At 33.1% G+C, this 72,089-nt stretch overlaps 4 protein-coding genes and 2 long non-coding RNA genes across 9 annotated transcripts in view; 5 read left to right on the top strand and 1 right to left on the bottom strand.

Moving 5' to 3' along the window:
- LOC133187170 (uncharacterized) overlaps nucleotides 1–8,218 on the top strand; it is a 19,145-nt gene extending 10,927 nt beyond the window's left edge. For both annotated transcript variants that reach the window (XR_009721135.1, XR_009721134.1), the window contains exons 2-5: nucleotides 3,029–3,132; nucleotides 3,402–3,454; nucleotides 4,020–4,164; nucleotides 5,889–8,218. This is a non-coding gene — a long non-coding RNA (uncharacterized LOC133187170). The remainder of the gene's footprint in view (nucleotides 1–3,028; nucleotides 3,133–3,401; nucleotides 3,455–4,019; nucleotides 4,165–5,888) is intronic.
- A 1,901-nt stretch (nucleotides 8,219–10,119) lies between these two features.
- Nucleotides 10,120–13,543, top strand: LOC133187169 (uncharacterized). Its single transcript, XR_009721133.1, has 4 exons — nucleotides 10,120–10,190; nucleotides 10,677–10,725; nucleotides 11,211–11,274; nucleotides 13,296–13,543. It is a non-coding gene; the product is annotated as an uncharacterized LOC133187169 (long non-coding RNA).
- A 6,144-nt stretch (nucleotides 13,544–19,687) lies between these two features.
- LOC133187043 (metallophosphoesterase MPPED2-like) lies at nucleotides 19,688–35,225 on the top strand. The gene is made up of 5 exons (XM_061322414.1): nucleotides 19,688–20,018; nucleotides 29,735–29,963; nucleotides 30,789–30,904; nucleotides 31,894–32,004; nucleotides 34,883–35,225. The coding sequence occupies exons 1-5, from the start codon at nucleotides 19,688–19,690 to the stop codon at nucleotides 35,041–35,043; spliced, it is 948 nt and encodes a 315-aa protein (XP_061178398.1). The 3' UTR covers nucleotides 35,044–35,225.
- A 13,869-nt stretch (nucleotides 35,226–49,094) lies between these two features.
- On the top strand, nucleotides 49,095–55,842 carry LOC133187042 (gamma-1-syntrophin-like). The gene is made up of 12 exons (XM_061322413.1): nucleotides 49,095–49,194; nucleotides 49,336–49,352; nucleotides 49,732–49,844; nucleotides 50,241–50,370; nucleotides 50,533–50,571; nucleotides 50,683–50,798; nucleotides 51,145–51,243; nucleotides 52,095–52,191; nucleotides 52,854–53,006; nucleotides 54,849–54,941; nucleotides 55,058–55,171; nucleotides 55,741–55,842. The coding sequence occupies exons 1-12, from the start codon at nucleotides 49,095–49,097 to the stop codon at nucleotides 55,840–55,842; spliced, it is 1,173 nt and encodes a 390-aa protein (XP_061178397.1).
- Nucleotides 55,843–58,817: 2,975 nt separating this feature from the next.
- Nucleotides 58,818–65,750, top strand: LOC133186692 (metallophosphoesterase MPPED2-like). Of its 3 annotated transcripts, none has more exons than XM_061321946.1 (6): nucleotides 58,818–58,900; nucleotides 61,213–61,503; nucleotides 62,174–62,402; nucleotides 63,688–63,806; nucleotides 64,138–64,248; nucleotides 64,585–65,750. In XM_061321946.1, the coding sequence occupies exons 2-6, from the start codon at nucleotides 61,221–61,223 to the stop codon at nucleotides 64,737–64,739; spliced, it is 897 nt and encodes a 298-aa protein (XP_061177930.1). In that variant the 5' UTR covers nucleotides 58,818–58,900; nucleotides 61,213–61,220; the 3' UTR covers nucleotides 64,740–65,750. The 3 variants fall into 3 exon arrangements, with proteins under 3 accessions (XP_061177930.1, XP_061177932.1, XP_061177931.1); XM_061321948.1 differs by lacking the exon at nucleotides 63,688–63,806 and adding an exon at nucleotides 63,065–63,180; XM_061321947.1 differs by lacking the exon at nucleotides 58,818–58,900 and adding an exon at nucleotides 58,912–59,019.
- A 3,135-nt stretch (nucleotides 65,751–68,885) lies between these two features.
- Nucleotides 68,886–72,089, bottom strand: part of LOC133187041 (schlafen-like protein 1) — a 5,769-nt gene continuing 2,565 nt past the window's right edge. Inside the window, exon 4 of the mRNA XM_061322412.1 lies at nucleotides 68,886–69,002. Within this exon, the coding sequence (XP_061178396.1) occupies nucleotides 68,886–69,002 (117 nt within the window). The remainder of the gene's footprint in view (nucleotides 69,003–72,089) is intronic.

Here is a 72,089-nt window from a genome sequence, read left to right as displayed (position 1 = left end):
AAAAATGTAATTTTCATTTTATCAAAATCTTTCACTGATCATAGGAATTTATTTATTGCAGATATAGATGATCCAAGCAGTGAAACCCCTGAATATGCTGAAAGTTCTTCATCTAAATGTGAAGTGGTGAAGCCTATCACTGTGGCTTCTTCTATTTCAACGAATTTTTATGAAGGCCACCCCAACATGAAGTAAGCTTTAGAAACTTTTAAATGTGAGGATGGAAAATTGCACCATCGTCTTATTTGTATGAATAGAAACTGTAGTAGTCTCAGCGCAGATGAAAAAAATGGTTTGAGGGCAAAAAGGACAAATTCAATCACAAATGGATTGATGACAGTACCATAAGTTTTTGTAAAGATACGGAATTCTGGTGGTTGGTGTATGCAGAAGGTGAAGGAATGTTCTGTTTGTTGTGTAGACAAAATGATGAACACAACTTACAGAACAAATCCAAGGTTTTCAACAAAGATCCTGCTGTCAGATTTAAGAAATCTCTAGAGGAACACAGAAATTCTGCTCAACATGGAGGAGCCATACAAAGGGAGATGATGAAGCGCGTGTCTGTCTTCCATAAAGAAAAAGAAGAAAAGAAGAGAGTAGGAGAAGAGGTCCTGACACAAACATTTCTGGCAGCATAATGGCTGTCAAAGCAGGAAATCAGTTTGAGGAAAATTTTGCTATTAATGAAGCTGGCAGAGGAAATGGGTCTAACAAGTCTGAAATATTTCCAGCACAGAAGTGAAAGGTCTCTTCAGGAAATTTTCCTTACAATTGGTAACACTGTCAAGGGACAGATTATATCCAAAGTTAAGAAATCTCAGTCATTTGGAATTCTCTTAGATGAAGTAACAGATGTTTCAGTGAAAAACCAGATGGTTTTATTCATTCAGTATGTTGATATTGTCACAAAAAGAGCAGAAGTTTCATTTTTTGTTGTGGCTGATGTTCTGGAGGACTCCATCTCTGCAAACAGTGAGACGTTGCATAAAGCTGTGTTGAGAGAACTAAGTGTCTTAGGTGATGATGTCTCCAAATTGTCCAGTGTTGTTACAGATGGGGCCAGCGTTATGACAGGTCAATTGAATGGCCTGTGTGCACGACTTAGACAGGAATTTCCATCACTCATTTCTGTTCACTGCATTTGTCATTGATTGGCTTTGGCATGTGTTAAGTCTTGTGATCAAACAGCATATATCAAGAACGTATCTGAATACCTGAGACAATTGTGGAAGTTTTTTGAGGACTCTCCTAAGAGAACTGCAATTTTAGTGAGAGTGCAGTTGGAGATGGCTAGCTGTTCAGTTAAACTGCCTCAAAAGGCCAGGAAAGCTGTTGTGCACAAGGTGAAGAAGGCCTGTTCCACAAGATGGTTGTCCTTTGAGGCAGCTGTAGATGGGCTTTTTGTGGACATGACATCCATCCTACAAACCTTAAGAGAGATGAAGGATGAAGTAATTGCCAAAGGTCTTCTTGCCAAAATGCATAAAGTCAAATTCATCTCAACCATATACATCCTGAAAGATTTACTACCAATCCTGTCTACTCTCAGCCGAACTTTTCAAGCAGGAACCATTAACTATGCTAGGATTGAGCCAAGCATTAAGTACACCATGGATGCTCTGAATGACGTACTTCAATCAAATTCCCCTATTGTCAAGATGGAAAAAGACCTTCAAGAGGGCGGAAGATTATTTACTCTTGGGCTACATCCAACAGAGCATCAGATAACAGAGATGCAAAGTTTACTACAAAAGTACATTGATGCACTCATGTCCAATATTCATGACAGATTTGATGCAGCAATTCCGATATTGTCTTCATTTTCCATTTTTGATCCAACCTTTGTGCCAATGCGGAAAGAAGAAGCTTTCAGAGATTATGGAGCGAAGGAAATCAAAGTCATTGGTCTTCACTTTGGATATGAGAAAGATGAAGTATTGGCACTTGAAGCAGAATGGGCTCAGTTTAAGTATCACCTTGAAAAACTGAAATCTACATTGCCAAATTTCCAGAGCATTACACCCACAGAATACTGTCTCCATCATTTACTTGAGCTCAGAACTCCATTTGGATCATCCTTCCCCCTGCTGATGAAACTGGCTGAAATCATTCTTTCAATGCCAGTTAGCAATGCCTGGCCAGAGAGAGGTGCCAGTGCAGTGAAGCGTATTAAAAATAGGCTTAGAAATCAATTATCTAACAAAATGTTAGAGACAATTATGCATGTAAGCATCATTGGTCCAGAGACAGAATCTGAGGACACAAGAACATTGATGAAAGAAGCAGTGGAAAAATGGTATGCTAAAGACAGGAGGAAGCTTCCATGATTAGGTCAGATGGAAATGGGCAATGAAAACAAAACAGTTGAACCTGAGCATGATGTTGAAACACACAATGTCTCAACTCAAGCCAATTTTGAGTCAGATGAGATTAGGATTCTTGAGCAAAAGTTTCAGGAAGTGTTGTCCATACTGCACATTCAGAAACTTCAAAGCACAGAAGATGAGGAAGAAGATGAGCTTGAAGAAGATGATCAAGCAGACTATGAACTTGAAATAGAGAAAGAATTTTTGTGAATTTGCTGCTGTTATTAAAAGGCTTTAAATTTCTTGAGATGTCATTAAAGTTGGTTCCTTTTCATGACAAAACACTTGTCGCGGAAGTATTAGATAATTATCAGAACGAGCAGGAATGGTCAGGTTGTGGCTAATAGTAGGCCAAGTCACCGATGTCTAGACGTTCGCATGGTTAAGACTTGTTTCCAATGTAAATTTAATGTAACAAATAAAGATTTTTCAAGTTAAATTCATGAAATTAAGGTTTAAAATAGATGTAAATACCCGACCCGAAAAACCCGAAACCGAGCCGAAAATTTACAGAACCGACCCGACCCGAAAAATTTTTGAACCGTGACAGCCCTAGAGAACCCTGTACTTACATTTACAGAGTACAATGTAAATAATTATATCTATTTTTTAATGCATGTTCATGATCATTCACAGCACTTACTTTTATTATTTTATAGCTGAAGTACTCAATTCGCACAGCGCCGGCATATAATCATCAAGTTTGATGAAATGTCCTAATATGTAGATGCTAAGTCATTCAGTCACCTAGCTTGTGAGAATGGTGAGAGCCTGCTCAAATTATCATTCAGCACAAATAAACTAACATTGTTTTTATTTATTAATGTTTTATAGCATAAGATTTTTTTTTATTGAGCAAGTAACAAGAGGTTTATATTCTTAATTCCTTGACAATGCACAACAATTATAACTTTTGACAGGTAATTTAAACATGCTAAATGCCTACATGCATAATCATTTTACATTTTAAGTATAAATATTAAAAATGACTATACTCTATATGACATAAAATCATGCATGCATTATTTACAGGAATGATCACAAAAAGGACAAGAGCTCAGAGCTGTATGGAAATTTACACAAAGGTAAGATTTTTTAATCATTTTCCTAATCAATAAAATCAAAAGAATTGAAATTATGTGTTTATCAATGTTAGCCAGGCATTGAGAAAAATTATTATGAACGTTAGACTCCACTCTTTCAAATATATTTTAGTTATTTTAAGAAGTTGTTGCTTTTAACTTGTTTCCTATGTCAGTTCTCTGTCCTGTTCACAAGTTTTTACCTACACCTTGTCAATGTCATTCATCATATTCTTACACAAACCTATATAACCTTAGTCGCAGATATAAATTTCCAGAAATAAAGAAGTACATGTATACATGTACTAATATATTATCTTACTCAATACTGAATTGTTGATGCATGGAAGTTACATGTATTTATAACAGTTTATTTAATATTTTCTTAATTTTTCAAAAATAAAATATATGTACATGTATTTGCATGTTTGAAGCCTAGAACAAATGTATTCTATATATTCACTTTATGTTATTTGCTTTGTCTATATTTTTGTTACATTGTAAATTAACCAATGTGCATTTAAAGCAATTACATATGCCTATAAATTCGTCTTTTCCTCTTTTCAAGGGTCAGTTAACGGAGTAAGCAGATATGGAGGATAATATATCAAAGGCAGCATAGGCGTCCAAACTCCTGTTCAAGGTGCTTTTAATCAGAAGCTTAAGAGACAAAAGACGAGCCATTCACAAGGCAAAACTGAATGTTTTATATGGTATATAAATTTTATTTACTAATGTACTTTTTTTTCATACCTTAAGGTATGTCACTCGTCAGCCTTTTAGAAAATTTCAGTCAGAACCTCTTACTTAAAAACTATTTATTACAATTCAATCTTTATAACATATTTAAATTAAACAATGTAAAATGTTCAACATTCAATTAAAAAACTGCTCAAAAATTCACAAAGAAGCAAGATTTGTAAGGGACTATTTCTTGTGGCGGAAGGATATTTAACAGAAAATTCTGCAAATCTACACATTTATTAAATTTAATATCTTGGAACTTTAGCCTCACATACTTTTACTCAGAGAATATTTTCCGTTATGATATGCCTGGAATATTAAATTATAGGTCTCAATTTATATTTTTATAACAAAATTTACACCTTCGCTCAACAAACATTGCCAAGAAATGAAGATATATTAAGGAAGTCGAGATAAAATTTACACAGTTTTTTGCCTGAAAATCGCATATTTTGACCAGTATTTTAAAATTTACATCACTGACCCCAACTATTTCTTTCATTATTTTAAACTACTGGATACTTTTGACCGATCAGCACTTAAGTCGTAAAAAGTTTGATACAAGAAAATATTCTATTGCCTATTTAGATTTTTAATACCCCAAATATGAGACTTTTTTAGTGCAAAAAGGTCACACAATAATTTACGCGCATTAATTTGCATGATTTGTTCAATGATAAATATTATTCAAACTATTTTACGTAAAATAAGAATATGTTTATTGCCATGGTTGCATCTTATAAAATATGATAACGGTTAAAGTGATTAACCAAAGAGTTACAATTTAAGTGCAAAAAGGTCAACTTAATTGTACCGTAGCTCAGTTAGATGCACACTGACCCCCCATTTTCTCTGTGATTTTGAGTCATACTTAGGAGTGAAACGGTTCACCGCGGTATCGATGCACCGCGGTATTTTTTCTCGGTTTGATACACGGTGCAAAATCTCTAATTTTCGGTTCGGTTCATTTTTCGGTCGGGATCGTTATTCAGTCGGGTTTGGCATAAGGTATAACACGTTACTCAGTATAAATAAGTATAGAAAACGTAAATTTTTGATGACTGATAGCTTGTAAAATAATTTTTGACAGTCAAATAATTTTAATCAATTTCTTCTAGTCAATTTGCAAATAAAATTCGTAAAATATGTGACTAGATTTAGAAAAAGAAAGCATAAAACAACGTAGAATTTGTTTCCTTCTATCAAAATGTATCGTATCGAAAATAACCGAACCGAGACAAAATTATACAATACGTATCGAACCGAGAAGGAGGTGTATCGTTTCACCCCTAGTCATACTATATGAGTACTTATCTAAAATATACTTCTCAAAAAATCCTTGATATAACAAATTTCACGAGTGACATACCTTAACTTTATTTGCTGAATGTTTTTAAGGGTACATAGTTTATGTAATTTACAATGTTCTCTCTCATATTCAAGGTTAATTAACTTAGACACAATCATGTCTCTTTATTATTTTTTTTTAATTTCACAACTTCCATTAGTTTAAAAAGAAATCAATCCTAATCTGAACAAAAAATTACAAGATAATAAATTCCTATTCTATAGTATTAAACTGATCTGCCAGGTTGAAAGAACCAATTGTCTTGTATAGCTTTAGTTTATTATTTGTCATATATTTATTTATGAGATAGATATCATACATCTTCATGGTAATCTTTTCTTTCAGATATTGAGCAAGAAAAGTTTGAAGTGTCTTTGGGAATGATCAACATCAAACTTGCTGAGGTTTTGAAGCCATCGTACCAAAAGTGAATCCATTCGTGACACCAATTATCTGACCACCCTCTAGCAGAACCAGTGAGGAAGTGATTCTAGCCAATACTTCAGAAGTTTAGGACCTTCAATAATAAGGATCTTGGGGCATGTTGGGGAAAAAAAATAGCATGTGTTGATTTTATGGGATCTTCCAAATATAGTTGTATAGTAGATATTTGTGTACTTAATACCTATGTTTGTCATTCTAGTCATTAAAGGTCATATGAAACAATGTCCAGAGCATTTTTGGTTGTATACGGAAATGAGTTCATCTGAGCTACTTTAATAAGCCTGAAATTACATTTTGGATTTTTTAGCTCTTCTGAGCCAAAGGCTCAAAGAGCTAATGCTATGGCCATTTGTGCGGTGTGCGGCGTGCGGTGTGCGTAAACTTTTTAGAATATGGGCCATAACTCAAGAACCCCTTGGCCAATTATTGTCAAATTTGTCACAAGGTATCCTTGGCCCAAGGGCTCCCTTTTATACTAAAACTGGGGTTGTGACCCTTTAACAAGGGGAGATAATTAGGAAAATAGAAACAAAAGTACTGGTTGCTAAAAAAATCTTCTTCTCAAGAGCCACTGGGCAGATTATAACCAAACTTACACAAAAGGATGAGGATATGTTGTAGATTAAAATATGCACGGGAATTTACCCTGGGGCAAAGGGCGTGGTCTCAAGGTCACTTCAAAGTTGACCAAAAATTACATTTTATTAAAATGTTGATATTTTGCTTACTATAAGGACTAGGATCATCAAATCTTGTCAGTTGATGTATCTAAGGACCTCATATCATGTTGACTCAAAAGTAGGTCATGGTGACCTACTTTTTAAATTTTGCGGCCATTCTTTTTCAAAATGATTTAGAGGCATATTTTGAACAATTTAAGGCCTATGATTATCAAACTTTGTCAGTTGATGTACCTTGGGTCCTCGAAGTACGTCAACTAAAAAGTAGGTCGACTTGACCTACTTTTTGAATTTTATGGCTTATCTTTTTCAAAACAATTAAGGTCATTAATTTGAATACCGAGAGGTTTAAAATCATTAAATCTTGTAAGATGATGCATCTTGGGGCCATAAAACATATTTATTATACTCCCCGCAAACGAAGTTTAGGGGGGGTATATTGGAATCACCATGTCCGTCTGTCTGTCCGTCTGTCTGTCCGTCTGTCTGTAGACAAGATTTTGTCCTGAGCATTTCTCGGAAACTATTGCATAGATTTGTCTGAAAATTTGTACACTTATTATTCACCATATGAAGGTGTGCACCTGGTATTTTCATCATGATTGAATAATTTTTCTGCATTTTACAGGTGTTTTTTTCATTTTTATTATGTGTTTTGTACTTCCTTTACTCAAAGACTATTTCATAGAATTGTATGAAAATTTGTACACTCATTATTTACCATATGAAGATGTGCACCTGGTATTTTCAACATTATTTGATAATTTTTCTGCATTTTACAGGTTTTTTTTTTTCATTTTTATTGACTTAGTCATTTTGGGTTTATTTCTAAGGTTTGAGACACAGAATCTAGAACATCTGTACAAAAATGTGAACTACAGCTTAAAACTATTCATTAAAACAAAAACAAAAAAAAATCACCAAGTATTAAAAACAATTTTTACATTACACAGCAGATAGTGTAAATCCATTTGTCCCTTGGGAGTAATGAGTGGACATCATCCAGTTAGAGATAAATTAATGAGTTCAGTGTGGGAAGTTGTTAGGGCCTCTCTGATCAAGCATGTGTTATCTATATCTCCTGGGAATTTCAAGATCTCTGTTCTTTAATTCTCTTAATTGTAATTTATTGTCTGTCATAGTACATAGTTACTGGATGACCAGCCTTTCATTTTTAAAATGAATTTGATATAAAGTTATCAAGATTAATTTGATTCTGTAATTAATTGATTTTTTTTCAACAATCAATGCAGAATGTCATGTCTCAAAAAGATGACAGATAGTTGCAATTTATTTTTTCAATATATTAAAAAACAATGTAACTACAATGTATTGGTATTGATGTTTTATTAGGTTGTTCCTTGGTTTCATGCATTAAAAAAAATAAAATGAGCAATTATTTTTTCACTCTAAATGTTAATAAGAAAACACCTCTTAGATCCATAAAATATTAGTGATTTAGCACCTCTGAAAAACCCAGCGGGGGGTATTTGTCCCTTTTGGACAGTTCTAGTTAAAAAGTAGGTCACAGTGACCTACTTTTTGAACTTTGCAGGCATTTGATTTCAAAGCGTTTTAGAGGCATAATTTGGACATTTTAAGTTCTATGATCATAAAACTTTGTAAGATGATGCATCTTGGTTCCTCAAAAAAGGTCAACTGAAAAGTAGGTCATCGTGACCTACTTTTCAATTTATATGACTATAATTTAATATTTCAGGTACTAATTGGCTTAGAATCATCAAACTTTGTCGGTTGATGACTTTTGGGTCTTCGGTGTAGGTCGACTAAAAAGTAGGTCACCGTGACCTACTTGCAAAAATTTATGGCTTTAATTAAATATTTCGGGTACTAATTGGCTTAGAATCATAAAACTTTGTCAGTTCATGTGTCTTGGGTCCTTGGAGTACAGCAACTGAAAAGTAGGTCACTGTGACCTACTTTTGAAAATTTATGGCTTTAATTAAATATTTCAGATACTTATTGGCTTAAATGCGTGTCTACGAGAAAACCATGCAAAATCCAAATTTTATTATGAAAGGCATTGTGATCATTTTGACTGATTTTATTGTTTCTGATTAGCATCATGTGTCCTCTAATAAATCACGGTATCAAAACTGTCAGGTACCTTTGGGGATCCCTATTATAGCCCTATATTCTATTTTTAGCACATTTTATGAAAATATTTTGAAAAACACCCAGAGATTAAGAGAAAAAAATTGCAGGAAAAAATGCACTTTTATTCAAATGTTACATATTAAATAAATTTAAAGGAAGTGCTCTAACTAGAAATATTTTATTTAATTTCATTTATCAACACTGATTCTGTAAAAGTGGGGTCTAAAATTAGATTAAATTAATGTGTTTAAAATACCACTATCTTTATAATGCTGTAAAAACCCAAGAAACGCTTAAAACATTATACATATCAGTTTAATTGCAAAAATCCTTCAAAATCAATATATAGTTAAAAGGAATTTGGTTGCAAATGGCATTATGCTAATTTAAAAATAGATTGAAGTTGGCTGAAACTATTAGAAAAATTATCTCCCTTAGTGGAACTCTCCTTATTTAAAGGAATTAAAAGTATGGTGTCTTAATGGCAGACGAAAAGATGAAGTGTTGATTTGACGACAATATTATGATAAAAGATCTCTAGCTTTGTTGAAAGATTGTAAAATAGATTCAGCTGAATATACAAGGTATTTTAAATGCAGCACAGAAGACATTTCTGTCCCTGAAACGCTTCTTATCGTTAACCATCTTGAACCATGCAGCTGTTATGGGACTTGGACAGTCTATTTTCTGTAAACATACCTACATGTACATGTATGTGTCAAACACAGAAATATACTTGGTCTACACTGGAAAAGGAAAAAAAAGAACATGTTGTCACCCATACCTGATAGGGGAGACGCTATTATGCAAACCCGTTAACCGAGAGGGTCAAGCTGAATGAGGTTTTGCCTGTTGGAACTGGTAAGAACATTATGCAGTTTTTGTGTGTCCCTCAAGGATTTAAAAAATTAAGGAATTTTGCTAAACCATTGAAATTAACTTAATTTCTGACCTTAAAGTTTTCAGAGAGACACTGTACATGGTATTTGGGTTGTCCATAAGAAATGAAACAGATTTTTTAAAAAAAATTAAAGCATGTTGGGGGTTCCTCCCCTTAGTGAGGGTTGAGAGGGCAATACCAGAGTATTTTGGGAATTATGTCATTACAGGTGAAGAAATTCCCCAGTCCCACAGGTCTTAAGGACAACCCTATACATGTAAATATAATATCACAAAGTGATATCATAATTGGAAATATTTACTGACTTTGTCTTTATAGTTTGTGAAAACCTATTGATATCAAGTTTACACAACTTACATGTCCAATCTATTATAATGATTTATAATAATGATTTATATTTATCAACTAATTTGATTCCTAATTGTTACAGGTATATGCAAAAGATGTATAGAAACACACACTAAAAAATCAGTATGGAAGTAAAGCTGAAGGAAGAGCTTAAAGGTACATATACATATACTATGTGTTTATAATTATATGTAAAAGTTTTATCAAATTATTTCTGAAATTCACTCAGTAGCTTATACATCAAGTTTCACTTATGAAGCAAAATTACCTGCTTTTATTATTTTATAGCTGAAATACATGTAAAAAGTGAAAACTCTTGAGCAGCAGTCCACTTGTTAATTCTTGTTCTCATTCGAGTATATTTAGTACTCACATAAATTAAGGATTCTACAGTAAATGTTGATGAATGGTTTTTACACTCAATAGTTTCATAATATTGATAGATTTCACATGTAAATGATCCAATCCTGTTTGGAAATAAAATTTCAATTGCATATTATTTTGAATTAGTTCTAAAAATAAAATCTCAAGTATGATTTCTGTTTTATTTTATGTGTACATAACTGGTTATAAGTATTCATGTAACTATGAGGATTATTAAGTATTGTATAGTTAATATTAAAATTAATGTTTATTCTTTAGCAGAAATGTGTTCCTATTGACAAGGCAACAATTGAATCAAACCAAACAGGTGATCACTTACTGTAATATAATATTTTTAAGGTACTACATAATAATATAGATAATGTCAATGTTTAATATCTCAAAAAATAAAATTAACAAATATGTTTCATTTCCACACTGAAAAATATATAACTAAGTGGACATTGTTATCATGAAGTTCAATGACATGAACCAGAGTTTGTACATGTGGTTAACATTTTATAATGTATACATACAAGTTACTATAATCATGATAATATACATGTAACTGCTCATTCACATTACTGATAAGTAAAATAACAAAGAACAATTTATGTGAAGTTAGGTCTAAATGGTGAAGATGCCTGAATATGTGGGTGATAAACTGAAAAGTCCAGTCCATATAGTTCAAGTTTTGAGCTTTCAAATTATTTAATTATGATTCATTCAAAATGTTTCACCATTAGCAGTTTTAGCATTAACTGTAATGTATAAGAGTATATATACTTCATGGCTTTTTCAATTATTTTACAGAGCAAAGAGTGGAGGAAAATGGAAGAAGTCATGGACATAACAGAAAACATATGACCTAATACCTGTAGGTAACAGCCTCCCCCCCCCCCCCCAAATAAATGTTTATCAATTATTTATAAATAACTTATACAGGCAAGTATGTGTGTTTTTAGCTCTACTGGTCAGAGACCAGAAGAGCTTATGCGATAGTAAGGTGTCCGTCGTCCGTCCGTCTGTCTGTCTGTCTGTCCGTCTGTCTGTAAACAATTTTTCAAAACGCTACTCCTCCTACAGTTTTGGTCCGATTTCAATATAACTTGGCACACAAGTAGACTACACTAAGATACATAATTTAGTGCATCGGTTTTTGATTTCGATGGACGATGTTGCCATGGTTACTAAAAATAGAAATTTCTGTGAAATTCCTTTAAAACGCTACTCCTCCTACAGTTTTGGTCCGATTTCAATATAACTTGGCACACAAGTAGACTACACTAAGATACATAATTTAGAGCATCGGTTTTTGATTTCGATGGACGGTGTTGCCATGGTTACTAAAAATAGAAATTTCTGTGAAATTCCTTTAAAACGCTACTCCTCCTACAGTTTTGGTCCGATTTCAATATAACTTGGCACACAAGTAGACTACACTAAGATACATAATTTAGTGCATCGGTTTTTGATTTCGATGGACGGTGTTGCCATGGTTACTAAAAATAGAAATTTCTGTGAAATTCCTTTAAAACACTACTCCTGCTACAGTTTTAGTCTGCTTCTAATATAATTAGGCATACAAGAAGACTATACTAAGATACATAATTTATTGCATTGGTTTTTGAATTCGATGAACAGTGTTGCCATGGTTACTTAAAATAGAAATTTCTGTGAAATTCCTTTAAAACGTTACTCCTCCTACAATTTTGGTCTGATTTCAATCTAATTTGGCACACAGTTAGAATACACTACGATACATAATATGTATTTCTGTTTTTTTTATTTGGGTGAATGGTGTTGTCATTGTTACCGGTACTAAAAATATAAATTTCCGTGAAATACTTTCAAAACGCTACTACTCCTAGTTGTCACAAAAGTAGACTACATTAAGATACATAATTCTATTTATTGTTGCATGTTGCAATGTTTCAAATCCAAGTGCTACTTTTCTTTTGTTATACAAACAGACCAGTAGAGCTACAGTCTCATCAGAGACTTCTGGTTATGTAAACAGTTTATTTTGTTGTCCCTTATTTGTTGTACTGTAAGTGGGGATATTAATTTTAGTCTGTCCGTGTGTCATTCTGTCTGTACATGTATGTACTATAACACTTTAATTTGGGAACAATATCTCTTGAAGCCTTTGAGCTTTTGCAATATCATTTCATATCACAACTCCTTACAGCCTAGAAAAGATCCCTATTGATTTGAGGTCAAAAGGTCAAGGTTAGAAATTCCTACAATACAAAAAAAAATTCAAATAATAACTTTAGTTTCCCTTGAGCTTTTTCTGTTAAATTTTATATCATAATTCCCAATGACTTAAAGAAATCCCCTTTGATTTCTAAGTTAAAAGGTCAAGTTGAAAAATTCATATCTTGCAATAAATTATGTCCTGGTGATAATTCTGGTTCTCTTTGAGGTCTTGAATTTATTTCTTTAATAAAAAAAAGACACCAATTGACTTTAAGGCCAAAAGCTGAAAGGTTAAGGTTGACCTTTTTCTTTTTCCATCTGCATGTTTTTTTGTCCAGTTCTCCCATCCTCAATTTTTCCCCATAAGTGGGGGCCACAATTCTCTGAATTAGCTTGTTTTATATTTGGATCATTTGCAGGTTTGCATTAAACTCAAGTAGCCATTTAAGGCATTTGGATCTCTTACAAAATAGGAAATAAAGGTGATTCAGGCTAGCATTGCCAAGGTCCCTTTGTTGTAAAATTGAAATTATTCCCTAATTCCCAATGTCATTTAGAACATCAAAATACATGCTCTTTTGCTTTTGGATATAAATGAAAATTTATTGTACTAAAATGTCTTCTTTGATTATCATGATTATTGCAATATCAATTATAAACTTTAATTCAAACATCAATTTGTCATTGCTTTTACAGATTTTGAATTCATATCATCAGTGCATCTAAATTGGTCAAAAGATGAAAGATCTCAGCATAAATTGTTCAATCATGCAAAGCATATCCTGTCAAATGAAGATTACCCTCCCTTAAAGTGTCAAGTATCTCAGAAATTGGACTATGCAATACTGTACAGGAATATTTTACATATGTCAGCACATTTAGCAATAGGGCCTGTTGCACCATGCCAAGGTACAAAGTTGATGCTTCAAGCTGTCCACAGCATTCCAAAGGAAAAGGATGAAACTTTTTTTAGCTCACCTGGCTGAAGGCTCAAGTGAGCTTTTCTGATCGAAATTTGCCCGTTGTCTGTCGTCATCGTTGTCGTCATGTAAACTTTTCACATTTTCATCTTCTTCTCAAGAACCATTGGGCCAATTTCAACCAAACTTGCCACAAAGTATCCTTGGGTAAAGGGAATTCAAGTTTGTTCAAATGAAGGGCCACACCTTCTTCCAAGGGGAGATAATCATGAATTTGTGAAAAATTGATGGCATCATTTAAAAATCTTCTCAAGAACCACTGTGCTTGAAAATAAGAAACTTATATGGAAGCATCCTCAGGTAGTGTAGATTCAAGTTTGTTCCAATCATGACCTTCCCCCCAGGGCTAGGGTGGGGCCACAATGGGCGATCAAAGTTTTACATAGGAATACATAGGAAAAAGCCTTTTAAAACCTTCTTCTCAAGAACAGCAAAGCCATAATTGGTCATATTTAAATGGAAGCATCCTCAGGTAATGTAGACTCAAATTTTGTTCAAATCATGACCCCCCCCCCCCCCCCCCCCCCGGGAGAATGGGGGGCCATAACAGGGGATCATAGTTATACAAAGGAATACAAATGATATATCAATAAAAATTGTCTTCTTAAGAATAGATTCAAGTTCAAATCAACACCCCCCCCCCCCCCCCCGAACCACTTTTATATCAGAACTTTTCAAGACTGAACTGATTTCTGCTTTTTCCTAGCCAGAGTGCTCAGGTGAGCGATGTGGCCCCTGGGCCTCTTGTTTTTTTTTTTCATGACAGTTTTGGGACTCCTTGATTTTCCTAGACACTAATTAATGTTTCATATATTTTGCTTTCTTTCAGTGTAGTACCTTCAAATGTGTTTTTATTTTTTGTTTTTTTTTGTGGACAATTTAAAATTAGAGATCATCTAATTAAAATTTTTTTTTTATAATGTTGCTGTCTTTAAATTTTCTATGTAAAAGTAACATGTACATGATACATTTGGTATTTTTCAAATGCAGTTGAAGGAATTTAATTGAGCATTGTCAAATACTTCATTTAAATACTGGTTGTGTTTTTATGACTTTATGGTATTAAAAAAGACATAAACTTTGTTCTGTTCATTCATTTGTATAATTTTAGGGCAAACAAAATCAGCATTTGTATAAAATGTGTTGCATGTTTAAAAACAACTTTTGCAGTGAAGAACTGTATGAAATTTGGGCAACACTGTGAAAAAGTGGATTTTATTTACTGATGTGTTCATACTTTTGAACACTATCTCTGTTAAACTTGCAATTTTATGTATTTGCAGTTTTTGCAATGTGCATTTTCATGCTAAGGGATCCTGTAAAATGAGCCTCATAGCTACATGTATAGCCAGTTCATTGCTATAATACATTAAGCCTTGTCAAAAACTCATGATTTTTAGCTCTACTGGCTAGAGACCAGAAGAGCCTATGCTAGGGATGCGCGATTTTATTGGTATACCGGTATATTGCGATTTTTTAATGCGTGATACGTATCGTGATGCGGAGACTAAAATACCTGTATTTGGTACATAACTATAAATTCCGGAAATTATTCATTTATTTGTTCAAACTATTGAATGACAATAACAGGAAGTGTAAAAAATGTTGAAAACAGTTAAACAACGGCATCAAAACATGCTTTATATTAAATAAATGAAAATTTAAAAAGTAAAGTTATGTTTTTATAGCATATTTTTAAGAAATATTATGGAAATTCATTTGAAATTGTAGTAAAATATGCGTGTAAAAATATCACGATTTATCGTGATATTTTTGGGAAAAAATCGTGATATATCACGATACGAAATTTTTGCCGATACCCATCCCTAGCTTATGCGATAGTAAGGTGTTGGTCGTCTGTCTGTCTGTCAACAAAAGCTACTCCTCCTATAGTTTTGGTCTGATTTCAATATTACTTGGCACACAAGTAAAGTATACCGAGATACATAATTTTTTTTATCGGATTTTGATTTTGATGAGCGGTTTTGCCATGTTTACTAATTTCTGTAAATTTTTTTTAAAAATCTACTCCTCCTTTAGTTTTAGTCAGATTTCCATGAAAAGAGACCAAATCAAGGATCATTATTCTATTTACTGCTGTTGCAAAGTTTCAAGTCCAACTGCTACTTATCTCTTCCTTTGTTAGACGTACAAACCAGTAGAGCTACAGTCTCGAATAAGACTTCTGGTTAAACAAATATTCAAATCATGCATCTTTGTGACATTCTGGATAAATATAAGCTAATTTCAGTCATGAAGATTGAAGGTCATGTGCCTGAAATGAATTAACGTTCAAAATGACTAATACCCTCCAGTAGTCCAGTATGCTTTCTACCCAGATATAGTGTAATTTTGCTAGGATGAAAAAATCAACTAATTCAAATCTGCCACCACATTGTCTGTTATTTTTACTAAAATATCTTAAAACAAATATTTTTTGATAAAAAATATAATCACTGAAGTGTCTCTTGAAATTCTATGCCTGTTTTTTCTACAGAATATCCCTTAGAATTATTGTGACCTTTTTGCACTTGCAGTTCTGCACTTACAAGAGTGAAAACTCCATCAATTTGAATTTGCAACCAAAATCCCATTAATACTAAATAAAATATTTAAAAACAATCACTTTTTAAAAATATGAAATCAATGGAAGCGTTTCTTGGAATTTTATAGCTGTTTTTCTGCAGACTATTCAAATATCCTTATTCCTTACAATTATCGTGACCTTTTTGCACTCGTAGCTCTTCACATTCAAAAAGGTATGTGAAATAAATTCTGTAAATATTTTTCTCAAAGGTTTTAATTCCTTAAATCCATTAGTTTTGAAGATATTATGGAAATTTTTTATACACAAACAGAATATGTACAAAAGGTGTTATTTTTCCATACTGGGTATAGAAATAGGCTGACGATAAACTAATTCTCCCTGTATCCATGGTAACAAATCAAATGACGTCACCAAACTTACGCAGTAAGTAAGTGACCTTGATCTCACTTTGTATGCAAAGTTTCAAGAAATTTTGAAAAACTTGCTTTCATAGCATTCTGCATGGTTTTCTTGTAGACACGCATTTAAAATCATCAAACTCTGTCAATTGATGCATCTTGGGTCCTTGGAGTACAACAATTGAAAAGTAGGTCACTTTGACCTACTTATAAAATTTTATGGTTATAATTTTAAGAAATATTTTAGGTATTAATTGGCTTAGAATCATCAAACTTAGTTGATGGGTCTTTAGAGAATGACAAGTGATAAGTAAGTCACCATGACCAACTCTCAGGTACTAATTGGCTTAGAATCATCTTGGGTTCTCAGAGTGTGAATTGGAATTTCAAGGGTTTATCTGAATATACAGGATACTTCGAGGGTTCAAATAGAAGTGATAGGTTGCACAGTTTATCAGAAGAGCGATTCAAGGCCCATGGGCCTCTTGTTATGCAAGTTAGTGGCAGCAGAGTCGATCAAAATTACTTGACTGCAGAAATGAACTTCAACTAGTGCTGCTTATCTCCCTTGCTTATGACGTCAGTAAGACCCAGTCACTACATTCAGTACTAACATTTTATACAACTGTCTTTTGCAGCATAATTTTTAAGAAATATCATTATCTGGGCTAAAACGTCGCATAAATATACGATGTTCAAACAAGATAGTGTCTTTTCACATCCTATTGCACATTTGCAAGATTTTAGTATGTTTTGTCTGTGTAATTTATTGTCTTTCTTCGACACTTAAATTCAATCGACAGAGACGATACGACAAAGAGCGGGGATCTGTACTCGAGTAACTGTATATAGACGCTGTCAAATAATTTACAATTGAATAAATTTCTTACATAAGAATATTGATGATTTGTTTTCTGATTAAAATTTTTAAGCCATGATTAGACGATGCTATCTATGTACTCGGTAGTACGCGCCCAGCTGAATTCGATTGACCGCGGTGTGTAAAATTGAAACTAAACCTGCATATAAATGATTTCATTTATTTATGGGAAATGAAATGATTCCATCGCTTTCTCGCTTTCCTCCTTTCTTAATCACTTTTCCTCTTCTCTCTCTGGTTTTCCCGGTCTCGATGACTCTGTCTCTCTCTCTCTCTCTCAGTATTTTTTTTCCTACCAAAAAGTTGGTACATATACAGTGTACACGTAACACTGTAACTATATTATCGTAATAATTTTAAAAAGTCAGACATTAAACGAAATTCTATCCACTTTTTTACAGACCGAATTGTTTAAATTTGTATCAGTTTTTTTAACACAGATTAGCCTGATTTAAAAAAAATGAACTGTAAAAATATTAATTTTGAAAATTGCTCAGATTCAGTCTTGCAAATAATGGGGGTATGGATTTTTTTAACTGATCAATCTATGCACGAAGTGTATGAGTATTTTCAAACTGCAATTGCTCAGCCAAACTGTAAGAAGTATCAGCACCGTAACATTACAGTACATGTATATATACATGTACACTCTCGTAATGCCGGTAAGTTTCGAGCCATTTTTTTTTTTTTTTAAATAAAATCGTGCTTCTTGTGACAGCAAAATTACGATGATGTCGTCATAAACCCCTATTTCTATATTGTTTTTACAATTAGTCCTCGTGTTTCAGATTGCAGAAAGCGCGCATTCAAATACGCCGATTTTTCATTGATCCACTTTAATTATCATCCCCGTGTTTATTTGGGGAAAAAAGGGAGGGGGGGGGTACTCTTGAGCTACATATTTTTCCCTCTCAATATATGACACAACTTTATTTTACAGATTTTGCATGCCCATTAAATTTTTTGTCGTTAGAAGCTTCAGGTCAATATTAATTAATTACACTGTTTTTTGTTGTTAATTATACGATTTCACTGGGAATGGAAAAAAAAAACATCATGTATCATATACGTATCAAACAGAAATAAGAAGACTTTTGTTTCTGAAGTATTAATTTAAAATAATTAATCATAGTTGGAGGAGAAAAATCTTGATTTAGAACTACGGGGTATTCATCAGGATCATCCTACCGTGAAAAGCTCTCGTTTTCAGTTGCTGTGTCTAATTAACGATTAGTTCAAATAGAGTAAACTGTGTTTTAGAATCAGATAGCTCATCTGAATACATAATCACATTTATACCCACAAAAATGACTAAAATTAACTCAATAAAATACGGTAAAATCACACTAGATCTAATGCGTTATTTACATCAGTGGGTCTTTGTGACGTCATAAAAACACAAAATCAAGAACGATAAGCGGGTAACAAATTTATCAAGTGGACAAGTTTAGGTCTTCATTTTTCAGTTAAGCAAAGGCAATTTTTTTTTTACTAAACGTAATTTGACTTTCTTTCATACCAATCTTTACGTTTAAAGTGTAAACTCCTAGTGTTAAGAACTGTTTCTTATGACCTTTAACTTTGTATGGTAAATGTATATGGACCACTGGAAGATCATTGTAACTGTATACAAATGTTGCAAATATACCCTGTTAAGGCTTTAGTGACCTTTCCCAAGGTCATTCAATGAAGCAAAAGGTCATTATTAATGTTTTTTTGTTTTATTATCAAAAAATGTCATATGTTTGAGATTACTCTAGGGACAAAGGATTTTCTTTAATCAAAAGTCATTCGTTTCTCATGCAGACTGTAATTTACTACATGTACATGCATGTATATTATAATAATTCTCATTAATTAAACCAAGGTGATCATCCAGTAATGATATTTTTCTGTGGATTTTTAACATTGTTTAAATAACCTTTGATGTAAAATACTTTCAGTGATAATACTTTTTAAAATTTGTGCTTTCATTATACATAGAAGTGTTTATGCAATATTTGTCCCCGAACACATTGTAAAGCAAAAATGATTTTTTATTTTGAAAATATAGATTTGATTTATGAAAATTTGTGATGTAGTCATTTTTTTGTAATTATTTGGCCCTTAAATTATTTTAATTATTCCAGTTTTTTGTATTTTCCTGGAATTCCATGGATTTCCAGCTATTTCCCCAAATTTCTATTCTGGCATTGTTCCGCACTTTTCCAGGCTAGATTTGAAATTCCATACCATTCCGAAAAAGTTCCGTCCCAATACTCTTGAGAATTCCTCGGAATTCCATGGAACACTTTTTCCATGGAATTCCACGGATTTTTTATGGAATTCCACGGATCTTACGGAAAATCTACATTAGGGTAGATAAAGACACTGCAAATCCATCAAAGGCCTGGGAGAGAATAAGAATCAAGCAGCAGCACACCAGATGTCCCCACCCAGACCCCATCACCCCTGTCACACCTGACAAGATTCGATTTGTCTGTATATCTGACACCCATGGGAAGATTGAGAGGTCAGGCTTACGTATGCCTCCTGGAGATGTGCTTCTTCATGCTGGGGACTTTACAACGAGAGGACAGCTAACAGAAATTGAGAAATTTAACTCATACCTAGGTATTTAAAAGCAGTGAATAATGTCTAATTCAGATGTTGTGTAATCCAAAATCTTGCCTATTGTGATGAAATCTTTATGTCCCTATGGGTATATTCAGTAGTACATGTACAAAAATCTTGTCTAATCCAGAATGTTGTCTTATCTAGCCAATTTCTTTAGAACCGTGTATTGTCCGGAGTAAAGTTTTACAGTCACTGTACATGTATCATCTTGGGCAAAAAGACAGATAACTTTGTTTCTGAAACCACATGAACCATATAAATATTTTTTTAGTAGAACTAGGTGAATTAAAAAAAATGACCACCAAACTGAAATTTTTTGGAAAAATTCAACTACTTATAACATATTTTTCACTTATATTATCATATTCCACATGCATTCTAGTTTAAAATCCTGAAGTGGCAATAGAATAGACAATTCGATTAAAAAGTTTCAGAATTTGTATTAGTAAAATCTCTTTTGAAAAAAGAAAATATCATTACACCTTAAAAGACTTTCTAAAATACATAATCACCAGAAATTATAGTTTTTAGGTCACCTGACCTATTGCTATCCGTTCTCGTCCGTCGGCGTGCGTCGTGTGTTAACATTTGAACATTTTTAGCTTCTTCTCTGAAACCGCTTAACCAATTTCAACCAAATTTGGCATATAGCATCTATGGGTGAAGGGGAACAAAAATTGTGAATTTCATGGTCCCTGCCCCCCTGGGGCCTGGGGGGTGGGGCTAAAACCACCAAAAATAATGCAATCTTTAAAAATCTTCTTCTTTACTCCAGGACATCAAGCAGTCAAACTGTTGGCATCATTGTAACAAGCATTGAGCCCTCTACCAAAATTTTGAAATTCATGGCCCCAGGGTCAGGGGTTCTGGCCCCAGGGTGGGGCTATATAGATCATATAGTGAAAGTGCATTATTTCTTTGAAAATCTTCTTCTCTGCTCCTGGGTATTAAATAAAGTAACTTAGTACATAGTTATGAAGAGCAAGAGTGCCTCTTCCAAAATTGTGAAATTCATGACCCCAGGGTCAGGGGTTCTGGTGTTAGGGCGGGGCTCTATTGATTATATAGTGAAAATGCATTAATTCTTTGAAAATCTTCTTCTGTGCTCCTGGGTATTAAATAAAGTAACTAAGTACATAGTTATGATGAGCAAGAAGTCCTCTTCAGAAATTGTGAAATTCATGGCCCCTGGGTCAGGGGTTCTGGCCCCAGGGTGGGGCTATATAGATCATATAGTGAAAGTGCATTATTTCTTTGAAAATCTTCTTCTCTGCTCCTGGGTATTAAATAAAGTTACTAAGTACAAAGTTATGAAAAGCAAGAGTACCTCTTCCAAAATTGTGAAATTCATGACCCCAGGGTCAGGGGTTCTGGTGTTAGGGCGGGGCTCTATTGATTATATAGTGAAAATGCATTAATTCTTTGAAAATCTTCTTCTCTGCTCCTGGGTATTAAAAAAAGTAACTAAGTACATAGTTATGATGAGCAAGAAGTCCTCTTCAGAAATTGTGAAATTCATGGCCCCTGGGTCAGGGGTTCTGGCCCCAGGGTGGGGCTATATAGATCATATAGTGAAAGTGCATTATTTCTTTGAAAATCTTCTTCTCTGCTCCTGGGTATTAAATAAAGTAACTAAGTACATGGTTATGAAGAGCAAGAGTGCCTCTTCCAAAATTGTGAAATTCATGGCCCCAGGGTCAGGGGTTCTGGTGTTAGGGCGGGGCTCTATTGATTATATAGTGAAAATGCATTAATTCTTTGAAAATCTTCTTCTGTGCTCCTGGGTATTAAAAAAAGTAACTAAGTACATAGTTATGATGAGCAAGAGTGCCTCTTCCAAAATTGTGAAATTCATGGCCCCAGGGTCAGGGGTTCTGGCCCCAGGGTGGGGCTATATAGATCATATAGTGAAAGTGCATTATTTCTTTGAAAATCTTCTTCTCTGCTCCTGGGTATTAAATAAAGTAACTTAGTACATAGTTATGAAGAGCAAGAGTGCCTCTTCCAAAATTGTGAAATTCATGACCCCAGGGTCAGGGGTTCTGGTGTTAGGGCGGGGCTCTATTGATTATATAGTGAAAATGCATTAATTCTTTGAAAATCTTCTTCTCTGCTCCTGGGTATTAAAAAAAGTAACTAAGTACATAGTTATGATGACCAAGAGAGCCTCTTCCAAAATTGTGAAATTCATGGCCCCAGGGTCAGGGGTTCTGGTGTTAGGGCGGGGCTCTATAGATTATATAGTGAAAAAGCATAAATTCTTTGAAAATCTTCTTCTCTGCTCCTGGGTATTAAATAAAGTAACTAAGTACATAGTTATGATGAGCAAAAGTGCCTTTTCAAGAATTTTGAATTTCATGGCCCGAGGGTCAGGGGTTCTGGTGTTAGGGCGGGGCTCTATTGATTATATAGTGAAAATGCATTAATTCTTTGAAAATCTTCTCTGCTACTGGAGATTATTTAAACAAACTAAGTGCATGATTATGATAGGCAAGGATGCTTCTTCCAAAATTTTTAAATATGTGGCTTCAGTTTTTGGGGCTCTTGAGGAAGGGGGGGGGGGGGCTCTATTGATTATATAGTGAAAAAGCATTAATTCTATTAATTAATCATTAATTAATCCTGTCTGCTCCTTAGCATTGAGCTGATAAATAAATTGCTAATCTATGATGAAAATGGGAGCTTCGAACAGAATTTTTAAATCTTGTGGTCCTAGGGTCAGGGGTTCTGGCATAATGAGAGGGGGGGGGGGGCTTTTGATAATATAGTGGAAAAGTGTTAATTCTTCGAAGTCCATAGTTATGATGATGAGGGTAACTCTTCCAAATCTGTAAATTTCTTGACCCTTGGTCTTGGGTTCTGGTGTTAGGGTAAGGCTTTGTTGAATCTGTAGTGAAAATGCATTGTACCTGTGAAATTCTTCTCTGCTTCTGGGCATATCGGAAGAAAACTGAGTAAAAGTTTAAATGATATGAGTAAGCGTATTTCTACCAGATTTTTGAACATCTGGACCATTGGTCTAAGCATTCTAGTCCTGGGCAGGGCTCTATTAATTTTTATTCTACTGAGAGAAGTTATTCCCCTTTTCCGTTCACTTTTGATAATTAATCACTGTAAATAATGTATTTGAAAGGTAAATAGAATAAAATAATTATGCAAGAATGTTTATCATATAATTCAAAAAGTATTTTCTTAGTTTTAATAATCAGGTAGACCTGTAAGTAATAGATAAATAAAAATGAGACAAAAATAACTTATCTTATTAAAAGTTCTTCAAAGACCATAAGAGAGGTCAATGCTAGAGGTCTTAATATGGGTTTAAAAATAGTACAGAAGCACTAATAGTTTGTTAATAGTCTGCATGGTGATAGTGTTAAGTGGAGCACAGATTAGAACTTAATTTATGAGTTGATACTGAATACTAGACTAATTATTTTGTTGATCCTGATCTTCCTACTTCTCTTGCTTTAGGGCAAAAAAGCTTCATCTGTCAGTGTATTTAACTTCTAAATTGTTGTATTATACTCAGGTGACCGTTAAGGCCCTTGGGCCTCTTGTTTATGCTTCAAAGTGGTAAAAGGGGTATAAATGATTAAATCTAGACCTTGATTGAGTATCTTCTCTTGTATATATTACAAAAAATTGGCTTTTTTATTGTTATTTTACATTATTTTTTCAATTCTGGTTTGAAAAGTTTCAATATGAAAAAAATATGAAGCAATAAAATTCCCCAAAATTCACTTTTTTGTCCGTTCAAATCAATTCTTCAAATCTAAGCCAAAAAAGAATTTCTGTATACAAGTTCTCTTACAAAAAATACTAGATTTTGAAGTGACCCTATTTTACATTATTGTGTTGCACTCCTGACATCTGATATGTATTTTATTTAACACTGTTTTAAAAATTATAACACACAATAACCCATTCTTACTTTGTAAATCAGTTTGTCGTTTTGATATTTTTCATAATTTACGGCAGGTTTTTCATATTTTGAAGACCTTAAAACATGATTATTTGAAAAGTGTAATATATATAAATTGTATTTAAAAATATATGTGAAATGAAAACTATTCCCTGAATTGACTGTAAAATTTCTGTAATTTGTTGATAGACATAGTGTTTTGAACATCAAATAGTATCAAACATTTTTTCAACTTATTTTTTAGTATAGATAGTTAAAAAGCACTGGTAATTATAAAGCAGTTTTGTTGCACTCCTGACTGCAGTAAAATTTAAAAATAAAAACCATAGAACACAAAAATTCATAAAGTGTTGGCAACATCAAGTGATAATGAAATTGTGCAATATTTATAGTACAATACTTCATAATTAAAACAGATGAAAGTATTTCAAATTCACATTTTATCTGGAATTATCCCCTGTTTATGCCAAAAAACTAGCTTAAATGTATAATTAGAAGATAAAATATATTATATAGCATATTTTCCTTTAGAGGACAAACACAGTAACCCACCAGAAATATTCTACTCACCATTTTTTCTTTATTTTTATTCTTATTGGATGATTTATAATTCTAACATATTTGTTGCACTCCTGACCAAAAGCATTGGGGTCTTTAAAGTAGAATTGTGAAGTGAAAAATTACATAAGAACTTGTTCTGTTGTTTCAGTGAAGTTGAGGAGGAATTACTTGAATTTTATGACAATTTTTAGTGTGTGTATTTTTAAAGTTCATTAAAAAAATTACAAAAAAGATAAAAACACATCTGAATTTATAAAATTGAAAAAGGAAGGATTTTAATAATAAAACTGTTAATAATTTAGTACTAAATTATACAAAAAGATCATTATGAATTAATGAATACTTCTAAGCATGAATAGAAGTGTTTTCGTCACACAACCTGAATCGTTAAAAAAATGTTTGCACTCCTGACCATAGAAATATAGACTTGAAGCATATAGACAGACCCTGTAATTGATAAATCTATTTGGTAAAAAGTTCCTAGTGTCTTTATTTTCCAAAGTAAAAATCAGAAAATCATATAATGATAATAGTTTTCTCGTGCTTGGGAGCAAAACATATCAAATGTTGCTCTCATGACATTATTGGGTATGCACATAAACTTGACTCTCATTAATGCTGCTTGTGATTTATCTAACATTTTTAAGTTTTAAAATGTATATCAGTTGTTGTTTTACACTTTGAAAATTCTTTTTTGTCTGAATTTTCTTTCAGAATTTTACAATTGATGTCTTTTTGGCAACACTACATTTTTTCAGTTGCACTCCTGACATGGTATAACATTTTTTTAAACATGAGCTAGCTATGACCACAACTTGATTAAATATAAGTGACTATGGTCCACATTTAAAGCTCAATACTTTAAATATTATCAGGAAAGTCTTTATTTTCAACATAAACCATTCACATGGAAAAATGAACTGCAGTTATTAAGCAGTACTTCAGCAGTTTTATGAATTTTAAGCAGTTTTCAAGCAGTTTCAGGCAGTTTGATTTTTACTGTTGTTTCATAACTGCTAATGCCTGGGGAGTAAACAGTTTTCATAAGCAGTTTTCTAAGCAGTAAGCAGTTTCCTTAGCAGTATGTTTAAGCTTTACCCCTACTGGGGGAAAGAACAGTTTTGTTAGCAGTATGTAAGCAGTTTCCTTAGCAGTAAATATTCAATTTGATTGGGATCAAGATAAATTCAAATGTTGGGCTCAATGATCAATAAATATACACAACAGGAACCAAACAACTGACCGCTAGGGATGCAACGATACACTAACCTCACGATACGAATCACGGTATTCAGTTCACGATACGATACGTATCACGATACATGACAAGGTTAAAAAGTCTTTCAAGTTTGTGTCATATTTTTTTTAAACTTGACAGGGTTATATAAAATGTTCATATTTTTTTTATAATAAATAAAATAAAATTTTGTTAACTTGAATTGGATTGTAAGGTAGATCTTTGAGTTTTGACAATTTTCTAAACCAATGATGAGCACTTACAGGGAACTACGGGGACCTTTCCTAATAATCTTTCTTTTAAATTGGAATGAAAAAGGAAGACATTGATTTCATTCTTTTATTCATTTTATTTACGTAGAAAACCAGTTGTCATATTTCTCGTGTTAACACGTTTTAGTCAACAAGACAATGAATTTTCATCGAAATACACACGTGATGAAATATCGTGTATTACCAAAGAATAAGTTTAGATCTAAAGGGTTTATCATTTGTCTTAACATCTAAAATTTATAATCACATTAAGTCCTTCTCCGTGTTAAATCTGAGGTCTGTAAGATGCTGGAGATGAGTTTAACTTCCGTTAATGCGTTATCGGCTACCTCACGTTTTGCGCGGAAGCCATTTTGAAATTGTAAAAAAAGGAAACAAAACGGACGATTCGGATAATTCTGGACCGATTGAACCGAACCGCGATATCAGTTTAGCGTATTGTGAATTGAACCGTGGAAAAATATACCGCGATATACCGTCAAACGGTTTATCGTTGCACCCTTACTGACCGCCAAAACTGAATTTTGGCTGCCATGTTGTGTAGTTGAACAAAAGGAAATACAGTCATGAAAAGGGGGCTGCTGGCCACAAAGTTTTAATGGAAATTATGATGCAGACATATAATATGTGGTATGTACACTATATTTTATAAGTGTTCTTAAATAAGAGAGGTAATTAACAATTATTGTACTGCTTGAATCAGCCCAATTTCAATATGGTATGTCTCATATTATATTTCCAGTGCACCTTTTAAGAATCACTGACTCAATTCCATTTAACTACAATAAGCTGAAAATCTTTTTTTTATTTAACCACAACTAATGTTTTAGAAAATAATGTACCTCTTTTATCTATATTGATATTGAAATTGTCGATGTAGCTTATAAGTACATGGATTAATTAATTTTCATAATGTGGATTGTTTTAACATTTGTAGTATTATGAGTTATATAAATAGTATGTTTAAACTTGGCCCAATTAATGGATTATATTTCTGTTAGAAATTACAGTTTTCAGGAAATGTATTGTGCATGTCCTCAAAATGAGATTGCTTCACAGCTAGTTAGGGCCCCGCAAGGATTTGCGGGTGCCCTATAGTAATCACTCTGTCTGTCTGTCTGTCCGTCTGTCTGTCTGTCTGTCTGTCCATCTGTCATTCTTCCGTCCACAAATTTTCTGTTTTTTTCTAATAACTTTTTTTAGGGTTGACCAATTAAGTTCAAATTTGGTATGTTGGTTGAATAGGCAGTAAGACATATTTTGGTGCTAAGTTTGGTTCTCTGTGTCATCCGGTTTGGAGCTGGGGTGGTGGGGTAGATTCCTTAACTTTATATAAGAGTGAATGGGCAAAGAGAGATAACTGCTGAGAATGTTCCTATTGTAAACTATGAAAGGCTGCAATGAGTCTCTTGGGATTAATTATCTTTCCTCTTGAAGAAAATCCAAAGCATTTATCTTTATATGCCACATTGAGATTAATTAACACCTCTGTCTGAAAATGAAGTTTGTTTTGAAGTTAAGGTCAATTCTGAATGATGTTTACATTCTCTGAAATGCTGATTTAAATAATGTTCATACTTTATTTTGGTAAAATACACAATGAGTTATGATTTTATTGAATTCTAAAAACAAGATATAGATAAAAATATCGTTTTTATTATTATTGTCTTTTCTCTTTTTTTTTCTTTTTTCCTGCCTTATGTAAATTCAAGAATACTAATTATTTTAATTAACAGGTATTCAGATTATAACCTCATTTTATCATTGCTGAAAAAGTTCTCATTGTAAACTTAGAAGAAAAGGTTGAGAGAGCAGTATAATTAATCCCGTGGGTTTGATTATCTTGCTGGTTTGCAGAATATTTTAGAGGGTTATCTTTCTGTCACTTTAAGATTAATTAACACCTTTGTCTGCAACTGATATTTGTTTTGGAGTTAGGGTCAACCCTGGGTGATATTTGCATTCACTGAAGGCTGGCATTTTAGAAAACACATGCTTCATTCATTTTTAAATATACATTTAATTGAGTTATTATAGATATGATGTTTTTTACTGCCTTATGTATATACAAGGATACTATTTACAGATTGTTGGATATTTAGCAGTTGCTTATTCTTTACATATTTGAAATTTTTTTGGAATCAAGTAAAAATCTCATCCCCTTATCTGCACCCTTATATTTCTAACCCTCGGCGGGGCCCTTGCTGACTGGTCAGATTTCTAGTTAATTATCAGTACATATTAAGCAGTTGTCTAACAGTTAATTTATTAAGCAGTACAAAAACAGTAGCTTTACAGTTTAATAAGCAGTACCTAAACAGTTATATCTAAGGGAGTAAGCAGTCCTGAAAAATCTTACCAAAATAACTGCTTATGAACTGCCTATGAACTGCTAACGAACTGTGCAAAACTGCCTAACAATTGTTAAGGTCAAGATCTAGTAAATGACTTTAGACCGTCTTTTCGGTGCTAGATCCATTATGACGTCATAATCAATTTAAACTTTCCTTTTCCCGTACTTTACAGCTCCAATAGAATTATGTAGAAAATAAAGTATTTTCATGGCATTCAATTTGAAATCGTGTGAAAAGTAACCCCGATACCTATATTCAATTTTACATTATTTTAAAGAAGGGGTTAAGAACATACAAATTACCGTTTTCTGAGAGACTGTAGGCAATCTGAATACATTTCCTTCGTCTGATATGGAAAAAACTCCCATATTCTTGATTGGCTTTCTTCATTTTTCATTGAAAATGACAGTTTACAAGATGGTTTTTCGTCTTTTTTTTCTTGCAAATTATGCTCCGATACACCTTATTTGACCGCGCTATAGTTATAAAGCATCATAAAAGGAATTTATTTCCCAAGTTTGAGAAATCTGTAGGCTCTTTTCATTTACTAGATCTTGACCTTAAGGCTTAGAAAACTGCCTATTTTATTCAAATTTTAAGGTTTATTGTGGGCCCAACATGCCTTAAGCAGTGCAGAGAAGGTTTAGAAACTGCTTATAAACTGCTAAGATGGTTCAACTGTTAAGGTTAAGAAACTGCTAAATAACTGCCTTCCACTTTGCCATGGGTTATTATTTATTTCACAGATCTCCAAAAAATATTGAAATTTCAAAATGTCACAAAAAGGTGTTGCACTCCTGACAATTTTAGCATCATTTTTGGGCATAACTTTTTTGTTAATTGAGATATCAACGAGATATTTAGCAGGTATTTAGACACTATCTAAAGACATATTCTGAGACATAAAAATCTATTTTCACTGCCTGTATTTTTAGTGTGGGTTGATAAATATGTGATCGGTCATTTTTTTTTTAATTCACCCAACTACTAAACAAATTAATCTTAATTTAGGGAGACTTCTAATTTCATAAAATTGTACTTAATATTAATCCAGTTTAAAGTTTTCTTTTATTGTAAAGATGATGATTTTACAAATATAAATGATGCATTTAAGTACATTTAAAAATACAGTGAAATTTGTCTAATCTGGACACCAACGGTTCCATAGAAATTGGCTGTTTTAGAAAATATTTGATTAGACAACATTAAACAATTTACTGAAAAGAGACTTTTTGCTTACTTATAAGTATAGTCTTTACTTTGGAGTATACGACATCCGTATTAGACAATTTTTACCGTAATTACGATTAATATTCATTTTAATGTTACCTGTGAAATTATTAATTTCATTATAATTATATAAACAGGTTTTCTGCCATACAAGGTAAAGGTTCTCATTGCTGGAAACCATGATTTAACCTTGGATGAGGAACTCGGTGATTCAACTTTGCAATCTTTTGGACTTCAGCATTCTGAGATTGAGTCATACCTTAAATCCAGGGGACTTAAATCTGTCAAGGAAATGTTAACAAATGCAGTGTATCTCCTAGATTCCTCAGTCAGTATATGTGGGATCAAGCTTTATGGTGCACCTTGGTAAGTCTTCAAGTAATTTTTTTTCATCATATACATCTATAATTGATTTATTTATTTTCTTTTATTGCAAAACTAAATACTATAGGTATACTTATACTAAGTCTTTCTGAATATATAAGCTATAATGAGTTCAAATTAAAATGTGAAGAATTTTATACAGTCAGCAAGCACACATTCAATTTTTGTGTTAATTGCTAGCTGCAGATCTGTAGCTCACTGGTCTGAAAAAAAAATTGGGATGGACGACCAGAGAGCTACACTGTGCCACCCATTAAAAAAGTGTATATTTATTGCGCACAAAAAGGTGCTGTTTCTCGATTTATTTCTATGAAGATTTACACTGCCATCTCAAAATATTACTAACTGTGTGTTTTAAAAATATTCTTTAACTATTCCCACAACAAAACATTCCCCAAAACCATCAATAATAGCTCTCCTGGGCCTGAAATCGAGACTATCAAAAATTTCGCCTATTTATACTGCCATTTTGGATGGCAAGATAATTCGGTCCAACGCACTTCGTACTTGACTAATAATGTACATACAGTTTTGTCATGGAAAAAGTAGAAGAATATGATAGGAACACACAGTTAGTAGTAATATTTTGAGATATATATGGAGAAATAAATTGAGAAACAGCACACTTTTTTGTGCACAATAAATATACACTTTTTTCAATGGGTGGCATGTACTGTAGCTCTCTGGTCGTCCATTCCAATTTTTTTTTTTCAGACCAGCGAGCTACAGATCTGCAGCTAGTTAATTGCTAGCTTACATGTACATCTCAGATTGAAGAAAAAAAAAAAGAAAAGAAATTCGTTGCAGGCAACCTATTTTTCGTAACTGGGGTTTCAATGTGAAAAGAGGGGAAGAACTATTAGAGAAATGGCAGAAAATTCCAACTGACACTGATATCCTCATAACACATGGACCCCCAGTTGGTAAGAGCCCTTTATAATTGTCTCTGTATATAAGTCCATGATTTTTAGTTGAAAAAATGTAAAAGCTGTCCTCTTGAAGTGCTATATTTGTGCTTGCTGATTGTGTAGAATTCCCTTCTGCCCGTATTAATACTAATTTTTTTCACAAACAAAATGCTTCATATAATACCTGTATTAAATATGTACAGTACTAATAAAAACATTTTTTCTCTGATCAATGTTTAAATATCAGAAAGTAGACAGCACTGTGACTGGGTGATGAGTCAGTTACAATATATATATGCAACCATACAAACAAAATTTCAACATAAGAAATTGATTCAGAAGTAGATGTTTTATTTTTATTTTTTTTTGGGGGGGGGGGGTATTGAAAATTTTCCTCAAGGTTCAATACATGCTTAGCAAAGATTTAATTTTAGCAACCAACACTTAAAAGTTACCAAATCGGTTTGAACACAAATTGCTATATTATGCACATTTTATATCACTTTCACAAGAAAAAAAAAAAAAACTTGTGCTCATATACATGTTGGTAACCAAAGCACTTCAAGAGAATGGCTTTTCAGTGGTGTAGGGGACAAGAATTAAAGAAATGTTGGGACAAAATTCCAGAAGATACTGATATTTTAATGTCTCATACCCCTCCTTGTGGTAAGATACTGACTGAATATACAGAACGTGAAGTGAATGAAAACTTTTTTAGCTGGCCTTCAGTCAAATTGACAGGATATGCTACCCCCTAAAGCTGCATTTATTATTATAGAATGGCATCCTTAAAAATATTGAAACATATTCTTTATGTAGTATGTATATTAGTTACATATTTTTAGTCAAATTCCATATAGGTAAACTGTATCACATGTGCTACACATTATAAATATTGTACATGTATACACATTGTACATGTATTTTCTTATCCTGTGGTATGGATATTTACTGACCTATCTGGACTCCATGATTAAATGATATACATGTAATATTACTAACAGGACATGGGGATCTGACCGGTGGAAACAATAATGTAGGCTGTGTAGAACTCCTTAATACAGTACAGAAAAGAGTCAAACCAAAGTACCATGTGTTTGGACACATTCATGAAAGTAAGAAATTCTAGTAGTGTGGATTGGAACAGAATTTCTTTCTTTGCTGAATAATGATACTTTATTATAATATTTCTAAATTCTGAAGTGTAACATTTTTAGGTCACCTGAGTAAACTCAGGTGACCTATTGCTATCCGTTTTTGTCCGACGTCGTTCGTCGGTCGTAAACTTTTGAACATTTTTAGCTTCTTCTCTAGAACCGCTCAACCAATTTCAACCAAATTTGGTATATAGCATCTATGGGTGAAGGGGAACAAAAATTGTGAATTTCATGGTCCCTGCCCCCCTGGGGCCTGAGGGGTGGGGCTAAAACCACCAAAAATAATGCAATCTTTAAAAATCTTCTTCTTTACTCCTGGACATTAAGCAGACGAACTGTTGGCATCATTGTAATAAGCATGGAGCCCTCTACCAAAATTGTGAAATTCATGGCCCCAGGGTCAGGGGTTCTGGTGCTAGGGTGGGGCTATATAGATCATATAGTGAAAGTGCATTATTTCTTTGAAAATCTTCTTCTCTGCTCCTGGGTATTAAATAAAGTTACTAAGTACATAGTTATGATGAGCAAGAGTGCCTCTTCCAAAATTGTGAAATTCATGGTCCCAGGGTCAGGGGTTCTGGTGTTAGGGCGGGGCTCTATTGATTATATAGTGAAAATGCATTATTTCTTTGAAAATCTTCTTCTCTGCTCCTGGGTATTAAATAAAGGAACTAAGTACATAGTTATGATGAGCAAGAGTGCCTCTTCCAAGATTGTGAAATTCATGGCCCCAGGGTCAGGGGTTCTGGTGTTAGGGCGGGGCTCTATAGATTATATAGTGAAAATGCATTAATTCTTTGAAAATCTTCTTCTTTGCTCCTGGGTATTAAATAAAGTTACTAAGTACATAGTTATGATGAGCAAAAGTGCCTTTTCAAAAATTGTGAATTTCATGGCCCCAGGGTCAGGGGTTCTGGTGTTAGGGTGGGGCTCTATAGATTATATAGTGAAAATGCATTAATTCTTTGAAAATCTTCTTCTCTGCTTCTGGATATTGAATAAAGTAACTAAGTACATAGTTATGATGAGCAAGAGTACCTCTTCCAAAGTTGTGAATTTCATGGCCCCAGGGTCAGGGGTTCTGGTGTTAGGGCGGGGCTCTATAGACTATATGGTGAAAATGCATTAATTCTTTGAAAATCTTCTTCTCTGCTCCTGGGCATTAAGGTGATAAACTAAGTACATAGTTATGATGAGGAGGTGGGCCTCTTCCAGAATTGTGAAAGCCATTGCCCCTGGGACAGGGGTTCTGGTGTAAGGGCGGGGCTCTATTGATTATATAGTGAAAATGCATTGATTCTTTGAAAATCTTCTTCTCTGCTACTGGAGATTATTTAAACAAACTAAGTGCATGGTTATGATGCATAAGGATGCCTTTTCAAAAATTATGAATTTCATGGCCCCAGGGTCAGGGGTTCTGGTGTTAGGGCGGGGCTCTATAGATTATATAGTGAAAATGCAGTGATTCTTTGAAAATCTTCTTCTCTGCTACTGGAGATTATATAAACAAACTAAGTACATGATTATTAAAGACAAGGATGCCTCTTCCAAAATTTTTAAATATATGGCCTCAGTTTTTGGGGTTCTTGAGGAGGGGGGGGGGAGGGGGGCTCTATTGATTATATAGTGAAAAAGCATTAATTCTATTAATCATTAATTAATCCTGTCTGCTCCTTAGTGTTGAGCTGATAAATAAATTGCTTAGCTATGATGAAAATGGGAGCTTTGAACAGAATTTTTAAATCTTGTGGACCTAGGGTCAGGAGTTCTGGCATAACGGGGGGGGGGGGGGGGGCTTTTGATAATATAGTGGAAAAGTGTTAATTCTTTGAAGTCCATAGTTATGATGATGAGGGTAACTCTTCCAAATCTGTAAATTTCTTGACCCTTGGTCTTGGGTTCTGGTGTTAGGGTAAGGCTTTGTTGAATCTGTAGTGAAAATGCATTGTACCTGTGAAATTCTTCTCTGCTTCTTGGCATATTGGAAGCAAACTGAGTAAAAGTTTAAATGATATGAGTAAGCATATTTCTACCAGATTTTTAAACATCTGGACCATTGGTCTAAGCATTCTGGTCCTGGGCAGGGCTCTATTAATTTGTATTCTACTGAGAGAAGTTATTCCCCTTTTCCGTTCACCTTTGATAATTAATCACTGTAAATAATGTATTTGAAAGGTTAATAGAATAAGATAATTATGCAAGAATGTTTATCGTATAATTAAAAAAGTACTTACTTAGTTTTAATAAACAGGTAGACCTGTAAGTAATAGATAAATAAAAATGAGACAAAAATAACTTATCTTATTAAAAGTTCTTCAAAGATCATAAGAGAGGTCAATGCTAGAGGTCTCAATATGGGTTTATAAATAGTACAGAAGCACTAATAGTTTGTTAATAGTCTGCATAGTGTTAAGTGGGGGACAGATTAGAACTTAATTTATGAGTTGATACTGAATATTAGACTAATTATTTTGTTGATCCTGATCTTCCTACTTCTCTTGCTTTAGGGCAACAAAGCTTCAACTATCAGTGTATTTAACTTCTAAATTGTTGTATTATACTCAGGTGACCGTTAAGGCCCTTGGGCCTCTTGTTTTTGTTCTGATTGATTAACTTGCTGCTATAGGTCGCCATCTACATTGTACAGTCCTAACTGACCTGTTATTCTGTACTGTCTTTATATCCAGGAAAATGAGATGGTTTTAGAGACTTTAAATCATACATATAACCCTTGTACACTCATGAGAAAATAGCTTGCTTGTTTTAAACAAATGTGCATATACGTGTATATCAAATGCAGACAGCTGTATATAATGACATGTTGAACTCTTTGTAGGTTATGGGGTGACCTCAGATGGGTTCACGACCTTTATCAATGCTTCGACCTGTACTATAAGATACAAACCCACCAACTCACCTATTGTGTTTGACTTTGACATTCCAGAGGGACGTAGTAAAGAAGAACTTCTACACATGGAGAAAAATTCCTCATACTGATTGATTTCTTACATAGTTTTATTTATTTTTTTCCTCAACTACATCTTTATTGAACACATGCATATATCGGTATATACATGTGCAATTTAGTCAGGGATTGAAAATCATTTTTTCCAGGAACTCAGATTGATGAAAAATGTTAACATAAACATATTTTTTCTGCTATGATCAAGTATGAAAAGTATTGCATGGAAGTTCTTCAAATTTTCAAAAATTAATTTTTTAATATGTTTTTTAAATATTTTTTGTACTTCTAAATTTTATATTTACTCAGTAAGTCCACCATAATATTATGAGATATATATATTCATTTTTATCCATATATTTAGAAAATGTTAGAAAAATACTCAGTCAAGAAAGCTGCCCATCTAAAGGAGAAAATATAAATGTTGCACAACATATGTTTGTACTTAAATACATATACATACAATTGTTTCTTTCAAAATCAGTTCTACAGTATTGTTACCGTATATACTCGCCTATAAGTCGGTCCGCCTATAAGTCGGTTGTATTTTTTAAGCTTAAATTAGAGGGATTGACCTGCTAAAATACCAATCTTTTTATAACTCGCATATAAGTTGGATAAAGAGTTTTGGAACAAAGTTTAACTCCCAAAAAACCCGACTTATAGGCGAGTATATACGGTATTTCTTTTACTTCCTCTTTTAAATTTTTAACTGTACTGTGTTCGCTATAAGTGTGTTTTACTGTATTATTTTTGCTTTATTTCATTAGAATGATATTGGCTGGATTTTATGTATACTTTTGTGAAACAATGACTCCACATCTAATCATATCCCAAATTAACAGTAAGTCATGCTGTTCTGCATTATACATGTAATTGAAATGCTGACAGGGAACCACTATAGGCAATCTGTAGGGGGATTTTCGGTACTTTGGTAAAATAATTTCAGTAGAGAAACCAATCTGTTTAAAAATCAACTTTGTAGTAAATCCGGGGATAGAAATTGTTTAAACAGTTGGTGAATCTTCAGGGAGGGGGTTACTTGAAATCGCTACAAAAGGAAATTTTCAAGGCAGTGGTTTTCTGTGACTAGTGAAAAGACTTTTCTTAAATGATATCTGTGATAATAAATGAATACAATATTTATGTATAATAATCTCTGTCCATGATTGATTAATTAATATTAATATTATACAAAGTTTATTAAAAGCTTTAATCTATTTCTGAGTTTTATTTTAGCCAGTACATGTCAACAAATTCAAGAATTTAATTCAATGATTTACTGAATTTACTGACCATTTATACACTGAAGGTTTCCTTCAGTAGGGTTGTCTTCCTCCTTCTCTGTTGATTATCATTTGTTAACATTCTTGCCAACAAGAAATGTTTATGAAAGGGATGTTTATGAAATGGTAAGATAACAAACAGTGACCATGCTCAAAAGTCCATTTAAACAATGCTAACTGTGCACAGAGCCAACATGAAGAAGGGAGCAGGTGCCCTGGAGGAGTAAGCATCCCCTGTCAACCAGTGCCGTGTGCCTCTTGTCATGCCAGGGTAAATGGAAAGATCCATAGACGTAATGGCCAAACAATTTGTATTAAAGACGTAAGTCGACATTCTACATAATAGATTCTTCTATTTGGAAACAAGGCCATGGTATCGACCATGGAATTTGTGAAATGTTGATTCTAAAAAAGTTTGTTGATGTCCTTCTGTAATCAACTATAATTTGTCAATAGCCTGCCTCATTTTAGAATTTGTATGTAGAACATGCTCTTTTGAGTATCGATTCATCTAGGAGATTTAAATGCCATATGCAGGGGATAATGGTGTATATTGATACATATTTGTAAATAAGGATAGCTGATGGCAGAAAAGTTCAAGTCATCACGTTTTGATCATAAAGTTTAGTCGTTAGTTTGCCATCAGTGACTTTCTCTAATAAAATATTCAAATATGAAGCAGTTGTGTCATGTCTTGTTTCACATTCAATTTATAAGGAATGGTAATGAATATTGTCAATTGATAAAAGCGTCCTCGATATATATCTAATTGTCAAATTAAAGGCCACAGTAAAAGACTTGCTTCTTGTAGAACTTTCTGAATAAATTCCGCTTCATAAAAATTGAAAAACAAGTCTGCAAATAACGGGGCACAATAGGAAACAATGGTAATTCCAACAGATTGATCTCCAAAAACTACTGACATAGATATTGTCAGTGACAAACTCAGGCATCTTTATGATATCAACCTTGGACTACTTGTGTGTAGAAAAGGATCAATGTTTTTTTTAAACAAAATATGTTTGCAGGTGATCAATGACGAGGTATGCAAATTTACAAGTTCAAGAGTTTGATACAAAATAAATTCATAATTTATCTGTTTAAAGTAATGCTTCTGTATTTTGTTTATTCGATATGTAAAGTAATGCTTCTATATTTTGTTTATTTGATGTATGAAGAAATGCCTTCATTACTGCACCAGAACCCACAAAAATCGTATATATCCATTCATTAAAAAAAGAATCTGGTTCTAAGAAGGGGATACTCCTCCCAGAGTCAACAGTGTTGTTAAACAGTAAAACAATGGCATTCTAGCATCCAAACAGGCATCCTAGCACCCAAACATGCTTTATTAATAAATGAATAAAAATGAAAAAAGTGAAGTTATGTTTTCTCACTATATTTGATAGAAAAATCATGGAAATTCATTTAAATTAAAATCATAGTAAAAATTATGTATAAAAATATCATGATTTTATCGTGACATTTTTTGCAAAAAATCGTGATATTTCACGAAACAATATTTTTGGCGATACCCATCCCTATTATTTACCTTGTGACATCGACCTTGAAGTTTTGCCTACTTTCCTAAAAATGTTAACATTGGTGAAAACTTTTGAACGAGAGAAGATAGTGTGTTCATAAATGATATGTGCATGACCTGTGACAAGACCTCCCCTATGAACTATGATTTTTGACCCCTGACCTTGAAGTTTGACCTACTTTTCAAAACGTTTAACATTGGTAATAACTTTTGAATGCGAGAAGCAAGGGCATTCATATTTGACATACATGTACGCATTACCTGTGACAAGACGATGATTTTTTACCCTGTGGCCTTGACCTTGAAGGTTGACCTACCTTTCAATATTTTTAAAATTGGCGATAACTTTGAATGAGAGAAGAAAAGGACATTCATATTTGACGTGCGTTACATGTGACAAAACTTTTCCAAATGTACTATGTTTTTATACTTTGTGATCTTGAAGGTTGACCTACTTTTCAATATTTTTAATTTGGTGATGAAAACTTTTGAATGAGAGAAAGTAGGGCATTCATTTATGACAGGTGTATCATTAACCTTTCCAAATATATTATGGTTTTTGATCTGGTGACCATAATTTTAAAGTTTTACTTACAGTAGTTTTCAGAAAAGTAACATTGGTAATAACTTTTGAATGAGAGAAGATAGGTTTTCATATTTTACATGTACATTTCATGTAACAACACTTTTCAGTAGGAGTTATCATTATTGATTTCATGACCTTGAGCTAGAAGTTTGATTTAAGGAATGAAATTAATAGCTACCCAAGTGGGTTGGGGCAGTTTACGCTTTATAAACCGCGAAGCGGTTTATAAAAAAGCGTAAACTGTTCCAACCCACTTTATACCGTATAAATTGGGTAGCTATTAATTTCATTCCTTATAATTTAATTTTCATTCATTAAGTGTAAGAAAAAAAAATGATTGCCCTTAAAAAATTACTTCAAATCGTACAAAATTTAAATGTAACGTCAGGCGGATCGATACGTTTTTGACGCAAGTCATTGTGACGTATAGGCAACCCAATTTATACAATATAAAGTAAATTTTTTTATCCAATTAAATACCGCGTTATAACCAGAATTAAATTATTTACTTATATTAAAAAAAAACTTTGATCTTAATTTTGCATCAGATCTAAGAGACTAAACTTTTATTTTGCTTCACATATGTATTACCTGTGACAAGATCTTCCGAATTGTATTATGTATTTTATATGATGGACAGACAAGACAGAATACAGAGACAAGACAGTAACAATATACCATAAATAAAAACATCACAACCACTAAGGCACGTTAAGTGGGGGACCACAATTCTTTGAATTTGCTTGTTCTTAATTATTTTTATCCAGACGGTGTCTATATTATGTGTAAAGATGTAAAACAGTCCGTATATCAAACACGCATTAAACTGTAAGACATTGTAAGCTGTTAATACATTGTAAGCTGTAAATACTTATGTTCAAGAATCAAATGTCTTCATGTCTGATTAATAAGAAAGCATGTCTTATGCCACTGCTACAAGACCACACCCACTTTGGATTTTCTTTTTAATTTATCCTGAATTTTTCTCTCATAAAATTCTTTCTGTTCTTTCATTTTTTCCTCCATTTGTCTAATAATCTTCTGCTTTTTCTGAAGAAGAAAATCAAAATGAAGTTAATTTAGGTTCTTACATTTAGAGACAAAAAAGTAGGGTGGGATATTTTCAACTTTACCAGCATTAAATCCAGTCAATGCACTCACAAGAACTTGAAGTTTTCAGCATTTCTTTTATTCAATACCTCACACTTGTTACATGTATACTAATCTAGCTCCAATAGATGATTACATGTATCTAATACATTAGCTCCAATCTATTAATTAACTAACTCCAACCATACGTATATCTTTATGAAATCCTCATCAAACTATCATGACTCTTACTTCATCTGAACTCAATACAATTCTATCAGTTCTACAAAAATAGCTCCCAATGGCTCTATTTACTCTTACCACACGACAATGCTTTATTCTTAATTCTGGTCCAGGTACCCTAATTGTGTCTATAACTCTCTAAACTTCATTACTTTTTCACCTAAAAATACAGCTCATCATTCAAGTGCCTTTGTGAGCATTGTTACAACGCAAAATGTAATAACAATGCAAAATGTAATAAACTGGGATTATTATATTTTCTTCATTACATTTTGCGCAGAGTGTAACAACGCAAAATGTAATTACAGACCTTTTAGGTTTATTACATTTTTACAATTTGCGTCCAGATTAACGCAGAATGTACTGAATAATGTACTTTTTTATTATAACATTTTACGCTATTAAATTTTTGCGTTAAGACCAACGCAAAATGTTATAACACAAAATATAATAACACAACATAATTTTTTTGCATTGTGTTCAACGCAAAACATCATAGAATTGATTTAAACATATCTTAGATATTACAAAATATGAAAAGGTATTGTGCCGAGGTGGACGAGTCGGTTAGGGGTATGAAATGCTTTTAAAGTTCTTTATATAATTTTTCTTTGTTTATGCGTAAATAAAGCTTTGTCTAATAGTTTTGAATTTTTGTTTCCTGGTTAATTTTTCCATTGTACGTTCCTGTCAGAAAGAATGTACGGCCACTGGAAACTAGTGGTACTGAACGAAAAGATTATTTTAAATCGGTGGAATTAAATCAGTGTTATAAATGGCGAATCAAATACCAGTTACTCAAATATCTATAAACATAAGACATGGGCATGCCCTTTTGCATTTCAAAAAAACGAAAATTAATAAACATTATCCATGTCTGAAAGCCAGAAAATGGCACATTATATATGATCCCTTGAAATGGAGCTTGCATTTTGCATCATTCTATATTTCGTAGATCAGGAAACAGCGATTAATAAAGCAATATATAATCATTGGTGTAAAAATTCTCAACCTAACTGACCAAAAAGTGTGTTATTACATTTTGCATTGTTGCGTTTTGCGTAATATCGACGCAAAATATTATAACAAAAACTAGAAAAATCCAAAATAAAATATTACATGTACTACATTTTGCTTTATTACGTTTTGCGTTGATATCAACGCAAAACGTAATAACACAAAATGTTATATTCCTAAAAGCTTCTTATTACATTTTATGTAATTACATTATGCATTGATTTTGGCATTCTCTACACACAATTTGCAGAAGAAGAAGGGAGGACTATCCATTTGCAAAAGATATTACCAAGTAGCCAACTGCTGATAATATTGGAATAATGCCATGATGTGAGGACAGATCCACACCTTAGTGCCAGACAATAGCTGTAATAAGGCAAAACCTGTATTGACCTTGTTTGAAAACAGATACCAGAATTTTACATAGCAGATTTTAAGAAATACTCTATATAAGAAAAGGTCCTCAGATGCAAAGGAAAACCCCCATGAAGCTAGTTCCAAAGTGGTTCACCCATTGACAGGATTGCCAGGGACATCTTAGGAGAACTACCAACGACTGATAACGGCAACAAAAATATTTTTTTTTGTTTCAGACTATTTTACGAAGTGGACCGAATCTTTCCCTATACTGAGCATGGAAACCAACACTTATTTATGGCACGCCGGTTGCTTCAAAATTATTTTCTGCACAACGATCACGATTTTATACACGAGCTTGATGAAAAATATACACGAGTAAAATAAAAATGCACGTATCGGTAAAAATTGCACATAGTTTGAAAGATTTTAACACAAACATAACGAAAAATACACGAATCCAAAATTTTTTACACGATTAAGGGGTATAAAATGCACAAACGTAAAATCAAAAACTGCACGAGCAGAGGAAACTAAAAATTACACAAACAATTTTACTGCGCATACAGCTGCGCATATCATATTATTATGCATATAGAATATTCATTGTGTTCTTGGTTTTCTGTACTCTTTATCTCTTCTTGAATGCTGGGTGTAATCGAGAGAAAATGGCGTTGACGATGATATGCATGTTTGTTTGCTTCTTTATTTCTTTGCTAAAACTCGATCCGATTTCTAGCTAATGCCAATCGAACGAATGAAATGTTTTCTTGTGAACTGTGTGAAAAAATTTAAAAGTTGTTCGGAGATATTATATTTTTCTTATATTGACCGAGATCCTAGCCAAAATATGGAGGTATTATATGATGCCGGACATAAATTGTGACAAGAAAGGAATTGCATGTTTGTGTTATAATGCGGGGAAAAAAGTACCACTGCATATGATGCACTCGACTCCGAACTAAAAGTAATACGCTCTATGGTCTTGTAAAATTCTCTAACTTATAGATACAACTTTAACGGAAAGTACTTGTATAAAATAAAATTAACACATGCGTAATAAAACAATTAATAACGTGGATTCTTCATGAAAATGATGGCAGAATTATTGCTGATTATAATCATTAAATTGTAGAATTCATTTTGGTACTTCTCATTTGTACTAATTATGAATTCATTTGGGCAGATTTTTTTTTCATAGATTAAAAAGTGGGAATTACCTGACCTTAGATATATACAGTACGTTTTTAAAGTCAAACATAAAAAATATTTTTTTTTTCTAATTATACATGTATCTTTACTTATAAAATATGAGAATATCAATTTTGGTTGGACATCTGTAGCCTACACTGTTATGAATTCCTTCCATGATATCACATATTTTCAGTCATAAACTACTCAATAAAAAACAAGACATTCCTAAGGGTAAGCGTTATCCTCATTCGTAATGGCGATTACTCGATAAATGTTTTCACTTTTAATAAATAGGACCAGATAAAGGGAAAATATATATACTCTGTGTGCTTTAGTACATGCAGTTTTGTGTTTTGTTACTTAAAATTTGTCCAAATGAAATAACAAAACTCAAATGATCCTGGCACCGGTAAAACATATCATCAGTGGCGGATCTGGTTCATGGATTGATAGAGTAGCAACATCTGAATCTATGTATTTATTAAAGTTTCAAATCGTTGGACCATAATGACACATCAGAAATTTTAAAACATAGTGAATTACTAAATACATCTACGTACAATGTTACAAATAAGAAAATGGGAAAGGGTATTATAATAAATAGAAAGAACAAAGAATGTGTTGTATCACTCTTAAATAATGCAAATAAATCATGTTCTTTATGGAGCTCGAGGTTTGACAAATATTTTCCAAGACAACAATTTCTCTTTACATTTCGAATTCGTATGCATAAAATTTTAATTTTTTTCCGAACACTGAGTTTTTGTAATAGGCTAACACTTTTTTACCCAAATCTATAGTCATTATAAAAAGAACATGACTGTATAATTATAAAATGAAAATAATCTTCAATAACATTCAAGGAACATATTTGATACAAGATTCACTTTTTAAAAGACTATTCATGTGCATATCTAACGTTTTTGAAAAATCAGATTATGAGTTAAAAAGCCTAATCTATGCAATTTGTATTTTGTACGAATACATGTACAAATAATCAAAAAGTTTGCTTTATAGCAATTTTGTACATGTGTATCAATGGCATTAACCAGGTCTTGTTTTACTTCGAGCATGACTACGAATAAATATAAGAAAACATATGATGACCTCAAGAAATATTTGTTTTATTACCGTGTGTTTATTATTGTCAAAATCTGCACATTGAAAATAAATGTGCATGTGTAGCCAAGTCCCAGCTAATTAAGTTCATCTTGTATATCTTCTTGAATATGGTCTTACAATATCGTTATAGTTCAGTTGAATTGCAATCCTGATTTCGATAGACTATTTTATGTACCCTTAAATTCTTAGAAAATATTTCAGGCACGTAGCATCAGGAGGGGTCTGCCCTCCCCCCACTTTTTTTTCCAAACATAACCTAATTCTATTGTAAATTTCCACTGAAAAGCTGGTTGCCCCCTCCCTTTGTTGTAGGATAGTTTAAATCAAAGTAATTTGGTATTATAATGTGTTTCGAAAATACTTGTTTTGTTTTTTCAGGTAGGTTGTCAAAAAAAAAAAAAAATCTGACTACTTGCCTGTATTTTATAATTTTAAATTTTCTTAACTCCTTTATATGCATTTTAACTATTCAAAATAGACTACCGCCGATACATAAAAAACAACATAAATTAAACTTTAATTTACATAAGTAAAACGACTGTATATTTTTTCTACATTTTCTTGGAGTTTTTATGAAATCACCACACGCTGCACAAAAGTTAAGACTACATGTACTACATGTACTTTGTTACATACATATACCAAAAAGTGAGATATGCGTTTCAATATTAAAATTTAAGTTGCACAATTAATATATGCTCGATTTTCTTTACTGTTGACTTCCAAAAAGTTTTCGGTCAAATTCCACAACCCAGATGATCGCAAAATTGCTTCAAAAAAAAAATTATGAATTGCTAGTAATATAATCTTTAATCAAAAGGTATTATTGGTGTGTCAAATAGCTATAAATCGATTAGCGTACATGTGTCTTTCGTTCCAGAACCAGCAGGGAAGGATCTCTGTATGAAAAGGTCACGCATGCACATCCTTGATTATTACCAAAAGTACACACAGTAGGTGGTGGAGGAGAAGAGTTTGATTTGTTGTTAACTCTCCTGTATTATATCACATGTTTTTATTTATTTTTATTTAGGCCTATATGTCATTGTTTTAAACTTTCAAAAGAAATTGCTATATAGAGGAATGACATACTTTTAAAAATCCAACAATTAAACACACAACTGGTAATACGCACCCCCTTTTTTTACGTTATCTATACAAGTATTCTGTGAAGAATGTTTTTTTATTCGGGGTTGTTCATATACTACAAGTTTAAGATTGTGTGCCTGTCAATTTATCTACATGTATAATATACGTTGTACTTATATTCTTGAGAGTCTAGTGGAATTTTAAAAGAATCTTTTTTAAAAAGATTACCAACACGTTACTCCTCCTTTTGTAAAAATTTTATAGTATGTTTCAAGCATCCAAACCACATTGAACTGTTCTCTAATGAATATTAATGAAATATGCGCAATGAGGATGCGTAGCATAATATGTCGATGTTTTATTCTCACTCGTGCAGTTTTCGTTTTTACGTTTGTGTGATTTCCTCACTATATCGTGTAAATATTTTGTTGATTGTGCAGTTTTTCTATAGTTTGTGTAAATTTCAATAGCTTCGTGTTTATTTTCCTCACTTTGTGTAAGTTTTTACTTACTCGTGTAATTTTTGTTTTAGGTCGTGCAGAAAATAATTTTGAAGCAATCGGCGTGCCATACTTATTGTTGAAAAATTGATTGCCCAGTTCGATGAACCGTCAGTAATTCATTTTCACCAAGCTCGAACCGTCAATGATTTACTATCACCAAGAGTGTGCTCCTAGAAAAGATGTGCTAGGTTCTTCAGACAAAGAAAACTTGGACCAACCAATCAAAGGTTATGTTTCTCTATGACTGGGTTTATGTTGTTCAGTGACTGGGTTATGTTTCTCTGTGACTAGGTTATATTGTTCAAGGACTAGGTTATGTTTCTCTGTGACTGGGTTATGTTGTTCAGTGACTGGGTTATGTTTAGCTGTGACTGGGTTATGTTGTTCTGTGACTGGATTATGTTGTTCAGGGACTAAATTATATTTTTCTGTGACTGGGTAATGTTGTTCAGTGACTGGGTTATGTTTCTCTGTGACTGGGTTATGTTGTTCAGGGACTAGGTTATGTTGTTCAGTGACTAGGTTATGTTTCTCTGTGACTGGGTTTATGTTTTTCTGTGACTGGGTTATGTTGTTCAGGGACTAGGTTATGTTGTTCAGTGAATGGGTTATGTTTCTCTGTGACTGGGATATGTTGTTCAGGGACTAGGTTATGTTTCTCTGTGACTGGATTAGGTTGTTCTGTGACTGAGTTATGTTGTTCAGGGACTAAATTATGTTTCTCTGTGACTGGGTTATGTTGTTCAGGGACTAGCTAGGTTTTGTTTCTCTGTGACTGGGTTATGTTGTTCTGTGACTGGGTTATGTTTCTCTGTGACTGGGTTTATGTTGTTCATGGACTAGGTTATGTTTCTCTATGACTGGGTTATGTTTCTCTGTGACTGGGTTATGTTTCTCTGTGACTGGGTTGTGTTGTTCTGTGACTAAGTTATGTTGTTCTGTGACTGGGTTATGTTAATTGTTCAGGGAATAGATTATGTTTCCCTGTGACTGGATTATGTTGTTCAGGGACTAAGGTTTTGCTTCTCTGTGACTGGATTATGTTTCTCTGTGACTGGGTTAGGTTGTTCTGCGGGTTAATTGGTTATGTTTCTCTGTGACTGGGTTATGTTGTTCTGTGACTGGATTATGTTGTTCTGTGATTGGCATGCCAAGAAATCCCGTCCATTTTTCCACAGCGATAGTCAATAAAAGTGTAATTGATGCAAATCACCCATATTCCCCTAACGCTGGCGAGACAATTAACGGCAGCAGATTTGAGGGGGTGGATCCTAAGTTTTCCGTTTTCTTAGTAAAAGAGAAATAAACTTCTACTCCAGGAAGTAGCCTCCTATGCCCTGAAAAAAATGTTCCTTTCAAAAACCTTTATATGTTTACAAAATATGTAAAATGCACTAGACACAGGTACCAAAATTGTAAAAATAGACTTGAAGGAAATTAAAAAAAAATTCAAAAGGAAAAAATAATAATTTTATGTATGGAACTACAATTGACTAAGTTCATTTTCATTGGTCAATTAGCGGTATGATACCTTAATAAGGCGCGAGACTTCCACAACAACCAAGTTCATCGTGCCCGATGTTAATTTATACAAGGAAAAAATTATTTTGATATGGAAACACTGAAAAATTTGAGAGGCGTCTAATTTTTACTGAACAATTCATTAGTTTACTACAATCTATTTCACTTTCTTTTTCTTCTATTGTACTTTTTTAACCGCATATGATTTGCATGGAAAATCCCCCCTCTTCAATAAAAAAAAGACGGGAAAAAGGTGCAAAGGCTTCTGAATAATAAGTATTCTAGCTTTAATTTAAAACCAGTAAAACTTAAGATCCTTCCCTCAAAACTGTTGACATTAATTGCCTCGCGCACATCTCCCTGGGGAAAAATCACAGATTAACGCTAATTCCGCTTTTATTGAGTTCGCTCTAAAACTAGAATGCGTACTTTTTCTTGGCATGCTGTGTTGTTCAGAGACTAGCTTACAATGTATGCCATCATTATCAGGTAATGTTCAGTGACCATTTTACTGTTTTCAACAATTGTCAAATAAAAACATTACTTCTTGTAAACCTGCAGGTCAAGTGTAGTTTAGATTTTCTCATCTGTTCAATAAAATTTTCATATGTTTCCTATATGGGCGGGATATTTTATACCCCCCATGCCTTACCGGATCTGCCAAAGGATGATTAACAACCAAATAAGATTTTAAAATTAAATCTATTTCGAACAATATACAAACTAGGACATATTTTTCTTTATTCAGGCCTATTATCATTACTGGGCTATAAAAAGTAATCTGCTGATTTATATGTATGTTATAAGTACTAAATATAACAATCGTTATGAAAGCCGACCATTCGCCTGAATATTCCATCTCCAATTATAGTTTTTTTGTTCGTGCTAGATCAGTAGATGCCACACACAATCATAACGATAATGTTTACAAATGTATATTGCATCGGGATCGAACATGTTTTATATTAGAAAAAGCCATACCATAAGTAGGTCATACTCCAAGCTAGAGGTCATGAGGTCAAAAATATTGGTATCAAAGGAAAGGTCTTGTCACAAGAATTGCATTATTGAAATATGAAAGCCCTAGCACCAACCATTCAAAAGTTATTGCCAAGGTTAAAGTTTTTCATACCTGTTAACCCTTCTTTCCATAAGCTTAGATAATAAAATACAAAAACAAACAAACAAGAAAGAAAAATAAATGTTAAAAAAAACGAAACAAAACAAACAAACAAAAAAATGAATTCTGAATCTGGTTGAAACTAAAACTCTTCTAATTAAATGATTTCTTGAACAGGAGAAGACTGGTTTGGTAACCATCATTGACTCCATAGGAAAACCTAGAACAGCAAAGCTAGTCTTAACAACAGACACTCTGAGTGTCCTGAGGGAGGAAATAGTATCAACTGACAGCAATGGAAATGATGAGATGCTAAATCAGGTAACTGTACAGAACATAATATTTAAGAACAATTTTAATTATCTATGTTATGAGGTAATGGTATAGTGTCCCCAACATTATTTTGCTATTAGCACTATATCATTATAATCATCCTAAAGCATTTTTCTCTCTCAGTTTACTCCAATCTTGAACTTGACTTACAATTCCATGATAGCGTCATCTATATAGCTACCATATATACTTGCATGCAAGTCAATTTATGCCTATAAGTACTTTTTTTTGGTTCAGATTATTTTGGAGGAATTTGCCATTGACCTCCTTATAAGTCAGTACACTTTTTTGATAGAATCTGATGCAAATTTCAAATGAATATTCTATTATATTTACCCGTGTTTCAAAGAACACTGTATGTTTAGGGGTATAATGACAATGATATTTGATTTTTTATTTGATTTTGTTACAAATTTTAACAAAATTTAGATCATTAAAATCTGTAAGCACTTCTAATTTATGCACATGGTAACCTTAGCATTAAAGAATCTTAAGATTAAGTTTTCACCTTTATAGATGATTATCATTAGAGTTGTTACAGAATTACCTATTCCTCTTCCTGCTGAAAAAAACTGATGTTTCTAAAGCTCACCTTGTAAGTTGAACATAGAGTTTTGACCAAAATTTAATTCCCAGAAATCTGACATAGGCAAGTATGTATGGTTTATTTCAATGTACTGAATGATGAGAATTTCAACAGATCCGTGATGTATGCCTGGTTAGAGACGACTCTGGAGGATTAGGACTTGGACTTAAGGGAGGTGCAGATTGTGGCCTACCCGTCTTCATATCAAAAATGCCCCCCCCCCCCAATCTTCCAGCTTCAAATTCTGGCAAACTACTGATTGGAGATGCTATTCTAAAGGTATACTTTAATTAGCTACAAGAAATTTATTATCAAAAGTAAAACCTTTTCTTTACAAATTTGATAACCAGGATTCCTGCATCTTGAGTGTGTAGTTACCAACTGAAAGTGCACAGGGACAATTGTTTTTGGTTTTCTGTCTTAAGTTATAAGTACATTGTTAAAATCTTTTAATCAAGCAGCACATGTTTTAGATAAATGAGATTGAATGTGATAAAATGGAACATGATGCAGTCATTGAGACACTGATATCTGCCGGACAAACTGTTCTTTTGACCGTCAGATACTTCAAACCAGCCGCTCTTTTCCTGAAAAGGGGTAAGTACAGCCGTTTATATTTTTTCTGAGCTAGCTCCTGTACCATAATATCTGCTATACAAAATGCAAAAATTTGTTATCTGTATTACTTTTGTGCAGTATGCTTGTTAACATTTGAAACTTATGTGTATGTAATTCCAGCCTTACCATATATACATGTAATTCAAACTTATCATAATGTTTCTTGATATTTTTATTGTACATGTTTTCATAATCAAATTTTTTTTTCCATTTTCATATTTAGAGTCACAAAGCAGTGCAAGCTCTCCAGGAGCAAGTATTTAACATACAGAACTTTTACTGTATGGAGAAGTTGTATGATTCTTTATGTTCAAGCTCTCTTGCATACTTGTATAAATCACGGTAATAACTCATGTATAAGTTATTTCTCCCTAAAATTAGCATTAATTATTTGCAAAAATTTCCTTGTTAACGAACTTTTTGAAAAAAAAATTGCATAAAATAATAGTTATGTTAAATTGTCATTTATATTGTAAGTTGAGAAGTCATCATCTTACCTATGATCTTTGTATTTAGAGTTCTCAGTCTCCGTCAATCCTTGAACTTGAGCGACAGTGGGTTGTCTACGTCACTATCCCCTTACTTTTTGCATACCTGTCCAGATTCATTCCTGGAACAGATAAACTCAGGTGTGATATGCATGAAGTACTATATCTGGATTATTGGGGTCACAGGTGCTTGACGTTTTTAACCTTTCTTTTCATAAATAAAAATTCCCCCATACTATAATAGTATGGGGGATTTTTTATTTATGAAAAGAAAGGTTAAAAAGGTCAAGCGCCTGTGATTGGGGTGTCTTGGATGAAAAGAATTCTGCATACAATACTGAAAAATTGTTACAAGATAGGAATGGAAAAAAAATATTTTGACTTGATTTCTGATACCAGCACTTGACACTATGTAACAAGAATATTAAAATAAAACACAACCTAAATTTGGTAGTTATTTTTATTAATTAATGGTTTTGATATGAATTCTGCAATGGTTGTATTTGACTGCACTCTGCAATATGTTGATTCTTTCAGAACTAATGCCTTTGAGGTGGTTGGTGTGAATTCTGCTTCAACGGGAGTTGTACAATGTGAAGACAGTAGATCATTGGCCGATTGGATAAGAGCAATAACCAATAATATTTCAGCATTGCTGACTCATATGGTATGGGGACATTGTATCAATGCTTTGTTGTAACAATAAAATTCTAATGCTCTGAGATGTATGAGAAAAGTTAGCATGTGTCTCAAGTTACAGTTCAGGTTTTCACTCTTTAAATAGCAAAGAGCCAATTGATGGGAAATATGAATTTAATATTCATTTCAGATAAAAATGAGCAATAGACTGTTGATCCCAGAAGATCAAGTAAGTTGTGCAAACATCAGTTACAAAATTGTAAGATCCATAAACTAACAAGACATAGATTAAAAAAAAAACTTATGATACATGAGATTGTCATCTATTTTTCATTCTGAGGTTGTTCACATGACATGGACTCAGGAAAGGGTCTCTCCCATGCGACACTTTCAAGCCTGGAACCAAAATTTCTCTGTCTCAAAGGCGCAGAAATCTGTTTGTTTGATGTTCCTCCAGTAAGATCTTTCAGTATATTTTTCAGAAGGAATTTAACACATCATTGCTAAGTTCTTACATGTACATAACACAAAGACACAGCTCTTTTGTAAAAGAGGTAAATTGAAACCTTTCCCTTACCAAACTGTTATGTTTGCTGCAGACCTGCAGCAAGTCTGCTGCAAGTTTGCAGCAAACAAAATTGTTCGCAGGAAGAAAATTTTCTTGTTCGCAGATGATTGCCGCTAGCTGCGATCTTGCAGCAAACATTGCAGCAATTGCTGCAAGCTTGCAGCAAATTCGCAGGAACTCAACATATTTGCAGGAACATTGCAAGAAACATAAATGCCAATCTGTTGTTCGCAGCAAGTTTGCAGGAAACATTCAACAAATTGAATGTTTGCAGGAAGTTCGCAAAAACAGTAAACAAGACAAATCAGCCAATGAAATGCAGACTGAACTGAGGTCAATACAGAATTCGCCATTTTGAAATGTTTGAATTGAAGTTGTAGATGTCTCAGTATTTTGTTAGGAATATATACCATTTTGAATGATTACAAAAGCATAATTATGGATGTAGGAGTACATTGGCATACAAACATCTAATTGGTAAGATCTGATTTTGTTTTATTTTAATACGAAACAATTATCTCTTGAAAAACTGGTGTACTTGCTAAATCTAAATCTACTTATGAATTTCAATCTTTATCTTAATATCACATTTGTATGTTTCTTTAATGTATTAAAGGTTCAAAACCAATTTTTATAAATGTTTATACGTTTTCAAATAAATTGGTATTAACTGTAAAATTTTAATTTGTGTGTACAGAGAGTTATGTGCAAGGGTTCTTAATTTTTTCTGTACATGTCTATTACATCTGTACATGTATATTACATTTGAATTAAGAATAGTATGGGAACCTTGTCTAGGAACAAAAAGAAAGACTGTCAACAATTCAGAAACTTGCATCATTTCAGACACATGTTTCTCTATAATTAACAGATTAAGGTCAGGACAAAGGCTTTCTGCGAACTTGTTGCTTGTATGTAGGAATGTGCTGAAAACAATAAATATATTGCTTGCTGCAAGTTAGCAGCAATGTTTGCCGCAAGCTTGCAGCAATGTTTGCCGCAAGCTTGAAGCAATGTTTGCTGCAAGCTTGCAGCAAGGTCTCCATATTTGGAAAACATAATGTTTGCTGCAGACTTGCAGCAAACCTCATTTGCATGGTAAAATGTTTGCTGCAAGCTTGCTGCATACCTGTCGCAAACTTGCTGCAAACACAGCTTTGTATAGGCTGTCATTGTTTCTTTAGCTTCATTGCCGCAAGCTTGCAGCAATGTCTGCAGCAGGTTTGCAGCAATGTTTGCTGCAGACTTGCAGCAAATGTTTGCAGGAAGGCAGTATTTTTGGTAAGGGTTGTATTATTTTTAGATGCAGACAAGAGACGGGTACGCTGTGACACTGTATTCACAGTGTATGAGTGCATGTTTAAAGTTCTCAAGGTATCAAAATATAAAAAAAAATTTCTTTTGTTAAAAAAAAAAATAGAGATGCTTTTGTGCTTGCTGTAAAACATCCTCACAAAGTCAGTGGTCCTGAGTCAACACATTGCCGTTGGACGGCAACGTGTTGACTCAGGACCCCTGATGTTGTGAGGATGGCTGTATAATGAGTGTATACTTTTACATACATGTACCATGAATTCTTTTATAAAATGGATTTGTTTGAGGCTAAAGTACCACAGGCACTTGTTTCGTATACGGGGCACCCCCTACTTATGGTAAAAATAAGTAGGGGATGCCCCTTATACGAAACAAGTGCCTGTTTAAAGTACAGTCAGTCCTGTTATCTTGAAACCAATGGGGCCAAGAAATATTGAAAGATATCTGATAATTTAAGATATGTAAAGATTAAGTAGTTGGGACTTCCAACTCACCTCGACATATCCATTGAACTGGAGATAAAATGCTTCTGTGTTCAAGATACTGAAGTTCAATGGTACATGTATGTGTGAATGAGATTCTTTTTATAGCTGTATTTACATAAAAATGTATCTTATGTCATTTGTCAGGATGTTGAACTTTTGGATGATCGCCAGCATTGTTGCACCATACACTGTGGGACAGGTGAAAAATTTTACCTGAGCACAGAGAGTCGCTCTGATCTCCTCCATCTGGAGAAAGCCTGGTACAAAACTTACCACACCAGCATAACAAGCATAAAGGTAAACACAACCACACCAGTATAACAAGCATAAAGGTAAACATAACCACACAAGTATAACTATAGCAGCTAAACACAACCACACCAGTATAACTTGCAGTAACTCACAACCACACCAATATAACAAGCATAAAGGTAAACACAACCACACCAGTATAACAAGCATAAAGGTAAACATAACCACACAAGTATAACTATAGCAGCTAAACATAACCACACCAGTATAACTAGCAGCTAAACACAACCACACCAGTAAAACTATCATAAAGGTAAACACAACCACACCAGTATAACTATAGCAGCTAAACACAACCACACCAGTATAACTGGAAGCTAAATACAACCACACCAGTATAACAAGCATAAAGGTAAACACAACCACACAAGTATAACTAGCATAAAGGTAACACTACCACACCAGTATAACTATAGCAGCTAAACACAACCACACCAGTATAACTTGCAGTAACTCACAACCACACCAATATAACAAGCATAAAGGTAAACACAACCACACCAGTATAACTAGCATAAAGGTAACACTACCACGCCGGTATAACTATAGCAGCTAAACACAACCACACCAGTATAACTAGCAGTAACTCACAACCACACCAGTGGCCCTTTTCACAAAACATCTTACAACTAAGATAAAAATTTGACAACTCTGTAATTTTTTGTTTAATGAATATATTGATTTTTTTCCTTTATATTTTTACAAAGTAATCTGATGTAATAAAAATAAAAGACTTTTATATGTCCTACTACAGCTTAGATGTTTTTTGCAGAATGGGAAAATTTTTTTCCTAGTCGTAAGATATTTTGTGAAAAGGGTCACAGTATAACAAGCATAAAGGTAAACACAACCACACCTGTATGGCAAGCATAAAGGTAAACACAACCACACCAGTATATCTAGCATAAAGGTAAACACAACCCAACAGTATAACAAGCATAATGGGAAACACAACACATCAGTATAATTAGTATAAAGGTAAACACAACCACACCAGTATAACAAGCATAAAGGTAAACACAACCACACCAGTATAACTAGCAGCCTAAACGCAACCACACCAGTATAACTAGCAGCTAAACACAACCACACCAGTATAACTAGCATAAAGGTAAACACAACCACACAAGTATAACTAGCAGCTAAATACAACCACACCAGTATAACAAGCATAAAGGTAAACACAACCACACTCAGTATAACTAGCATAAAGGTAAATACAACTACACCAGTATAACAAGCTTAAAGATAAACACAACCATGCCAGTATAAAGATAAAACAATCAAACAGATATACAGCTAAACACAACCACATCAGTATAACTAGCATAAAGGTTAATACAACCACACCAGTGTAACAAGCATAAAGGTAAACACAACCATGCCAGTATAAAGATAAAACAATCACACAAATATACAGCTAAACACAATCACACCAGTATAACTAGCATAAAGGTAAACACAACCACACCAGTATAACTAGCATAAAGGTAATACAACCACACCAGTATAACCAGCATAGAGGTAAACACAGCCACATCAGTATAACTAGCAGCTAAACACAACCACATTAGTATAACTAGCAGCTCAACACAACCACACCAGTGTAACTAGGAGCTAAACACAACCACACCAGTATAACTAGCAGATAAAGCTAAACACAACCACTGTAATCACATCAGAATTACACAGACAGCTGAAAAGTTAAGCAAGCAATACCTGTATAACCAGCATAAAAGAATATTTAATTGATGAAAATAAAATAAATGGTAATGTTGCTTTTCTTTTACAGAGATTTTCTTATAACATGTGAATGTGTCATTGTAGAGTAAAACCTTTGGTTGCACCTGGAGGGGACAGCTTTCTGGATTAACCCTAGATCTGGAGTCTGCATTTTCTCTGTATGACAACACTTTAAAGGTATAGAGAGAAAGGGGGAAAACTTATCAAACATTTATAATTGTAACTTGCTTTTTTCATTTTCTTCATAGTGACATGTCAAGCAAAAATAATATATGTGTATATTTTTTACATAGAGCTACATGTGGACTTATAAATTCTCCCAACTCAAAGGCTTCTCTGATGACAACAGATCCAAACTGAGGCTCCACTTCCATAGTGCAGAGAATTCCAACAATGTGGAAACCAGGGTAAGGAAAAATAAGATTACGACAATGTTCAATCATTGATTTTATTGTACTTAATCAGTTTTAAAGTTCAAATATTTTTCCCAAAGTTTTAAAAGTAGATGATTGTACAGTAAAACATGCTTAGAACAAACAGCCAGTGATGGACAATTTTGCTTCGTTATAAGCATAATTCGTTATATCCATTAAGTTCATAATACATTTGAAAGCCACACGGAATAAAAATCACTTCACTTTAAGCATCAATTCAATATAAATGTGTTTTACTCTTTTTTTGGACTTCTACTGCATGTTTATAAGAGTAAAGAGCTGGAAACACTTATTATACCCTGTGTACTTTTGTAAGGCACAAGTTTTCAATTTTGACAGAGATATAATCTTTTGGGAACTATAGCCAAAAGGGAGGTTTTGACTAACACAAACCCCTACAGAAACTGAATAGATCAAAGCATCATATTACGTTAAATGTCTGGTTTGGATTGTGTTTGTAGGAGATCCAGTGCTCCAGCCTTCACACTCTGCTTTACTACATCCATTTCATATTATGTTAAATGTCTGGACTGTGTTTGTAGGAGATCCAGTGTTCCAGCCTTCACACTCTGCTTTACTGCATCCATGCCTTTCTGTCTGCTAAGCTGGCATCAGTAGATCCCTTGTTTCTAGGGAGCCATTAAATCAGAAGAGACATCGACAAAGAACCGCAAATTGTTTACGCAGCTATTTTGCTCTTTTTCATTTACAAATTACGGAACTGTAATATTTTTCTGAGGATCATCTACATTGTAGTTACTTTTAAGTAGAGGAGTTTGTTTCGTTGCAGTTCTCTGTTTCATGTGACTGTATAATGCCAGAAATTAAGTCCCCTTTCAAAAAATCTCACATGCCACAGTAACTGCTTGTTATCAAATCATGTAGTAGTTTAGTTTGAAATGACATTTGTCATATTTATTAAAACATGTATATGTATTTTCTTAATTCTGTAGTAACAACTTTAACTTTCATGTAACGGTGAAATGACTGTATTAATATTTTATATAAATTATATTTTACAATTTTTACATTTGTATATTTTATTTTATCTAAGATTTTGTATTTAGCTGGAAAAGTGCAACAATACATATTCTATTCTAATACATTAATTTACTTAATGGCCAGTTGCAGCTTCCATTCCTTTTTTAGTATATTTTTTTTCCAGATGTGTTCATTTTTAATGAGATTAACTTCAAACTCATTTTTTTTGTTTTGTTAATTTTTACTGAGAGTCTTACACTGGATTGTTTGTCTTGCTGTACAATGTTTTAAACCTGATGTCATAGATAGAAAAATCAGACTTCATGGCATTTTTCTAGGTTGATTTCAAGAGAAATACATTGCATACTATTACACCAAACTTACAATGTACCAGTACATGTATATGCTATATCATACCTAAAATATAGCACGTTCATTAGTCAACAATAGATACATACCTATACAAGATGAGAGGTGGTCAATTTAAGGCACCAAAATGTAGACTGTGTAATTCATATTGTATAGTCAATCAAGAGTGTGCATTTTATTCCAATGGTTTTATTACCGAGTTTGCCATAATGCTAGTTTTTCCAAACTTTATTTCTTCAATTAATATTCTATTTGCCATTTTGCTAAGTTTTTTTTTCAAAGGTTCATTAATATTATTGTGTTTGCCATAATGCTAGTTTCTTCAAAGGTTGTTATGTTTTGTGTCTTTATCCCATTGGTGCTATGTCTTGTGTTATTGAGTGGTTGCTAACAGTGATAATCTTGGAGTATTTTATTTTCGTGGATATCAATCATTTGTGTTGTATTGTTTTCCAAATCAAGTTTTAATCTTCAGTGGAATTTCCCTCTGAGTACTGTAGTTCCATATAACTCTCTCATGCAATGAAGATAGCTGTAGTACATAATATAACAACTGTTATAGCTGTGGACTTCGAGATACATATGTACAACATTAATTTTGTTATTTTTGTACATGTATGTCAGTAAATACATGTGGCTGTCTATATTGTAGATATAAATACTGGTTTAGGTTACTTGGGTCAAAAGATCACCATGAAGAAAAAAACCCAAAATATCAAAGGTATGAAAATTTATTTATTGCTATATAATATGTATTGATGTAGTTACCCTTGTAATGGCCATAGGTAATTGAAGAAGTTGCTTCAGCATCTGTAGTGTTAGTAGAATGGTAGAGAGCATGCTTTGTTGAGTTTTACATCGTCTTCCTACCATTTTGCTATTGTTACTGCTGTTATAGTGGATAGTTATATTGTTACCAATGATGACAAATCTTTGATCTGCCCCTTGCACTGTTTGTTAGATTGGCCAGATCAAAATTTTATGCTATATCTTATGCACAATCACTGAAATGGTATAGAGTTTGTATAACTGTTTTGATTACTGGTGTAAATGTGTGTAATCTTTCATATTGTAGGAATGTGTTGAATTGTTTAATCAGTATCTGTACTTAATGTTCATCAATTACAATTTCACTAATCTGATTTGTGGCAAATCTTTGTTAGATTTTTAACTAGTTTTGGTAATGTCTGTTATATTTGTACATGTAATGGTTTAGGCAATCACCATGTTCAAGAATCTGAAATGATTGTTGCATCAGGTAAATTTTGCTGATGTTGAATAATGCTCTAAAAGGATGCAAAATACAAAATGTTATTAATACATCTTTTGCTTTGTTTAAAACATGATATCCTGTAATTAGAATTAATATTGATGCAAAAAGGCTGCATAATAAATGCATTTTGAAAGAAAAAAAACTTTATCTACCTGCATAATGGCTGTGTGTCATGGTTATTATTATACAAGTAGTGCTTTTTATGGAATTTAGAATCTGTTGATATCATTTTTATGTTTTGTTTATGATTACTTCAGTGCAATAAAAGTCTTGAATCATCTGAACTTCTTTTTATTATATGTATGTGAACAGAGTTATGATGAGAAAGGTAATTTGTTAACACCTCCAACTGAAAACCATGTACATGTGTTACAATATATGTTATTGGTCATGGTTCAATGATGACATAATTATGAAATATAAATACAGACAAACCTTGTTATCTCGGACTCCAGGGGACAGAGAAAAAAATATGAGATATCCAAGGTTTCAAGATATGGAGGTAAAAATACATAATTTATATAGAAAAAGTGGTTGGGACTTCGAACTCCGACTTACCCATGGTATTTGGGATATCAGTGTTTGAGATACCTAGGTTTAACTGTATAAAATAACTTTTTGCTATCAATTAATATTATTTATGGTTCAAATTTAAGTGTATTCAAATTAACTTGCAAAATTGATCTTCTCGTAATACTTGACAATATTCACTTCAAATAACCAAAAATTGAAAAAATAAATAAATGAAGATACCGATTTGGAAAATATTTATGATTATGGCAAAATGATTATGACAAAGAACTGTACCAAAAAAGTAATTCAATTTGTCAGGTTTCAATGTTTGCTTTTATTGGGATTTTTTCCAGTGTCAAAATACAAATATCATAATAACGTATGGTTAATCCGGAAATAAAATGCCCGATCGACCATCACAGTAGATACCTATAACAAGTAAACAAAAACAAGACTATCTATTTATAGCTGTGACCAGAGACACAAATAACAAGCTTTCATTCTCTGCTGTGAGTTGGTAAAGAGACTTGGAAAACCAGATGGAACAAGGAAATTTTTATGAATAGGTAACAACTTCCCTTACTCAGACGAAGCAGCGTTTTTATTTTTATCGGAAAATTAATGTTCCTGTTGTGCAACAACCATGACTACAGTACTCAGTGGTCATGTAACGAGACCAATATCAGTACGTACACTTAAAAGTAAATATATATAAACTTCAAATTCTTGTTAACATTCATGTATCTTTACTCGATAAAGGCTGGCCATGAAGCAATGACAACATTTGTTTATGTAAGGGGGTGATACACTCTCAAATGCACAGAAAACCACGGGATTTGCATGTATTACCACAAATCTGATAAGTAGGGTGAGTTAACCATGCATCGGACACATACCTTGCTTCGGACAACTTTCAGCAATAAACTTTCAATGAACCCGAGTCTCCCCGTGTTTTTACTTGTTTCTGTCTTAAAGGTAAAGATATAAACTTTTTAATGATGCCGATTTTTATTTCCATGTTGTGATAAAAATACCACAAGAATGGCCTTGAAATTACGTCATATTTTGCATCATTAAAGGGGAGTAACCAGAATTTTACGATTTTGCAATTTTTAGAGTTGTCGCTCTTTTAAATAGACTTCAACGGAACGAGTCGAACCTAGGTAAAATTTATCAATGATTGATAATTTTACAGAAATTTTTCAAAAATTTTACTTCAATGTTTGTAAAATAATTTTTAGAGTTGTCTTTTACTAGTATGTTTATTTCACCGTACATCGGACACAAATTAACCATGCATCGGACACTTTCCGATGCATAGGTAATCACTTCCATTTTCATGTAAAACCCAAATGACAGCTGTTTTTTACGGAAATAGAAAATAGAAACTCTAAATTTTCAGTGAAAATACAGATAATTGATATATGACGACTAGAAGTGGACTCAATTTATTTCTTTAAACTAGATGATTTTAACCCACGAGACAAAGGCGTGAGTTGCCATATTACTAGCATTGTAAAGCCTTTCTAAGGCGATGTGATGCAACTAAAATCTCTTCATATTTGTGGATCGAAATAGTCATTCAAATTTAATTAGAAGTTTAATTTTTTAATAAAAGATAAAAATGTTTCGATATCAGTAATTTTAAAGCACCGAGATCAAGGTATGATATTTTTCTGGTATAAATATCGTATGTCCGATGCATGGTGAATATTGTCCGATCCATGGTGAATTCTGACTTATTTCGAAAAAAATCGGTTTTTAATGATATTTTCTCAATAAATAGGTCACGAATGTGTCAAAAATTTATAATTTAACCACGTACTACATGTTAAGTTCCATTTTGATAATATTCGGTCGGTAGCGATATCGCTAGAACTTGTTGAAGTGCAAGGGTGTCCGATGCATGGTGAATTCACCCTATACCATATTATACAATAAATATCTGGAGTCATGCACAAAACTTACAAAATGTACATTTTTAAAAATTATGAATGATTTTCTTTATCCCCCCCCCCCCCCCCCGCAAACAAAGTTTTGGGGTATGTAGGAATCACCTAGTCCGTCTCTCCGTCCGTCTGTCTAGCTGGCCATCTAGCTGTCTGTCTGCAAACGTGTCTGGTCTATATCTTTCTTACGGAGGAACATTAGAATCTACTACAAGAGATTGTTCATAACCTGAGGGTGTGTTATGACCTTGACATAAGGTCATTTGGGCAAGTTCAAGGTCACTGAAAGATCTAGAAAAAGTTCATAATTCATGTCTGGTCCATACTTGGTGACTTCTCATTTTACACAAAGATTGCTTATGACCTGAGGGTGTGACATGATCTTGACCTAAGGTCATTTGTGCAAGTTCAATGTCACTGACAGAAAAGTTCGTAATTCGTGTCTGGTCCATATCTTTCTTATGGAGAATTATGTTGGGATGTTGGGAGTTTCCACTTCACACAAAGATTGCTTATGACCTAAGAGTGTGTCGATCATGATCTTGACCTATAGTCACTGTAGAAAAATGGATAAATAATGCATCCACACTTTCCAATAGAGAAATACTTGAAAAATTGTAAATTTTTTTTTAAATATAATAAAAACAACATTACTATTAGTATATTCAATTTGATGTTTTTTTAGGCTGTGCCTTAGTTTCCCTCATTAAAAAAATATAATGAGCAATTGCCGGCCACTCTAAATGTTTAAACGAATTGTGAACACCTCTTAGTCAGATCCATCAAATACTAGTATTAGTGACTTGGCACCTCTGAAAATCCCAGTGGGGGTATTTGTCCATTTTAAACAGTTCTAGTTTATTTTTTCCATAATGGTAATAAATGGATATCTTCCAATTTTAAACTTTATAGTCATGTTATATGTATAGGAATCTAAATGATGTCAGGCGCTGAAGAAATTAAGGTAGATAAAGACACTGCAAATCCATCAAAGGCCTGGGAGAGAATCAGAATCCAGCAGCAGCACACCAGATGTCCCCACCCAGACCCCATCATCCCTGTCACACCTGACAAGATTCGATTTGTCTGTATATCTGACACCCATGGGAAGATTGAGAGGTCAGGCTTATGTATGCCTCCCGGAGATGTGCTTCTTCATGCTGGGGACTTTACAATGAGAGGACAGCTAACAGAAATTGAGAAATTTAACTCATACTTAGGTATTTAAAAACAGTGAATAATGTCTAATTCAGATGTTGTGTAATCCAAAATCTTGCCTATTATGATGAAATCTTTATGTCCCTATGGGTATATTCAGTAGTACATGTACAAAAATCTTGTCTAATCCAGAATGTTGTCTTATCTAGCCAATTTCTTTAGAACCGTGTATTGTCCGGAGTAAAGTTTTACAGTCACTGTACATGTATCATCTTGGGCAAAAAAGACAGATAACTTTGTTTCCAAAACCACATGAACCATATAAATATTTTTTTAGTAGAACTACTAGACAAATTTAATCTTAATTTAGGGAAAGACTTCTAATTTCATAAAATTGTAATTAATATTAATCCAGTTTAAAGTTTTCTTTTATTGTAAAGATGATGATTTTACAAATATAAAAAATGCATTTAAGTACATTTAAAAATGCAGTGAAATTTGTCTAATCTGGACACCAACAGTTCCATAGAAATTGGCTGTTTTAGAAAATATTTGATAAGACAACATTAAACAATTTACTGAAAAGGAACTTTTAGCTTACTTATAAGTATAGTCTTTACTTTGGAGTATACGACATCCGGATTAGACAATTTTTACCGTAATTACAATTATTTAATATTCATTTTAATGTTACCTGTGAAATTATTAATTTCATTATAATTATATAAACAGGTTTTCTGCCATACAAGGTAAAGGTTCTCATTGCTGGAAACCATGATTTAACCTTGGATGAGGAACTCAGTGATTCAACTTTGCGATCTTTTGGACTTCAGCATTCTGAGATTGAGTCATACCTTAAATCCAGGGGACTTAAATCTGTCAAGGAAATGTTAACAAATGCAGTGTATCTCCTAGATTCCTCAGTCAGTATATGTGGGATCAAGCTTTATGGTTCACCTTGGTAAGTCTTCAAGTAATTTTTTTTCATCATATACATCTATAATTGATTTATTTATTTTCTTTTATTGCAAAACTAAATACTAGGTATACTTATACTAAGTCTTTCTGAATATATAAGCTATAATGAGTTCAAATTAAAATGTGAAGAATTTTATACAGTCAGCAAGCACACATTCAATTTTTGTGTTAATTGCTAGCTACAGATCTGCAGCTCACTGGTCTGAAAAAAAATTGGGATGGACGACCAGAGAGCTACAGTACGTGCCACCCATTGAAAAAAGTGTATATTTATTGTGCACAAAAAAGTGTGATTTAACCTTGGATGAGGAACTCGGTGATTCAACTTTGCAATCTTTTGGACTTCAGCATTCTGAGATTGAGTCATACCTTAAATCCAGGGGACTTAAATCTGTCAAGGAAATGTTAACAAATGCAGTGTATCTCCGAGATTTTGAGATATATATGGAGAAATAAATTGAGAAACAGCACACTTTTTTGTGCACAATAAATATACACTTTTTTCAATGGGTGGCACGTACTGTAGCTCTCTGGTCGTCCATTCCAATTTTTTTCAGACCAGCGAGCTACAGATCTGCAGCTAGTTAATTGCTAGCTTACATGTACATCCCAGATTGACAAAAAAAAAAAAGAAATTCGTTGCAGGCAACCTATTTTTTGTAACTGGGGTTTCAATGTGAAAAGAGGGGAAGAACTATTAGAGAAATGGCAGAAAATTCCAACTGACACTGATATCCTCATAACACATGGACCCCCAGTTGGTAAGAGCCCTTTATAATTGTCTCTGTATATAAGTCCATGATTTTTAGTTGAAAAAATGTAAAAGCTGTCCTCTTGAAGTGCTATATTTGTGCTTGCTGATTGTGTAGAATTCCCTTCTGCCCGTATTAATACTAATTTTTTTCATAAACAAAATGCTTCATATAATACCTGTATTAAATATGTACAGTACTGATAAAAACATATTTTCTCTGATCAATGTTTAAATATCAGAAAGTAGACAGCACTTTGACTGGGTGATGAGTCAGTTACAATATATACATGCAAGCATACAAACAAAATTTCAACATAAGAAATTGATTCAGAGGTAGATGTTTTATTTTTTTTTGGGGGGGGGGATTGAAAATTTTCCTCAAGGTTCAATACATGCTTAGCAAAGATTTAATTTTAGCAACCAACACTTAAAGTTACCAAATGGGTTTGAACACAAATTGCTTTATTATGCACATTTTATATCACTTTTCAAAAGAAAAAAAACAAACTTGTAGGTCACCAAAGCACTTCAAGAGAATGGCTTTTCAGTGGCGTAGGGGACAAGAATTAAAGAAATGTTGGGACAAAATTCCAGAAGATACTGATATTTTAGTGTCTCATACCCCTCCTTGTGGTAAGATACTGACTGAATATACAGAATGTGAAGTGAATGAAAACTTTTTTAGCTGGCCTTCAGTCAAATTGACAGGATATGCTACCCCCTAAAGCTGCATTTATTATAATAGAATGGCATCCTCAAAAATATTGAAACATATTTTTTATATAGTATGTATATTAGCTACACATTTTTGTCTAATTGCATATAGGTAAACTGTATCATGTGCTACACATTATAAATATTGTACATGTACACACATTGTACATGTATTTTCTTATCCTGTGGTATGGATATTTACTGACCTATCTGGACTCCATGATTAAATGATATGTAATATTACTAACAGGACATGGGGATCTGACTGGTGGAAACAATAATGTAGGCTGTGTAGAACTCCTTAACACAGTACAGAAAAGAGTCAAACCAAAGTACCATGTGTTTGGACACATTCATGAAAGTAAGAGATTCTAGTAGTGTGGATTGGAACAGAATTTCTTTCTTTGCTGAATAATGATACTTTATTATAATATGTCTTCATTCTGAAGTGTAACATTTTTTTTGTTCTGATTGATTAACTGGCTGCTAGAGGTCGCCATCTACATTGTACAGTTCTTACTGACCTGTTATTCTGTCTTTATATCCAGGAAAATGAGATGGTTTTAGAGACTTTATATCATACAAATAACCCTTGTACACTCATGAGAAAATAGCTTGCTTGTTTTAAACAAATTTGCATATACATGTATATCAAATGCAGGCAGCTGTATACAATGACATGTTGAACTTTTTGTAGGTTATGGGGTGACCTCAGATGGGTTCACGACCTTTATCAATGCTTCGACCTGTACTAGAAGATACAAACCCACCAACTCACCTATTATGTTTGACTTTGACATTCCAGAGGGGCATAGTAAAGAAGAACTTCTACACATGGAGAAAAATTCCTGATACTGATTGATTTCTTACATAGTTTTTTTTATTTTTTGTCCACAACTACATCTTTATTGAACACATGCATATACCGGTATATACATGTGCAATTTAGTCAGGGATTGAAAATCATTTTTTCCAGGAACTCAAATTGATGAAAAATGTTAACATAAACATTTTTTTTCTGCTATGATCATTAACAAGAAAAGTATTGCATGGAAGTTCTTCAAATTTTCAAAAATTAATTTTTTTAATATGTTTTTTAAATATTTTTTGTACTTCTAAATTTTATATTTACTCAGTAAGTCCACCATAATGTTATGAGATATATATATTCATTTTTATCCATATATTTAGAAAATGTTAGTAAAATACTCAGTCAAGAAAGCTGTCCATCTAAAGGAGGAAATATAAATGTTGCACAACATACATTTGTACTTATATACATATAATTGTTTCTTTCAAAATCAGTTCTACATTATTGGTATTTCTTTTACTTCCTCTTTTAAATTTTTAACTGTACTGTGTTCGCTATAAGTGTGTTTTACTGTATTGATTTTACTTTATTTCATTAGATTGATATTGGCTGGATTTTATGTATACTTTTTTATGAAACAATGACTCCACATCTAATCATACCCTAAAATAACATTAAGTCATGCTGTTCTGCATTATACATGTAATTGAAATGCTGACAGGGAACCACTATAGGCAATCTGCAGGGGGATTTTCAGTACTTTGGTAAAATAATTTCAGTAGAGAAACCAATCCGTTTAAAAATCAACTTTGTAGTAAATCCAGGGGTAGAAATTGTTTAAACAGTTGGTGAATCTTCAGGGAGGGGGTTACTTGAAATCTCTACAAAGGGAAATTTTCAAGGCAGTGGTTTTCTGTGACTAGTGAAAAGACTTTTCTTAAATGATATCTGTGATATTAAATGAATACAATATTTATGTATAATAATCTCTGTCCATGATTGATTAATTAATATTAATATTATACAAAGTTTATTAAAAGCTTTAATCTCAATCTATTTCTGAGTTTTATTTTTGCCAGTACATGTCAACAAATTCAAGAATTTTGTTCACTGATTTACTGAATTTACTGACCAATTATACACTGAAGGTTTCCTTCAGTAGGGTTGTCTTCCTCCTTCTCTGTTGATTCTCGTTTGTTAACATTCTTGCCAACAAGAAATGTTTAATATGAAAGGGATGTTTATGAAATGGTAAGATAACAAACAGTGACCATGCTCAAAAGTCCATTTAAATAATGCTACATGTAACTGTGCACAGAGCCAACATGAAGAAGGGAGCAGGTGCCCTGGAGGAGTAAGCATCCCCTGTCAACCAGTGCCGTTTGCCTCTTGTCATGCCAGTCGTCATGCCAGGGTAAATGGAAAGATCCATAGACGTAATGGCCAAACAATTTGTATGAAAGACGTAAGTCAACATTCTACATAATAGATTCTTGTATTTGGAAACAAGGCCATGGTATAGACCATAGAATTTGTGAAATGTTGATTCTAAAAAAGTTTGTTGATGTCCTTCTATCATCAACTATAATTTGTCAATAGCCTGCCTCATTTTAGAATTTGTATGTAGAACATGCTTTTTTGAGTATCGATTCATCTAGGAGATTTAAATGCCATATGAAGGTGATAATGGTGTATATTGATACATATTTGTAATAAGGATAGCTGATGACAGAAAAGTTCAAGTCATCACGTTTTGATCATAAAGTTTAGTCGTTAGTTTGCCATCAATGTCTTTAATAAAATATTCAAATATGAAACAGTTATGAAGCAGTTGTGTCATGTCTTGTTTCACATTCAATTTATAAGGAATAAAAATGAATATTGTCAATTGATAAAAGCGGCCTCGATATATATCTAATTGTCAAATTAAAGGCCACAGTAAAAGACTTGCTTCATGTAGAACTTTCTGAATAAATTCCGCTTCATAAAAATAGAAAAAAAAGTCTGCTAATAACGGGGCACAATAGGAAACAATGGTAATTCCAACAGATTGGTCTCCAAAAACTACTGACATAGATATTGTCAATGACAAACTCATGTATCTTTATGATGTCAACCTCGGAATACATCTGTGTAGAAAAGGATCAATGTTTTTTTTTAAACAAAATATGTTTGCAGATGATGAATGACGAGGTATGCACAAGTTCAAGAGTTTGATACAAAATAAATTCATAATTTATCTGTTTAAAGTAATGCTTCTGTATTTTGTTTATTTGATATGTAAAGTAATGCTTCTACATGTATATTTTGTTTATTTGATATATGAAGAAATGCCTTCATTAATGCACCAGAACCCACAAAAATCGTATCCATTCATTAAAAAAAGAATCTGATTCTAAGAGGGGTACTCCTCCCAGAGTCAACAATGTTGTTAAACAGTAAAACAATGGCATTCTAGCATCCAAACAGGCATCCTAGCACCCAAACATGCTTTATTAATAAATGAATAAAAATTAAAAAAGTGAAGTTATGTTTTCACACTATATTTGATAGAAAAATCATGGAAATTCATTTAAATTAAAATCGTAGTAAAAATTATGTGTAAAAATATCATGATTTTATCGTGACATTTTTTGCAAAAAATCGTGATATATCACGAAACAATATTTTTGGCGATACCCATCCCTATTATTTACCTTGTGACATCGACCTTGATGTTTTGCCTACTTTCCTAAAAATGTTAACATTGGTGAAAACTTTTGAACGAGAGAAGATAGTGTGTTCATAAATGATATGTGCATGACCTGTGACAAGACCTCCCCTATGAACTATGATTTTTGACCCCTGACCTTGAAGTTTGACCTACTTTTCAAAACGTTTAACATTGGTAATAACTTTTGAATGCGAGAAGCAAGGGTATTCATATTTGACATACATGTATGCATTACCTGTGACAAGACGACGATTTTTTACCCTGTGACCTTGACCTTGAAGGTTGACCTACCTTTCAATATTTTTAAAATTGGCGATAACTTTGAATGAGAGAAAAAAAGGACATTCATATTTGACGCGCGTTACATGTGACAAAACTTTTCCAAATGTACTATGTTTTTATACTTTGTGACCTTGAAGGTTGACCTACTTTTCAATATTTTTAATTTGGTGATGAAAACTTTTGAATGAGAGAAAGTAGGGCATTCATTTATGACAGGCGTATCATTTACCTTTCCAAATATATTATGGTTTTTGATCTGGTGACCTTAATTTTAAAGTTTTACTTACAGTAGTTTTCAGAAAAGTAACATTGGTAATAACTTTTGAATGAGAGAAGATAGGTTTTCATATTTTACATGTACATTTCATGTAACAACACTTTTCAGTAGAAGTTATCATTATTGATTTCATGACCTTGAGCTAGAAGTTTGATTTAAGGAATGAAATTAATAGCTACCCAATAGCGAAGCGGTTTATAAAAAAGCGTAAACTGTTCCAACCCACTTTATACCGTATAAATTGGGTAGCTATTAATTTCATTCCTTATAATTTAATTTTCATTCATTAAGTGTAAGAAAAAAAATGATTGCCCTTAAAAAATTACTTCAAATCGTACAAAATTTAAATGTAACGTCAGGCGGATCGATACGTTTTTGACGCAAGTCATTGTGACGTATAGGCAACCCAATTTATACAATATAAAGTAAATTTTTTATCCAATTAAATACCGCGTTATAACCAGAATTAAATTATTTACTTATATTAAAAAAAAACTTTGATCTTAATTTTGCTTCAGAAGAGACTAAACTTTTATTTTGCTTCACATATGTATTACCTGTGACAAGATCTTCCGAATTGTATTATGTATTTTATATGATGGACAGACAAGACAGAATACAGAGACAAGACAGTAACAATATACCATAAATAAAAACATCACAACCACTAAGGCACGTTAAGTGGGGGACCACAATTCTTTGAATTTGCTTGTTCTTAATTATTTTTATCCAGACGGTGTCTATATTATGTGTAAAGATTGAATTAATTAAATGTAAAACAGTCCGTATATATCAAACACGCATTAAACTGTAAGACATGGTAAGCTGTTAATACATTGTAAGCTGTAAATACTTATGTTCAAGAATCAAATGTCTTCATGTCTGATTAATAAGAAAGCATGTCTTATGCCACTGCTACAAGACCACACACACTTTGGATTTTCTTTTTAATTCATCCTGAATTTTTCTCTCATAAAATTCTTTCTGTTCTTTCATTTTTTCCTCCATTTGTCTAATAATCTTCTGATCTTTCTGAAGAAGAAAATCAAAATGAAATTAATTTAGGTTCTTACATTTAGAGACAAAAAAGTAGGGTGGGATATTTTCAACTTTACCAGCATTAAATCCAGTCAATGCACTCACAAGAACTTGAAGTTTTCAGCATTTCTTTTATTCAATACCTCACACTTGTTACATGTGTACTAATCTAGCTCCAATAGATGATTACATGTATCTAATACATTAGCTCCAATCTATTAATTAACTGACTCCAACCCTACGTATATCTTTATGAAATCCTCATCAAACTATCATGACTCTTACTTCGTCTGAACTCAATACAGATCTATCAGTTCTACAAAAATAGTTCCCAATGGCTCTATTTACTCTTACCACACGACAATGCTTTATTCTTAATTCTGGTCCAGGTACCCTAATTGTGTCTATAACTCTCTAAACTTCATTACTTTTTCACCTAAAAATACAGCTCATCATTCAAGTGCCTGTGTGAGCATTGTTACAACGCAAAATGTAATAACAATGCAAAATGTTATAAACTGGGATTATTATATTTTCTTTATTACATTTTGCGCAAAGTGTAATAACGCAAAATGTAATTACAGACCTTTTAGGTTTATTATATTTTTACGTTTTTACAATTTGCGTCCAGATTAACGCAGAATGTACTGAATAATGTACTTTTTGATTATAACATTTTACGTTATTAAATTTTTGCGTTGAGACCAACGCAAAATGTTATAACACTAAATATAATAACACAACATAATTTTTTTGCATTGTGTTCAACGCAAAACATCATAGAATTGATTTAAACATATCTTAGATATTATAAAATATGAATAGGTATTGTGCCGAGGTGGATGAGTCGGTTAGGGGTATGAAATGCTTTTAAAGTTCTTTATATAATTTTTCTTTGTTTATGCGTAAATAAAGCTTTGTCTAATATTTTTGAATTTTTGTTTCCTGGTTAATTTTTCATTGTACGTTCCTGTCAGAAAAAATGTACGGCCACTGGAAACTAGTGGTACTGAACGAAAAGATTATTTTAAATCGGTGGAATTAAATCAATGTTATAATTGGCGAATCAAATACCAGTTACTCAAATATCTATAAACATAAGACATGGGCATGCCCTTTTGCATTTCAAAAAAATGAAAATTAATAAACATTATCCATGTCTGAAAGCCAGGAAATGGCACATTATATTTGATCCCTTGAAATGGAGCTTGCATTTTGCATCATTCTATATTTCGTAGATCAGGAAACGGCGATTAATAAAGCAATTATATAATCATTGGTGTAAAAATTCTCAACCTAACTGACCAAAAAGTGTGTTATTACATTTTGCATTGTTGCGTTTTGCGTAATATCGACGCAAAATATTATAACAAAAACTAGAATAATCCAAAAAAAATATTACATGTACTACATTTTGCTTTATTACGTTTTGCGTTGACATCAACGCAAAACGTAATAACGCAAAATGTAATATTCCTAAAAGCTTCTTATTACATTTTGTGTTATTACATTATGCGTTGATTTTGGCATTCTCTACACACAATTTGTAGAAGAAGAAGGGAAGACTATCCATTTGCAAAATATATTACCAAGTAGCCAACTGCTGATAATATTGGAATAATGCCATGATGTGAGGACAGATCCACACCTTAGTGCCAGACAATAGCTGTAATAAGGCAAAATCTGTATTGACCTTGTTTGAAAACAGATACCAGAATTTTACATAGCAGATTTTAAGAAATGCTCTATATAAGAAAAGGTCCTCAGATGCAAAGGAAAACCCCCATGAAGCTAGTTCCAAAGTGGTTCACCCATTGACAGGATTGCCATGGACATCTTAGGAGAACTACCAACGACTGATAACGGCAACAAAAATATTTTTTTTTTTGTTTCAGACTATTTTACGAAGTGGACCGAATCTTTCCCTATACTGAGCATGGAAATCAACACTTATTGTTGAAAAATTGATTGCCCAGTTCGATGAACCGTCAGTAATTCATTTTCACCAAGCTCGAACCGTCAATGATTTACTATCACCAAGAGTGTGCTCCTAGAAAAGATGTGCTAGGTTCTTCAGACAAAGAAAACTTGGACCAACCATTACTGTCAACAAAGTGATGGCATGTTAATGCGTTTCAAGAAGACTTTAGTAAAATGTTAAGCGCTTACATGAACGACGAACGCGACAATTCTGATTGGGACAAACATTTGCCGTACGAGATGAGGGTGTTCGTGTGACAACTGACAACATTCCCAAATACCTGAAGCTTGAAAAGAATTTTTCACACCACTTTACATCAAGTTAGAGATGCCCAGATCAGTACAACACATACCTAAAGGCAAGTGGACCTGGGAATTAAAAGACAAGAAAAGCGCACAGAAACCTGTCAAAGAAAACATAAAAACGGCAAATGTTAGGCAGAAGAAGTATCAGGACCAGAAGTTGTCATTGCAGATATATTTGAGCCAGGATGCTAAGTGTATGTGGTCTTTCCAATTTGAAAGGCTCTGTGCTTACCAAAATTCACATGCCACTGGCGGGGTCCTTAAAATGTGTTGTCAAAGATGACGGATTTTACCTACACAGTAGATTGTGAACGTAATGGAAAGCACGTCAAACATGTTGACAGAATACATGTACCTCTTAGGTATTCTCAAACTTTGCAAGGCGAGATTCCTAATGATAAGAGAACAGGACCAGAGGTAGACCCTTAACCTCTAGGTAATGAGGCAGACGAAGAAGACGATTTATCACTTTACAAGGACAACATTCCTGTTAGACGCAAGAAAAGACCGTGCAGTGGACGAGGTGTCAATAAATGTCACAAATTGTCAGGTGTTGCAAAGTATATTTTAAGTTTTCGGAACTACCGAGGTACTGGGACTGCTACGATAATACACGCTGTTATATAGTGCGGAAGAAACCTCTCTGGAGACGGAGTGGATACCCTGGCTGTTTATCCTCATATATACTGTTATAAGACCTAGATATGGCAAACGGTGGCGGAAGATACCTGAGATAAAACCAGGAGCCTAAACTTAGACCTGAATAAGGCAGTCACTTGGTTTGGGAGATAAAAG

This window comes from Saccostrea echinata, unplaced genomic scaffold, assembly GCF_033153115.1.
Source record: "Saccostrea echinata isolate AGI-Se365-2 ecotype Australia unplaced genomic scaffold, CSIRO_AGI_Sech_v1 ptg000014l, whole genome shotgun sequence".
In the NCBI taxonomy this organism is placed as follows: Eukaryota; Metazoa; Mollusca; class Bivalvia; order Ostreida; family Ostreidae; genus Saccostrea; species Saccostrea echinata.
This window is presented reverse-complemented; position numbering and strand designations above follow the sequence as displayed.

What these genes read in the sequence shown, in the direction of transcription:
- LOC133187043 (XM_061322414.1), top strand. Translation starts at nt 19,688, where the DNA reads ATGGAACACTTTTTCCATGGAATTCCACGGATTTTTTATGGAATTCCA. An exon ending in GAAATTTAACTCATACCTAG is followed by an intron (nt 20,019 to 29,734) that starts GTATTTAAAAGC and finishes TTATATAAACAG; the next exon opens with GTTTTCTGCCATACAAGGTA. An exon ending in AACACATGGACCCCCAGTTG is followed by an intron (nt 30,905 to 31,893) that starts GTAAGAGCCCTT and finishes TATTACTAACAG; the next exon opens with GACATGGGGATCTGACCGGT.
- LOC133186692 (XM_061321946.1), top strand. Translation starts at nt 61,221, where the DNA reads ATGATGTCAGGCGCTGAAGAAATTAAGGTAGATAAAGACACTGCAAAT. An exon ending in GAAATTTAACTCATACTTAG is followed by an intron (nt 61,504 to 62,173) that starts GTATTTAAAAAC and finishes TTATATAAACAG; the next exon opens with GTTTTCTGCCATACAAGGTA. An exon ending in AAGCTTTATGGTTCACCTTG is followed by an intron (nt 62,403 to 63,687) that starts GTAAGTCTTCAA and finishes ACAAACTTGTAG; the next exon opens with GTCACCAAAGCACTTCAAGA.
- LOC133187042 (XM_061322413.1), top strand. Translation starts at nt 49,095, where the DNA reads ATGGAACATGATGCAGTCATTGAGACACTGATATCTGCCGGACAAACT. An exon ending in CCTGGAACAGATAAACTCAG is followed by an intron (nt 49,845 to 50,240) that starts GTGTGATATGCA and finishes TGATTCTTTCAG; the next exon opens with AACTAATGCCTTTGAGGTGG. An exon ending in GTTTGTTTGATGTTCCTCCA is followed by an intron (nt 50,799 to 51,144) that starts GTAAGATCTTTC and finishes TGTTGTTCGCAG; the next exon opens with CAAGTTTGCAGGAAACATTC.